We start from the raw sequence: 72,089 nt of genomic DNA on the forward strand, positions 1-72,089 counted from the left end.
ATGTGACATGCATTAATGTAAGACCATTTGATAGGGGGAAACCGTTAAATACCACTAATTAAAAACAAGGTGTAGGATTAAATATCTGAGCTGCAAATGTTTCGAGTCCAATGTGCAACATTCACAGCTCAATGTACTCTCTAACTGGTCTAATATTAGTCGAGACTTGTGATAAGATCCTGCCCTCGTGGAGGGTTGGGGGGGCGGGGTATGCTGTGACTTGTGAGGTCGCTGCAAATAGCACGAGTAGATCCGGATCATCTTTAGGAAAAAGGGTGGGGATTATATTTCTCATCCTCAACCCCTTTTTTGAAATTAATCTCTGTTTTTGTTTTTATTTTCGTTTTTTGTTAATAACAAAAATTATGTTTTATCTCCGATTCACTCATAGACACAAATCCTTAAATTTTTTTAAAAGATAAATTTATTTAAAATAAATAAAAATTTTAAATATATTTTAATATATATATATATATATATATTATTGGGTCAAGATGGAAAATGGGAATCAAAGATCCTCGTCCCCATTCCCGCCCAGCAAAAGCAATCCCCATCCCAGATTCATAGAGTCGATGGGGTCGGGAAAGTCGAGTCTCGTCGATAGGAAAATTGCCGTGCCTAACCAGCTCCCTCTATGGCCATTTGTTCATAAAAAACAATACATTAAAAGAACCATTAATTGACAATTAACAGTTAGTAATTAAATTTTTTTGACGCCATCAGTTAACAATTAATAATTTATAATTTGATCATACCTCGAATCACTCGGTTAAATGGATTTAAATATCAATTAATTTATCAAAAAATGTTACATGCGATCGAGTTTCCAATACACGGATGGGATCATGGGATGGGCTTGGGCTGTGGATCGCCCATGCGAATTCGTTGGATGCAACGCTGACTGCAACATCACTTCACTACCATCTGCCATCAGAGTCCGAGTCGGTGCGTTGCAATTATACGGACGCCTGGCAGCTGGCACACGAGGGAGACGCGGGCAGAGAGGCTGCAGCGACAGGAGAACATGCAGCGGAGCAAACGAGACATAAGTCGGCGCATATAACTGCAAAAATCGAAGTGATTCCCCCTTCCTTTTTCTATTTAATTGATACGTGGCAAATTCAAAGCAACACACGCAGAAGATAAGCTATCCAAAAGAAAACCAACCCCTCGGGCCGATTTCTCACATCGCATATCTCAAAAATGAAAAATCCATCACTCCCTTATCCCACCCGATTCCGGAGTCCCGCCTTTTGGGCCGTCTTACAGTCGCTAGCCCTCTCTTTCGGATTGCGACTGTTTAGTGCCACGTGCCGTACACGAGTCAGTAGCTGCTACGTGTCCTGTCAATTCCGTAGCTGCGGAGATCTCCAAATCCTCATGTCGGAGAGGGTTTGAACCCGTTACCGTCAAGACCGAAGATATAATAATAATAATAATAATAATAAAAAGACTTAACAAGACATTCCGTCAAAGTAACCAAACACAACCCTTGTGGGTGACCGGTGAGGTCAGGTCAAGGACTGTGGTTAGTAATTGCTCTGCTTCAGTATTCCCTATTTCCTTGCTCACGTGCTACTGCTTTCCCTTACTCCGCTAATGGCTAATATATCGAAGCAGAGAAGCAAGCAAGCAATAGCAACCCTTTTCCAGCTTTTCCCGTCACTTCATCCAGCCAGGACTTTCGTTGCTTGACAGCCCATGTCTTACCCGTGGCTCATTCTTGCTCCTCACCGGTCCCCACACCGTACTCAGGTTATCTTTTTTAGTATTCCACGTTGCCTAATCAGTCTCCTCCTCATGCGCTTAGATTTACACGTGTCTTTTGCTTCTTTTTAAGACAGCTGTATAGTTCTTTGAGCGGATTTCTCCTCATGTTCGGTGTTCCATGTTTACTCTCTGGATTTGATTCCAAGGGCCCGGGCCCATGCCGAATCTCTTTCTCAAGATTTGATCCACCTCACCTCCCCGGTTTCTCTATAATGCTTCTTTATTTTGTAAAAATAAATAAACAAACATATCTAAAATTTTCTAGCAAGTGCACTTCCATCCGTTTCCTCGGATCTATTCCAAATCTTCTTTATCAATGAAAATGCCGGAAATACATTCACCCATCAAACCCCATCCGTGATTTTGATGAAAGAACATTTGATTAATTACCATTTGTATGATATTGGTTGATTGGTTATAATTTTTTCTACTATTATGTGTTTGCAGCATCGTAATTTATTCCATCCAGTTTGGTGGTATTTGAAAAAACTACCGATTTTTCATAAATCAGTGCGATTTGATGGTGTTTGAAAAAATATTGATTTTTCATAAATTAATTGATGAGGGCAGATTTGGCCATCCAATGAAATTGCGATACATGGCACCTCTTGACAATTAGGCAAACACCCAGGCAACAACTTACGGAGTTGGTGACTCACCCGGACATCGGTCTGGTTGGCCTGGCGTGGCCTGGTGCGACCTGCACGCGGCCTACGAGGCAAGGCGTGATCTGCGCGCGGCCTACGCCACTTGTGGGAAGCCTAAGCGGCCTGCGCGACCTAGCCGACCTGAATCAGCCTAGCACATGATCCGACCTAGCCGCCCATAAGACACCCACCGATGAACCACAACGGCTTACCCCGCGAGCTTGGTAGCTTACCAAGGAGCTCGATAGCTCACCAAAGAGCTCTCCAAGGGCCACCAAGGAGCCAGGCAGCTCGACAAAGCTCACCACAAGCAGCTCGACATAGCCCAAGGAGCTCAGCTCCCCCAGGCAGCTTGCCACTTGTAGGGTAGCTCAGTACAGAAGAGTAGTTTGGCGTATCACAGGAAGATCTCCTGCTTGGCAACCTGGCCCAGACACCGACCCACCGACCTAACAACCTGGCCCAGACACCGACCCGCCAACTGACGCAGGCGCCGCCCTGACAACCTGGCCTAGGCTCCGACCTGGCCGCCTGACACAAACGCCAGTCTGATGACCTCGAGGAGTTCACCACCGTACCCCGGTTCTGACGGGATGTGACGAGTCTTACTGTTTGGAGGCTTTTCACCCACCTAACCCATGAGGACTCCGATATATAAAGACCTCACCCCCCAAAGGGGAAGGGGATGGAAAAAATGGAGGTAATCCCTGCTCTCTAGCTCTCTCGTTTCTCCAATATCATCTTCAAAGCTCTCTACAATCTGAGTGCTAACTTAAGCGTCGGCGAGCCCCGTCGGGAAAATACCCCTGGGTCCTCTGATTCGGTTCTCGCAGGTCCCTCAGCTCCTGCTGCCTACAAAGAGGAGGAAAATATGGAGTTCTCGCAAGTCCCTCAGCCCCCACTACCTACAAAGGAAAGAAGACCACCTCATGCAGAGGGAAGTTGGGTTGCGTTGCACCAGGGAGCTCCACCATTCTCTAAGTCACAGGCCGCCTAGTATGGAGCTCGCCACCAGGTAGCTCTCCACCAAGGAGTTCGCCACCAGGCAGTTCACCACTAGGCAGTTCGCCACCAGGGAGCTCGCCACCGGGCAGCTCGCCACTAGGCAGTTCGCCCCCAGGCAGTTCTCCACCAGACAGTTCGCTACCAAGTAGCTCATCACCAAGGCATGTCGCCACCGGGTCAAATAACGAGGTACTTAGCCAAAAAATTTATACATCACAAAAAATGGAACATGACCAGAAATGGTTACATCAATTGGCGCTGTCTGTGGGAACACGCAGGGAGCTAACAAACTAAGTAACTCTACCAACCTTACTTCCAATTCAGATAATGCCTCATCAGTCCTCTCCGCAAGGTCCCCCCTACAAAGATGAGCTCTTCGTGGCTTCCGCGGGAGTTGGCGGCCAACAGACTACATAGACGCCTCTACTGGTCGAGCTTTCTAAGGCTCCCGTGTGAACTAGCGACCTAAAGTTAGTAGTGCTGCCTCCGAAGGTCGAGCTCCTAGTAGCTTCTTGTAGGAGAGGATGACCAGCATCACAAAGCTGATGCAACACAATCATAGCTTGACACCTCACAGGCAAAGCCTATGGGCCACTTTACTGCTTAAGACCCGGTCGCCTCTCCAGCACAGGCAAAGTCAAAAAAGAGTAGACTACGAGTCACTCCCAAGGCCTACGGGACACATTATTGCTTAAGACCCGGTCGCCTCTCCGGCACGGGCAAAGTAAAAAAAAAAGAGTAGACTACGAGTCACTCCCAAAGCCTACGGGCCACATTACTGCTTAAGACCTGGTCGCCTCTCCAACATGGGCAAAAGTCAAAGAAGAGTAGACTACGAGTCACTCCCAAAGCCTATAGGCTACACTATTGCTAAATATCCAGTCGCTTCCTCAGCAGGAGCAAAATCAACAAAAGTGAATTATAAGTTGCCCCAAGAGCCTAAGGGCTACACTACTGAACTGGCGAAGACCTCCTCACCTTACTAGCAGCTCGCCATATACAAGTGGATTCCAAAGCCTAAGGAATGGGATCAGCACTTACTAGCTCGTCGACTTACGGGCCAAAAGAAGAAATCTACTCCCTTCGCTGAGTTACACTCAGCTCGGGAGTGGGGGGCAATTGATGAGGGCAGATTTGGCCCTCCAGCGAAATTGAGACACGTGGCACCTCGTGACAACTAGGCAAACACCCAGGCAACAACTTACGAAGTTGGTGACCCATCCGGGCACCGGTCTGGCCGGCCTGGGGCGGCATGGCGCGACCTGCACACGGCCTACGGGCGGCCTGGCGTGACCTACGCGTGGCCTACGCGACCTGGCTGACCTGGATCAGCCTAGCACATGATCCGTCCTAGCCGCCCATAAGACGCCCACCGATGAACCACAACGGCTTACCCCACGAGCTCGGTAGCTCGCCAAGGAGCTCGGTAACTCACCAAAGAGCTCGCCAAGGAGCTAGGCAGCTCTCCAACGAGCCAGGCAGCTCGGCAACTCACCAAAGAGCTCGCCAAGGAGCTAGGCAGCTCTCCAACGAGCCAGGCAGCTCGGCAAAGCTCACCCCAAGCAGCGCAGCATAACCCAAGGAGCTCGGCATAGCACCCCCGGGCAGCTCGCCACCTGTAGGGTAGCTCAGTACAGAAGAGTAGTTTGGCGTATTGCAAGAAGATCTCCTGCTTGGCAACCTGGCCCAGACACCGACGCGTCGACTGACACAGGCACCGACTTGACAACCTGGCCCAGACATCGACCCGCCGACTGACACAGGCGCCAACCTAACAAACTGACCCAGGCACCGACCCAACGACTGACGTAGGCGCCGCCCTGACAATCTGGCCCAGGCGCCGACTTGGCCACTTGACACTTACGCCAGCCTGACGACCTCGAGGAGTTCACCACCGTACCCCAGTTCTAATGGGATGTGACGAGTCTTACCGTTCCACCTAACCCGCGAGGACTCCGGTATATAAAGACCTCACTCCCCAAAGGGGAAGGGGATGGAAAAAATGGAGTTAATCCCTGCTCTCTAGCCCTCTCGTTTCTCCAATATCATCTTCAAAGCTCTCTACAATCTGAGTGTTAACTTAAGCGTCAGAGAGCCCCCACTGGGAAAATACCCCCTGTTCCTCTGATTTAGTTCTCGCAAGTCCCTCAGCTCCTGCGCCTACAAAGAGGAGGAAAAGTTGGAGTTCTCGCAGGTCCCTCAGCTCCCACCGCCTACAAAGGAAAGAAGACGACCTCATGCGGAGGGCAGTCGGGTTGCGTTGCACCAGGGAGCTCCACCATTCTCTAAGTCACAGGCCGCCTAGTAGGGAGCTCGCCACCAGGTAGCTCTCCACCAGGGAGTTCGCCACCAGGGAGCTCGCCACCAGGCAGTTCACTACCAAGCAGTTCGCCACCAAGCAATTCGCCACCAGGGAGCTCGCCACCAGGCAGTTCGCCCCCAAGCAGTTCTCCACCAGGTAGTTCGCCTCCAAGTAGCTCATCACCAAAGCATGTCACCACCGGGTCAAATAACGGGATACTTTGCCAAAAAATTTATACATCACAAAAAATGGTATGTGACCAGAAACGGTTATATCAGCATTGATTCTAAAATCTTTAGCAATTTGGTTGATTGGTTTATTACTTTCTTATTTGTTATAAACCAGCAATTCAGTTAGAAATCGTTTATTCCACTTTACAAGGGGATTCCTATTATTTTTGAATAATGTGACATCCGACATAAACACAAAAATCAATGCTAATAATAACCAACCAAACTCATAACCAATTTCTCATAGTAATAATGGTTCTAAATAAGCAATTTTTCTGATTTATGAAAATTAGTGATCTAAAAAATTAATAATTTAGGTTGTATTTGATGCCGTTATATAGTTTTTCATGAAATATTTCGGGGTTCATCATGAAAAAGATGAATTGTCACGTTAAACAAGAGAATCACTTCAACTGAAACAATACATATGGGGACTGATAATTGTTATTTAGATTTATAGTGATATTTCTATTCGAACACCAATTTCTATTGAGCAGCCCCAAACTTTTCATGAAGGAGCATAATGATACCAAACCCAATCTTAATCTCAAAATAGGAAACCTCTCCATTTTATTGGCCTAAAGTGATAAAAAAGATCAAATCCAAATCACGATGAGCATTAGCATTTATAATCTTTATTTAAAGCAAATATGTTGATACACAAATAAGATACGTTTTTATTTCTAAAATCAGGATATGCTCCTTACGGATCACTCATCAGACTAACCTCACAGCACTTGGAACTCAACATTGGAAATACCTCCTGTACTCTACTCTATGTTGTCATTCATAGAGTGTGATAGATTTTCTCGGGAAACCTTCATTTATTGAAAGGTTACAAGGAAAAATTAAAACCGTCAATGGATCAGGTCCAGTCCAAGATAAGGTAGAATTGTCCCCATCTAATGAGACATTAAGACAACTATGAAAAACCCAGTCCCCAAACAAACCTGATAATTCTATAAAACTAAACCCATAACGAGGCTAATCGGGCTTCCAAATATATAAAATAGGGAGAATGACAATTTATCACATCCTAAGTATATGTTTGGCATCGATGCTGCAGTTGTACCATCGTTTCTCAAAAAATAATGTCTTTATTTTTGTTCGGAATCGTTATTGATAGGTAGGACGTTTCCTAGAACAACAACAATTTTTTTCTGTTTGGTACCATTGTTCCAGTAAACGTTTTCAGTACTGGTACCCATTATCCAAGGCCACATCACTGCCCTATTGGCAGTAATGAATTGCAACTCCAAGAAATGCCAAATTTGGCATTGCTCCAAGCCATAGCTTCCCGATTTCCGAGGCGTGGTTTGGAGCACGGTTTTTTATAGAAAAATGGTTCCAAACAAATGCCCATTTCTTGGAGCACGGTTTTTTCGATGTGGCATCGTTGCAATAGGAAACGACAACGATGCCAAACAGCCCCTAAGAATTCTTAGTCCTACAAATACATCCTAAAAATTCTTAGGGGGCGATCTTTTTCTAGATTTTGAGAGGGGGAAAGTTGGTCATTGGGATTTTGATTCCCATTGACCAAGAATCACATTTTTTTTTTCAGATTTATGTGGGGACTTGGGAAAGTTTATTTTCTTGGGTATCACTTACCCGGGTAAGCTTAATTTCCTGGAAAAGTTTATTTTCTGGGTAAGTGATACCCATCTCCTAAGTGGGTAAATAACTTTCCCACCAGGGATGTAATTGCTAAGACTTGAATGGGACAAAAATACCCCTTTTAATAATGGATTCTTATGGCTAAATTGGCCATTGCTTTATTTACATGGGAAATAAAAGAACATTGGTAAATGCACTTACCTGGGTAAATCTTTCGTAGGAAAGTAACTTACCGAAAAGCGAACGAGGCCTTAGTCCTACAATACAGTTGGGGTAAGTGCCAATTCGGAATAAATGCTAATATACGAGTAGATATTATTGTTTTAAGGTGGGGTTGTTTGTCATTTTGAATTGTGTAGAGTTGCAATGGAATTCAGAATTCTGCAATGTAGTACAATATACTTATCCATACATAATAATATCACATAAATTTTCCTATATACAATATCATATAAAATAATAAATATGTTTATATCTTAATAACATTTTTTATCTTGTAATGCTATGGCACATGTGCTCGCAAAAAACGGTATACAAGAGTCTGGGTTGTTTATCCATGATATGCCAGAATGGATTCAAAATCTGGCCAACCAAGACTTAAATAGACATTAACATTTGTTTAGTTTGTGTATTTTGAGACTTTATTAATGAATTATCTTGCTATCTTTCTATAAAAAAACATTTTTTTAAGAAAAATTGTCTTTTATACTATCTTTAAAATGTACCCTTGAGGCGCATAAAGTATACCTAATATTACAAGAAAACTGTGAGACTTTTGTAAGTGGGAAAACAAAATAGTTCCAACCAAATTACAATTAGGAAACTAAGGCCATGTTTGGCTGTGTTTAAAAATAAGTGTTTATTTGGGCCATTAAGCACTTATTGGTATTTGGGAAATAAACCCAAAATAAGTGCTTATTTTAAAAATAAGGGTTTATTTTTTAGCCCAATTTTCTAGCTTTTATAGGTGATTTACAATAAGCACATGTTCAATTTTTTGCTTTCAAAATTATCCCTATTTAAATTTTAAAATACCACTTAAAATTATCCCTATTTGAATTTTATAAAACTACGTATATGAAAGCACTTTTAAGAAAATACTTTTATGAAAGAATTTTACAAAAGCACTTTTAAGAAAGTACCCTTACAAAATCACTTTTGTGAAACTACTTTTGTAAAAATGATTTTCATAAAAATATTTTTATAAAAGTTCTTTCATAAAAGTAATTTCATAAAAGCATTTTAAGAAAAATAATTTATTAAAAGTGCTTTCAAAGGTTATATTTTGAAATTTTGAAAGAAAATAAAGAACAAAATAGTCACAAATGCTTATTTAAGTGCTTATTAATGAAAAGTACTACCAAATGCCCAATATAAAATAAGTGTTTATACAAAAATAAATAAATGCTTAAAAAAAATTGAGTGTCAAATGTAAATAGGTACTTATTCGAATAAGCACTTATTTTTAACTTAATCACTACCAAACATTGCCTAAACTCAAAACCAAAATCGATATAATTAACTCATGCTAGCTTGATCTATTAGATGGACCCAATGCATTGACAACTTTAGGCATAAATGCATTTTTATAAGTATGAAATCTTGTTTTTATGTTCCATGTTTCTTTCTCCCCCTCTTTTTTGTCTTTTTAATATAATACTTTTCTGAAGACTACCATGCATTACGGAATGAGAGAGAGAGTATGAACTAACATTTAAGCTCAGTTTGGATAGTACATTACAATTACATACAAAATAAAAGGTTTTGCGCTCTACATATTTATATTTGTATTCCTTCTCGACTAAGCAACACACACGACCTTAGGAAGATAAGTCAAGGACCTCGGAGACTGGCAAGTTCTTCCCGACCCAGGCTGACATAGATTGAATAGTGAGTGGGACTTCTGGGGTACTGAGCTACTGACCTATATGGCATAATGCCGTTATCCGGAACGACACACTTATCGGCTCTGAGCCAAGTGGTGTCACGTCACATACCTGGTCCATGTATCTCTGGTTCGTGTATGATTTGGGAAGTATGGATATGAATCACCGCCAACATGGAAGAAACGTGCTCTGAATATAATTGTCGATAATGCCAACCATGCCTGGGTATCTCGGGCACAAAACATGGACCTTGACGTCTATAAAAGGACTTCACTATTCCACTAGAAGGTATGCACAATAAGTGCAATCAATTCTCTTTCATTTTTCTCAAGCTCTCTGCTATCGAACACTCACTTTGCTAACTTAAACATCAAAGTGCCCAGCCCAGATTTATCCTCCTGAGTACTCTGATGAGTCTGATCTTCCGATCTTCTTGTAGTTCAATGAACTAGCCTCATTAACCTATTCATCTAAACTATCCTCCAATAGAGTCTTGTGATTTTGTGTTACATGAAAACTTAATTTAGTAAAACTGCAAAAGAGAGTGATAATCTCGGCTCGCCAAAGTAGTACAAAGCTCAAGCTCGGTTCAAGCTAGAACCTTGAGTTTGAGATCGGATCGAGTCAAGAACTTGTAAGTTCGAGCTTGATTTGAGAAAAAATATTTTAAAAAATAAAAATTATAATAATTAAGAATTATAATATTTTGATTATATATATTTTTTATAAGTTTATATATATATATATATATATATATATATATATATATATATATATATATATATATATATTTGAGCTTGACTCGTTTATTGATCAAACCTAATAGTTGGATTCAAATTTGATTCAAAATTTGATTGTAATCGAACGGATCCGACCTCGAATAGCTCATGAAGAACTCGGCATTACTGAAATGAGCAACAAACCGAATTTAAAAAGGCTAAATATGGTTATAAAACCCAAAGTATATTTTATTTTATTTTAAAAATCAAGATGATTTCAAATCATTGCTAGGGACTATTCATGTAACGAGTTTTCAATGATTCAGACCTTAAACATTACCAATATCAGAATCAGCAACCACTTTAGATGTTCGTGGAGAAAGTTGCTGGCAAATCAAAAGCAGTGGGTCGGGCACGATACAAAGTCTTAATTGAATGAGATTTCTCTTGTCTAAAGGAGCAATTAAGGAGACTAGTGGTGCAAATAAGGTTCAAGGTCATAGCAGACATTCTAATTTGGTGTATCTTCAATGCTTTTTATATATGGTTGCCCATGGACAAACTTTATATCCATCCCTTCCTCGAGTTCGGCTTACATCTGGTAATGCCCGTTCGAACGGCCTTTACGGCCTTATACCGAAAATATCTCCCTATTCATCTATTTTATTTTATGCAAAGATATTTTTTATGCCAGAAGCTGATCTCCCCTTCCTCACCCACAGCCACAGGCTTGAAAGTAACAAGCAAAACATGGTTTCGAAAACTAGATTAGATTGGATTGGATGATCGGACGGTTGACACAGGAAACAGTCAGATAATCGTTTCTGTTTCACCCTAAAACAGTTTTTGACAGAAATATTTTGAATTTGGTTAGTGATTCGTCGAACTGGGTGGTTGAATTAATCTGTCGACTCAAACAACAAATTTTTGTCATCTTTTATTTTATTTTTTTTAAGTCAAAACGAACCATCCGTTCGAATTGGATGATCAGGCCGTTTAACCTAGGAATCGGTTCCCAAAACGATTCCGTGTCCGATCCAATTTTTTAAAACCTTGCAAAAGCACAACACAACAGCTCTATCACCATGTAATTTGTTTAACATTATTTAGAAGACATGTGATGAAAATGGCAAATCTCCCAACCCATGATAGAAGTGGGCTCATCCTATTTCTCACTCTAGATTTTTTCGAAAAAAAAAAAAAAAAAAGGAGTATTACCGTAATTTACGCTTTGTTTCTACTGTGCAGTTCTCTCTCTTTTTACGCAATTTTCCTTCAAAGCACATTATCAAAATGGCTACCGTGCTACAAGTTGTCAACCGTTGGTTGAGAATCGTTTAGTAGCTGTTGTGTATTGCTCTATTCTGGACGGAAATTTCATCTCAGATCTGGCTGGGAAAAGAAAATTTACGAGAAAGAGCAGGGTACACGTGAGCGGGTTTGATCCCGCATCTTCGTACTCGGAGGGACGCCGCCGAGCGCTGAGTGACGATTTCAGTTATTGGGTGCTAGCGAGTTCGGATCAGCTGACAAAAGCACAATGCTGGATAGAGTTATCTAGCTGCACGTCTAGGATATCTCATATCGGTGACCACCATACAACCGATGTTTCAGATGTGCGGCTGGAAGTATGTGCCCAGTAAAGTGCTATGGTCCGCTTATGCGGACACGCTCCAAAAGCAGTCTAAGCTACGCACGAGATTTCTCTACTCAAAGCCACGTCACGGTGGACACGTGTTGGAAAAAAGCAGACGTCCGACCCGCAGATATTCTGCATAGCGTCAAAGACAAGGACATGTGGGTCCATACGTGTCAAAACCTGTCACCATTACGTAGAAGCTTTTAATTGGATAGCAGGAGAAGAATAATTAATTTGCTTGGCAATCTAGTATTTAGGGATTTGGCCAAGTGTCGAGATCTCTCTCATCAAATAAGACTAAACATAAATCAACAGGGGAAATTAAGTAGGAAATCGAAAAAAAAAAAGCGAATACCAGGAGAAGTCACATAGAACCACATGCGTGTCAGAAAAGAAAGGTCTTCGGTTATCGTGTTGGGAGCTTATAGGGCCACGTTTACTGTAAACAAAAGAGATCTTACACGTGTTGGGCTATCAGGTTGGAGAGAGAAAACTGTTGCTGCGATGGACGGCCGAGATGCGCTCTTGTACGCATTAGAAGAACTACGTCAGACCAACTGTACCTGTCGGAGGCTACCCGTGACGTTGACGGGCAGCTGCCCGTGGTATTATGGCCCAGGGAGAAGGCTCAAGGCTCCCCTCTGTTGTAAGGAAGGCCCCTGTAAAAAGGCAACCTTGGAGGTAGTTTTAACGGGTACTTTGGAGCACGGAGGAGAGATCTCCGATATCTCTATTCTCGCCTCCATTGCACAAAATTGTTGTTCTTCTATTCTTAGAGGGTCAAAGCTAAGCTTTGGAAGAACTGCCTTGTCTGGGGATTTTTTTTTTTAAGTTTCAGCGGGAGGAACTAAGAGAGCTGCTTCTGGCTTCGATTCTTCTGTGATGTTTTAGGGGTTCTTGGTTCTGCTGTTTCAAGGTCAGATTAACATTTGTAATGGCGGAAATATGTTGTGGAGTTGTCAGTAAAAGCGAAACGGCGGCGCCGTGCGAGCCGAGCTCCCGAGCTGCCAGGCGCCGGAGGATGGAGATCCGGCGGTTTAAGTTTGTTGCTGGAGTTTCCATACCACAGGAAAATTGCCGGAAACGGCCGAGATTGGGTGTTTATGGGGCTTTGTCGCCGCGGGATTGCGAAAACGCAGTTGAGAACTGTGGCATGAACGGAGTGCGCGAGAGTTTGGTCGCGTCGGATGACGAGTCAGATACGAATTCTAACTCCAATTCAGAACATTTGTCGGTTCAGGAAATCTCGGGACCGAGTGGACCTCCGGCTCCTGTTTTGGTTGAGCCGTTGGTGCTAGACCAACGTCCGAAGTTCGGTATGACATCTGTCTGCGGCCGTAGAAGGGACATGGAAGATGCGGTTGCAATTCATCCGTCATTTTGCCGGCAAGATGGTCATATTACGGCGGAATTACATTTTTTCGGCGTGTACGACGGCCACGGATGCTCCCATGTAATAATTTGATTCCTTGTTTATTTGTGAACAGATGATCTTCCTTCTTCTCCATCTTTCTATCCGTTCCTTGTCTTTTAGAGATTAGAGCTGACGTTAATGTCGACTCCTGCCTGTTTTCTTAGGTGGCCAAGTCTTGTAAAGATCGGCTGCATGTGCTGGTGAAGGAAGAGTTTGAAAACGGCAAGGCGTCTAGAGAGTGGAAAGAGACGATGGAGCGAAGCTTCTCTCGAATGGACAAGGAGGTGCTAGTAGGGAATGAAGGACTATCGTGTCCGAGTCCGAACTGTCGATGCGAGCTTCAGACGCCGCAGTGCGATGCAGTTGGATCAACGGCTGTTGTTGCCGTAATCACGCCGGAAAAGATTGTAGTCTCCAACTGCGGCGACTCCCGCGCCGTACTATGCCGCAATGGCAAGGCTGTTCCTCTCTCGTCTGATCATAAGGTAAGATTCCTGTGAAATTAAACGTCCATTTCGTTTGATTGAACTGGAAGCACGGTCTCGGAAGAAATAAGAACTCTTTTACGGTTTCTTTCCATTTTTTTTGTTATAGTTTTTCGAGAACCCATCTCCCTTCGGTGCCTTAGATCTGATAATTCGGTCGTTTCAGCCTTTCAGGTTCTCCTACCGGTCCCGGAACATTTTAGATTGTTTTTTAATTTTTTTTAAAACAGTATAAACTCTGAACTAAAGTGTTCTTTCTCGGGTATTTTCCGCTAAAGTTTAAAATAGGAATCGGATGGATGGTCCGTTGGTTTGATTCAAGTTCAACGAACGCGATCATCTTATCTTCTCCGCGAGAGAAAACTGCCCATGTGCCTGTTTCTGTTTGCCTCAGGAACTAGGCTTTAACAAAGGGAATCATCTTGATCTGATGGTCTCCATCCTGATCTGACGGCAGAGGTAGTTACGAGTTACGACGTCGTTTTGGCCGTCCGTTTTCTCTGACAAGAAACCACTGGTACCATGTGTCGTCAACCGTCGGATGGCCTAGGATCCACCGTCTGTCGTCGATTTATTGTCATTCGGTCCTTTGTTCTTTGTAAATTCACGGACTTGCCTCTGGCTAGCGGGGACTAAAATTGTTTTATTTTTCTGTTTTTTTTTTCCTATCTGTGGTACACAGCCGGATCGACCGGATGAACTAATTCGAATACAAGCAGCTGGAGGGCGTGTAATATATTGGGACGGTCCACGAGTCCTTGGAGTTCTAGCCATGTCTAGGGCCATCGGTAAGCCATTTTGAAGATTTCGTAGCGTAGCTCTTTCATGCTTCTCTATTCTGTAAATTGCGACCTTACGATGGTCGATTTGTCTACTGTTTTGTGTGGTATGCAGGGGACAATTACTTGAAGCCTTACGTGATATCGGATCCGGAGGTGACGGTAACGGATCGGACGGATGAAGATGACTGCCTAATACTGGCTAGCGACGGCCTGTGGGACGTGGTGTCGAACGAAACAGCATGCAGCATCGCTCGCATGTGCCTGCGCGGGCAGCCACTGCCGCCTCCGGTGTCTCCGGGGAACGACATGAGTGACGGGGATTCCGGAGAGAGTTCCGACAAGGCGTGTTCCGACGCGTCGATGTTGCTCACCAAGCTGGCCCTGGCTAGGCATACTACGGACAATGTGAGCGTGGTCGTAATTAATCTGAGGCGCGACACGTAGCAGTAATACGTAACTTTGGGAATGTGATTATTTTTTGTTTCTTTGGGTGGGCTTTTCTTTTTTCTTTTTATCGTTTTACCGTTTTCCTGTTTAAATTTTACTAGTGTTTTTTTCCCTCTCCCTTTTTTTTTTTTTTGGGGGGGGGGGGGGGGGGGGGTGGTGGTGTTTCCCCTCGAGTTGAACCTTTTTCAAGGGGGGATTAATTGCTGGGTTGATGAGAAAAAGGGAAGAGGCTGTTTGGAGGAACAGAAGGGTAAAAGAAAAGATACCGAAAAACAGTAGTGGCTAGTAGGTGATAATTTGATGGTCAAATTCATGTGTGTTGTGATTCCAGCTCTTCTCGCTGGTTCTTTAAAAGGTCTTTGTTTTACAGCAAGTAAATAAATATAATTTTTACTCCAGTATCGTACTTTCATGTATGCTTGACATCAAACGGCGAATGACTCCATGATCGATCAAACTAAAAAACAGACGTCGTGAACTATGAATCTATTCTATACGCATAGTGGGGATGGCAATTTAAAGAGGGGTGCGACTCGGTTGGCCGGAGTTATCATTTTACACTGCTTACGGTTTGGGCCTTCCCACCACGCTTATTCAAAATTTTCATAAAATCACTGGCCTAAGCCCACAAATTTTGACAAAAGCTGAAAGTGTCCTTAATAACTCCCCTATTTTAGGCCCGGTAAGTTATTTATCTAGAAAAATAAGATAACGACTTTTTTAGTTATAAAAGGTTATTATAGGAATAATAATGTTTCTTTAAAATGTTGACAATTTTCTCCAGATAAAACAAGCTAAACGAATTCTCCTTTAAAATTTCAATATGAACCAATCAAAAGTTAAGGATGGCTAATGAAACATTCAGTGGACTAGTTGATTCCATTCCTTTTTGACTTACATATTATTGTTGTAAATTTGTAATGATATGCAAATTTGTAATAATATATGATCCTTTTCAAGCTGTATATTGTTTAAGGTATATATGAATTTGTGTATTGTGTTAAACTTAAAAGTATTTTGTATTTTATGTAAAAAAAATTAGTTTTAATGTTCGTTTATGTTATTTTTTATATTAATTACATATAATAAAAAATTTAGATATTAATTTTGGACTGACCTGCCAACTCATTCATCCTCAAATGCGGGATAATAAGGTTAGGGAGGATTTTGCGCTGTAGGCATGTAGGCATTGGGGACAGCAAGCATTGAAAGGTTTTTGGAGATAGAGGGTTTAGAATTTACAAAACACTCTTTAAGTTGTCATCGCTACATGAAGTTTTATCAAGGGAAAATTCTCGATTAATATTCTGTATTTTGGGTATAGTGTCATTTTAGTCTTTGAACTTTAAAATGCGATAATTCAAAACCTGAACTTTAGAAACGTGATAATCTAATACCTGTGGTTAATTAGCTATTAATTTTAAGTGACATTTTAAAAAGATATAAATGCCTTTCGAATATTATCTAATTTTCTTTATCAATTATACATTGACTAAAAAAATTTAATAGTCTCAAATGCTTGTTTCTTCTATTCAATAAAGTTGGGGTCACCAAAATGCCCACCAAAGTTCAAAGTATTAACACAGGTCGATATGCCGGTAGGGCGTATCAGCCTAAATCGGTATTTTTTTATGTTATATTTATTTATTTTTAAAGTCGGTTTAAGTCCTGGCTACCCTTTGAACCATGGCCTGACCTGATACAACCCCTGTAAGGGTGTATGGGAAGCCATCGGCACGATACGTATCGGCCAATATGTATCGATACTTTGAACTTTGATGCCCACTCAAACACAACCCTAACTTTCTCAAATGGAAGAAGCAATGATTTAGGACTTTTATACGTATCAATACTTTGAACCTTGATGCCCACTCAAACGCAACCCTAACTTTCTTAAATTTAAGAATTTTAATTTTTTGTCAATATTTAAATAGTTGATAAAGAAAATTAAATGATACTCCAATGATATGTCAATTAACAGTAAGTCAACTGCTGATTAAAAGCAAATACTGAATTGTCGTATTTTAAAATTTAAGGACCAAAGTGACTTTTTCCCTTTTATTAATTGCCACCTAGCCTATAATTAGGACCCCAAACGGGATTTTCTACAATGCTTCACTGACCCCAAGTAAAACAACAATGCTAACTGATGGTAGCTTTAATTGGTTGGATCTGACACATTGTAGCATAGATCTGTGATCAAATCCCACAGCCAGGAGGGTTGGGTAAGGAGAAGCGGTTATGTAGGCAGAAGAAATAAAAATAGTAATAGTAAAACAAATAACTATCCAATTGGATTATCCAACGGTGGATCTTGATGTTCGAAACATGATGGACAGGACAAAAGGCAATTTATGGAGATCACATCTGCGCCCCACAGAGGGCACCTCACATACATATCTCGGCGTACATTGAAAATATATTTCAAAGTTGTCAGTGGCAAATGTTTCTAATACACCATCGGGGTATGCTGTGAGGCGTTTGTAGGGGGTAGATGTAAATTCCAATTTATGGCTTATGGAGTTTGTGTTGTGAATTACGGTTACCTACTTCCCTGTTAGGCATCTTCATTTTATAGCTTCTAACCACCTTTGTTCTGGTAACAAGTAAATATCCCTCAAGCTCAACAATATGCATTACCACATCTTGTCTCTACCATTTGTCCTCATTTCTTTATCAAGTCATTTGCCACGTGGTGCAACTGTGCTAAGAGAGAGGTACATGTGGGCCCCTTAGGGCGAGGGGGTGAAGCAATCACAATCAGGTTGCCCTTGCTTATTCCCAAGCAAAGAAGGCAAATCCAAATAAGTAGGAAGATGACCCTTGAATTTGTTTTTCTTCTATTTTTTAAATTGTGGAATTAAGGTGTAGTTTCCATCCATTGTTTTCTTCTTTCCGAATTCATCCATTCATGATATGTGTGGAGGAAAAAAGCGAGCACCCACAGAGCCACTGAGAGTCACACCAAGGACCCAACCCAAGTGCGGGTGTCGCATCAGAGATCTAGAATGGGGTCTATATGTTTGATTCAGCAATATAATGTGATCCCCACCATATTTTTCTTGCTTGCTCCTTCCTGGTTTGGACACAATTCTTTTAACACAGAGAAAAAGCAAAGCAATTACTTGGTTTATTCTCCACCACCCAATAAAATGGAATGCATATTGTTTGTTATTCTTTTAATGATCGATCTAATAAAAAGAAAAAAAAAATGGAAAACAAAAACAGTAATAACAGTAATAATAATAAGAAATAGAAGAAAGTAGAGACGATTTTGAATGGGGTTTGCAGCTTTAGTGGCTATGCTTTTGTTTTTAAGGAAATGAAGGGGATTGCCTTGATGATCAGATTGTTCTTCAGGCTACAGACAGCTTGATAACCAGGAATTAATTAAGAAGATGATCTGAGAATTTGATCTTCTTAGTTAGAAGGTGGTGTTCTTCACTTGCAACTACTTGCTACGATCGATCATATACTTATCTAGGGATCCAGGGGCTTATTTCAATATTAATTATCACTTGTCTAAGGATTTATGTTCCCATTCCCAATCCCAGCTTTGGGTTATGGAATTTGGGGATTGGAGAACCAAAGGTTCCAGGATTAGCACCAACTTATTACAACTGCAACTTTTAATAATATTCGTTTGAACTATGTGGATGATTTGAGTTAATCTTCCTTTTCATGGACAGATTCAATGAAAAGATGCTTTCATGTATCAATGGATCAATGAGTATTTTATTCTATATTATATTTCTTGAGAATAAATAATCAAAAGTAGAATTGTGTGTGTGTATATATTCAAATGAGAAATTGATTTTCAAGGTTCTCCAAACAAAATACAACCATTCAAAGTACTATAGCACGGTTAGCAGTAGATCTCTAGCAACAGCATCTAATTTGAACTTAATTTGAGGGAGATGGTAACAAACAAGGGTCATGAAATAGAGACAGTTAAGATGGGCTCAATTCACACTTATTGAAGCCATGTGAAAAAACAAAAATAGAGATAGAGATAAAAAAACAAAAAACAAAAATAGTCACTTATTGAAGCCATGTGAATAGGATGTTTCATGAGTCATGACTATGATGGTTTTACGTCACTTAGATGATGTAAGGATTTCCATGATTTGGTATCATTGTACAATTGAACCTTCAATTTGTGGGATAATGTGAGTTTTTGTTGAATTAAGATATGCATATTGTTTCAGCATTTTTAATCAAACCAATAAGGCTTGTTGGGTTTAGCAGCGCACTATAATTCTATTTGGTTAATTATTGTAACTCCTTCACAACACTTGGTCCCAGTTTCCTCAGCAACTCTAAATTTCCAAGTATCAGATTGAGAAAGAAAATGATGAAAAGTATTGACTAATTCTCCATAAATACAAGAAAGAATTTCTTTGCAGCTTCACCAAAGCTGACATGAAGAGGTCCCTTTGCCAGCGGAACGATTCAAGTTTGTTTTCTAAACGAGAACATCACATTAGCCATAATGTGGGGTATCCTTATCAGCTGCAGACCAATCAAATATGACTACATCACCTATGTCTTTACAAAAGAAAAAAATGGTCCAAGTACAAAACTTTTCAGAGATAAAGGAGGAGTGATCCCATCACTAACCGTGAATGTGAATCAGACCATTTCCTCTTTTTCTAATAACGGCAAAAGTTTTTTCCACTTAATGATAGAACAGGAAGGTTGATTAATTTAACTTTAAACAGAAGCAGCAATACCTGAAGAAGGTGCCTTGTGTTGCAGCCTTCAGTTGTCATAGCGTCAAAATTTGAAGAAACAACCAACAAAACTACAAACTTGTTTTATTCTAACAAAGGTAATATAGAATAACTTTTTTTGGGTTCTACAAGAACCAAACATCTGCTTCTCAGTTGATTCATGGAGGCTAGCCGTTACTTTGTTGCTTTTTGTTTTGGCACAAAATCTGAACAAGGATGTGTAATCTCAAAATGCCAAATCAAAAGAAAAGAGTTCATGAAAAGAAATCCAAGTTGCAATATCAATCTGGGCAAGGATTTTCCTTTTTAATATTTCTGCAGGTAAAAATTAACCTACCAAAGTTACCTTTCCATTTTTTAAGTGTAGCATATATACTGAGATCATAGAGTTGATTAATCTCATTAGATTGCAAGAAAGGAGACAAAACAATATACCTTACAATGGAATCCCTTCAACATTACAATTTAGGAGTTACGTGAAGGTGACGCTCATACTTTTTAGTTTTTAACGTTATAATGGACAGGGCAACTTCATCGTTCAATCTTTATGTTCTTTATTTTCTGGATCTTAAAGGTAGTGATGATACACAATCTAATCGCTCTTTCGTGTCTTCTGATTAAATTCGAACAGGGGTCCGACCTAACAGGGCTGAACTGTATTGCAGAGCTGTTATCTTAGTGTCCGAGCTGAAAGCGAGCTGCAAGGAAAGATGGATGAGAGTGCTCGGATAGGTTTTATTCAGGAGAACACTCCGATGCTTCAATCAGAAACATAGTATAGGAATCTCTTGAGAGTGTAAGAGAGCTAGAGTATATTAGTGTGCATACCTTTCTAGGTGGATTTGAGGTCCTTTTATAGCTTATCTAGGGTTTAGGTGCCTTGGGCAACGTCTCTCAGCCTTCGGTGAAGCTGTTTCCACAATATAAGGTGCATTACTGTATCAGTTGCTAGATTCGCATGGCGGTTACAGGTCTCTCACGGGACTTGCCGTGTGCGGTTCGGCGAGCTGCTCCCATGGTCGCAATAACAGTGCCCTCGAGGGGGAGGCACATGAAACGGTTTGGATGAGCTCGCATTGTCGTTTGCTTCAAGCTCACCCTAGTTCGGCCGCCTTCGTGATAATTTGTGCGAGGTGGTCTAGGTTAACCTATTAAGCTGGCCTGTTGACTTGGCGTTGTATTGCCGATAGTGTGCACATGTTGCTATTTGTATGGGGGGGACCAAAATGCCCCTCATATTACTTATTACAATTAAGCGTTTTGCCTTTCTTTTAATTGTAATTTACATCAAAATAAATTGGAAGCGAGGAAAAGAAGGCTTTGGCTGTAAAATGGGTGCTGGAAATGATAGCCGAAAGGTGAAATATTTCAGCCAAAAAAAGTTAAACGTTCATTTATGCGTAAAGAAGCAAATAAACCTAGCTTAAAGATCAAATCCTTTGACTTTAGGCACTAGGAGCACGATTAAAGATGAAGACTTTTAGGCTAGGGAAAGGAAGGGACAAACAGTGATAGTGCACCGACTTGAGGTCCTACCTACCTGTTCGTAGTTTTTGAACTGGTCTGCTTATGTGGTGTTGATGTGTCACCTAACTGTTCTGTGATTTCACATGTCATTATGTCATTGGAGGATCAAATTACACCTCATCAATTGCCCTCACTCCGGGGTGATTTGGTCTGTTCTCCATCCTCGTTTGTAGTTCGACCAATGGTTCGGAATTGGATTGGTTTGGTTGGTCTGGCCTACACATAAGGTAGCGTATCGGGGACGCGCGATCCCACCATTAGGTCACGTGAACGTCAAAAATGCGCTAAACTGATTTCGCCTCAAAATAAGAATCATCGCACCCTTAAGAATCTTTGGATCCAACTTATCTTAGTCGTCCATAGTTCGCTTAATCCGTCTATAAATAGGACCCTCAGGGGCCCATTTCTCTCGTCCCTGTCTTTGGAGCTCTGGTGAGATCGTTGAGCTTAGCGTTATCAGAGTGATCGCTATTATCGGTGAGGTTGGTCTATTCATCACAGGTGAGTTGTTTCTCTTAGCTCTGTTTCATTCACAATGTCTGGTAGTGAGTCTAGGGAAGAGGGGGGTCCATCCTGCCAAGTTGAGGAAGGGACCTCGGGCTCAAGACCGACGATGTTCTCATAAAACAGCCTCATCTTCACAGGGATAAAGCATCAGACCAGTTCGGTCCCTCTGAGCTCTCTGCCAATAACGTCTATAAGCTCACAACTCGGTATAGGATTTCGAATCAGTTCGGATATTCTCTTCCTCTTGAGGGGTACCCGTGGGAGCACGAGGATGACAAGATCGCTGTCTTTAAGGAGGCCCTAAAAGTGGGTTTTTGGTTCCCCCTTCATCCGTTTATTCCCAAGGTACTAAACTATTACAACATTAGTTTAGATCCACTTCATCCCAACTCCATTAGGACCCTGGTCAGCAACTTATCGTTTTGTTACCACATCGGCTTCCCCCTAGATGTTAAGACCTTCGCCAACTTGTGCCATATAAAGAAAAACCCCTCCAACACTCTTGGGATGTATAGTTATTATCTGCCCCACCAATGTGGGTGTAAGTTGTTGAACAACTTCCCCTCCAAAGTATTGGCTTGGAAGATGAAGTATTTCTTCCTTTACCTAAGTAGCAGAAGGTCGTTTTTGACGACCTGGAGAGAGGGAGTGAAGGACTCCAGGGAGGAAACTCTAAGTGAGTGAATGCACTCAAGAGTGTAGGTTCTAGTGGACTGGAAGTCTATGCTGAGTGAGTACTTGGTTGGAGAAGCTGGTCTAGGCTGGGTTGAATCCTCCAAGTAGGTCATCATCTCAGGCTTATGCATTTTCTTTTTATTCTTTACATTCTTTCCTTTTTATAGTTCAGTTCACCCTTGAATTTCTTGTGCTGAAGACATGTCACGCATGCCAACTTCCAAACTATTCCAAGCCAAGAAGAGGAAGAAGATGAAGGAGGCTCACCAAGGGGCACCTTAGATCGCTACTCTAGAGACTGTCATGTGAATTGTTAAGACTATGCTAGTAGTCGATCTAGTCGATGGAGACCATCTAGAAAGGACCTCACTAGAGCTCGAGGTTGCCCATAAATCCGAGGATCCCCTTCCAACACCTAAGACCGAGGCCACTGGTGGCTCGATCGCCGAAACCAATCCCGAGGAGAGGCGCATCATCATGGACTTTTGGATCATCGTGGTGAAGAGCAAGGAGGTTGCCTTTCCTGAAGAGGTCACGAAGCTTCGCAAGTCACATCCCAGTGATCTCAAGAGAAAGCTTATGCGTTGCCTCATGGTGGTATATTCCCGACCTTCCCATTGTTTTCATTTCAACCTCCATTCTGAACTTATTTCCCTTTATCTCTTTTGTAGGCGAACACTTTGGTGCATTCTTTGTTGGGGTAGGTTGAGGGTGGTTTGGCAAGGGCCCGAGATGCCGAGGAGGAAGTTCTATTGAATTCCTATCTCGGCAAACCAGTTCTAGATCTTAATGTCTTTGAACTGCATCCCATGGTCCAAAATCAGTACCTTGGAGAGTCCAAATCTACAGACAATGCTCTTTCAAAAAAAGTTCTACACATTCCGAGTTATTATGGATACCAATGGCTTGGTTTCCACCAACTTCGTAAAGTAGTCAACCGTGATGACCATGAATTTTCTCTGCCCGGTCACAGGTGAAAAGGGATCGAGGATATCTATTCCCTATTGTGCAAATGGCCACAAGCTGGTAAGGTACCTCAAGTCGGCAACGGGCTGGTGTGGTATGTTGGTATGTCGTTGGCACTTGTCGCACTTCTGAACTAATTCCAATGTATTTGCCTTCATCATGGGCCAATAATAGCCTTGTTGTAGCGCCTTCTAGGCGAGCGCCCTACCCCTTAGGTGTCCTCCGTAGAGACCTTCATGGATCTTGCGTAGCACCATACTCGCTTCAATTGGGCGCAAGCAATGCAGGTAGGGGAACGTGAATGACTTGTGATACAGTTGCTCGCTTATGATTACATAGCGAGCTGACTACCTCTCCACCCTTCGAGTTGCATTACACTTTGCAGATAGGGCCCCAAGGCACAGATAGTTAACTAGGAGCAGAATACATGTCCCAAATTGAACAGGTTGTCCATCTCATCGAACACCTGAAGGACGAGCTTGTAGTGGAGTGGGGTCTTAATGCAGACCTGATGAGGGAGGTTAAGAAGCTAATTGAGGAGCTCGGGCACAAGGACCAAAAGTTACAAGAGAAGGAGGCTAAGCTCATCGAGCAATAGTCTAAGTTTCTCCACGACGCCTATGTTGCCAAGGACCATGAAGTTGAAGAGTTCAAGACTTCACCCGACTTCTTTAAGGAAAGGGAAGAGTTTGGGTCTGGTGCCTTCCGTTAGGGATTCAAGCTTTGCCGGATGCTAGTGGCATCAGTGTGCTCGGAGTTCGATCTCAGAAAGTTAAAGTCCATGGCATGCACCAATGAGGTCGATGTGGTCGGAGGTGGTGCGGACGGCAGAACTGATGCCGATGTGGAATGTGTGGGTGTAGACGAGCCCCGAAATGTCTAACTTTTGCCTCTTTTCTTGGACCCCCCATGTATGTATGTTGTATGTCGAGCCTCTAAGCTCGACTTCCTTTTTTTTTTTAGTAGTGATGTACTTTTTCTTTCTTCTATCCAATGGAATCGGCTTTTTGCATATACTGTGCCCCTATTTCTTGCCTTATACTTTTAATTACTAGAAAATAGGCTAATTGTCGAAACAACATCCAATATTGTCGAGTGACAAGATGAATGAGTTTCCTAGGTGCCAAAGCGACTAGACTCATAATTTCGGCTAAGTCAAAATGATGCCAAGTTGTCGAACTGTCAACGTATTCCAAAGTCGGCGTAGGGGGCCTTAGAGCTAAAAGCGGTTTGGTTTCCCCTTGTGTACAACTTTGCCAAAGTGCTCATAGCGTAGATTAGCTAGACCAGGTCTCCAGGGCAGGTAGTCTCATTTTTACACTTGGTGAAATTATGTTGTCTTAGTGGACACGGATCGAAGCTTCCGAACTCTTCATAAATATTACGTCCTAAAGTTGTCGACATTCAACACACGGGCAACCTGCCTCCCCTCCAATGTTTTGAGCTCGTGCGTACTCTCACCGATCACCTTGAGAACTCTGTAGGGGCTTTCCCAGTTCAGACCTAGCTTTCCCACACCGGGCTCAGGTACCATAACCTTCATAAGTGTTATCTTTCCCACACCGGGCTACTTGCCGCAACTCGTCCTTATTACCCTCTTCATCATATGTCTCTGACCACAACGTAACCACCTCGATCTCGGTTGGAATGATAGCCTTTACCCTATATGCTAGGTTGAAAGGAGTCTCCCCGGTCGCCATCTTGATAGTAGTTCAGTAGACCCAAAGGACACCGAATAGCTCATCCTTCCACAAACCCTTAGCTCGGGAGAGCTGAGCTTGGAGTATGTGGAGTATCGCCCTGTTTGTCACTTTGGCCTGATTGTTTGCCTGTGGATGGGCCACCGAAGTGAAGTACTATTAGATTCCCATCTCCGCAAACCAGTTCTAGATCTTAATGTCTTTGAGCTGCATTCCATGGTCCAAAATCAATACCTTGGAGAGTCCAAATCTACTGACAATGCTCTTCCAAAAAAATTTCTACACATTTCGAGCTGTTATGGATACCAGCGGCTTGGTTTCCACCCACTTCGTAAAGTAGTCAACCACGACGACCATGAATTTTCTTTGCCCGGTCACAGGTGGAAAGGGATCGAGGATATCTATTCCCCATTGTGCAAATGGCCACAAGCTGGTAAGGTACCTCAAGTCGGCAACGGGCTGGTGTGGTATGTTGGCATGTCGTTGGCACTTGTCGCACTTCTGAACTAATTCCAATGCATTTGTCTTCATCACGGGCCAGTAGTAGCCATGTTGTAGTGCCTTCTAGGCGAGCGCCCTACCCCCTAGGAGTCCTCCGTAGAGACCTTCGTGGATCTCGCGTAGCACCATACTCACTTTAGTTGGGCGCAAGCAATGCAGGTAGGGTAGCGTGAATGACTTGTGATACAATTGCTCGCTTATGATTACATAGCGAGCTGACTACCTCTCCACCCTTCGAACTGCATTACACTTTGCAGGTAGGGCCCCATGGTGCAGATTGTCAACTAGCAGATCCATCTAGCTCGACTCTACAGCCAAAACAGGAGCAACCACTTCTACCACTCTTTCTATGATAGGTCGTGGCAGGTCTTCATTGTAGACCATTCTCTTCATAGTGTCTATCTCACCAGCCAGCTTTGAGAGCGCATTGGCTTCGGTGTTCTCGGACCTCGGCACTTGCTAGATGTACCAAGAGTGGAAGTCAGGCAAGAGCTCCCTAACCTTGGATAGGTAGGCCAACATGGCAGGCTTTCGGGCCTCATACTACCCATTCACTTGGTTCACCACTAGCTGTGAGTCGTTGCACACCTCCAGATGTTTCGCGCCAACCTCCTTTACTAGCAATAGCCCCATTATCAGCGCCTTGTACTCGAATTCATTGTTTGACACTCGGAATGTGAACCAGAGAGTGCACTCCAACTTAACCTTGCTAGGTCCATAGAGTATCAGTCCTGCTCTGCTCCCACACTGGTTGGACGAGCCATCCACATAGAGGATCCAGGGCTCCTCATCCCAAGTCGTGATAGGTGCCGCATTGGTTGATGCCTCTGAGGTGGTCACGAGCTTGGCAACTTCACGGGTCGACATGTTAAACGTGCACTCGACGACGAAGTCATGCAAGACCTACGCCTTGATCGTTGGGCATGGCACAAACTGGATGTCATATTCATTGAGATCGATCACCCATTTTGTTAGCCTTCCTGAGACCTCAGGCTTCTGAAAAACATGCCTCAAAGGTTGATCAGTTAAGACTAGGGGTGAGCAAAAAAATTGAACCAAAAAATTGGTTATTATATTTATTTATATAATATATTATATATTATATTTTTTATTTTTTATTTTTCAAAAAGGTTCGTCAGTCTGAGAGGCTTTCAATTTTAGCCTCTCTTTGAACCAAAATATATAATATATTATATATTGTTCAAGGAGGTCGCATATCTAGGATGGCCTAAATTTTATCTAGATTGGCCTCGATGATTCATCGATTTATTATGTACCCGAGAAACCTTTCCGACGTGACACTGGAGATGTAATTATTTGAATTAAGATTTAGATTAAATTTTCTAATAATGTTGAAGGCATAGGTCAGGTCGGCAATTGGAGTTTCATGGGATTTTCTCTTTGCGACTATGTCATGTACGTACACATCGACTTTGTCACCAATCAAAGGGGCAAAAATTTTATTCACAAGGCGCTTATAGGTCGCCCCAGTGCTCATTAGGCCGAAGGCATGACCGTGTAACAATAAAGGTTGTTCACAGTCGCAAAGGTTGTTTTCACTTGGTCGGTAGGATCAATTTGGATCTAGTTATAATCGGAGTATGTGTTCATGAAGCTCAATAACTCAAACCATGAGGTTGCATCTACTAGGCGATTTATCCTACGGAGTGGAAAACTATCCTTTGGGCAGGCTTTATTGAGTTTAGTATAGTCGACACACATGCACCACTTCTCGTTGACCTTCTTCACGAGAACTGGGTTGGCAATCCAGCTCGGATATTCGACATCCCTCACAAAGTTTGTCGCGAGGAGATTTCCAACCTCCTAGTCTATTACTCTCCACCTCTCCTGGGCGAATTCCTTTTCCTCTGTTTTACTGGTTTGACTAAAGGGTTTACATTCAGTCCGTGGATTATCACAGAGGGGTGTTTGCTAGGCATGTCGGCAGCCGACCAGACAAAAACATCCAGATTATTAATCAAAAAGATTACCAGGACTATGTCTTCCATCGGGTGAGCACTTTTCTTGTTGTTTTCCGGGGTAGCTCAAGGTCGATACCGACCTACTTCCCTTTATGCTTCAATGTTGCAATGTAGCACTTCTACAATTCAAGTTGGTCGCCATGCATTACTTCTATCCCATGGTCAGTGAGGAACTTCATGGAGGGGTATGGTGACATCATTGCCAACACCGCTAAGGGCATGAAGTATTGGAGGCCTATAATGGCGTTGTATGGTGACATCATTGCCAACACCACTAAGGGCATGAAGTATTGGAGGCCTATAATGGCGTTGTATGGTGACATCATTGCCAACACCAGAAAGTCATGCCGGAACCTCATCCTGTTCGGCGTGGTTCTTGTTGTCACGAACAAGTTGATCTGTCCTTGAGCAAGGGTCGCTCCACCATCATAACCTACCAAGGGGGCATCGGCTCAGGTCAGGTCTTCCCTCCATAATCCCATTTGCTCGAAAGCTCCAAGGAACAGGACGTCTGTCGAGCTATTAGAATCGATGAGTACCCTTTTTACCTCATAGTCGTGGATCATGAGCTTGACTATGAGGGTGTCATTATGAGGGTAACAAATCTCGTGCATATAGTCTTCGTTGAAGTAGACAACCTCTTCTACTCTTCAACGTTTTGGAGGGCTCTCCTCCTCACAGTCCAGCCCATGAGCTAAGGCTCGACTAGCGGGGGCAACGGAACCTATTGCCTCCAACTCTCCAGTGATCATGTTAGTCATGTTGTGAGCTGGCGGGTTATTATATTGCTGCGTTTGCAGGTCAATATCATGGTTGCACTACATCGGCTCTTGGAGACACTAGCTATCTACTCCTACAAGAGCCATAAAGAGGCTTAACCTATTGAGGCAGCTCCACTATCTGTAGGTCATCAACTCCACTATTACTGGTTAAGGATGCCATTACTTGAGGCTCAAAGAATGGGTGAGAACTTAGTTTTTGTCTAGCATGTTCCCACAAATGGCACCAATTGAGAGTGCACAATCCGGTAGCTCCTTGCTGGAGGACAGCTCAGATGCCAGACTATGTAGGTCACTTGGTTGAGCTGCAAAGGAAGAGCGAAGATTAGAGTACCAGGGCTACTTTTACCCAATGTGGGCACTCTAATGCTTAAGTTAGTGAGTTGGAGTTTTTGAGAGGTAAAAAGCAAGAGAGAGAGAGAGAGAGAGCTGCCATGAGCCTCACAAAATGTGTGAGATCTCCAATCTGTCTAGTTCGGAGGTGGTTCCATGCTAGAGGTAGGGTTGTTCACAAACAATGCCAAATCGATCCAACCCAATTTGTTCGGTTTTTCTTCACCACCGGTCGGTTTCAGGTTGTGAAGAGGGATAAACCAATAATTCATGTGTGAAAACCGAACCGAACTGAGTTATTTAGTTTCTGATTTCCTAGTCTTTCCCTAACTAGGTAATCCCTATCCTAGTTTCTTTTTTCTAGTTACTTAGTTATTTTTAACATTAAAGAACAATAAAACATTAGTTAAATGGGAATTACTTTTGTCTTTAGGACTGTTTTCCTTTTTTGAGTCGGAAATTTTACACCAAATTTAGGGTTGTTCACAAACAATTCCAAACCAACCAAACCGACCCTTCATGTTTGGGTCAAATTTGCTTAATGGCAGGTCAGTTTCGGTTTGCTCTTTAAGTAACCCGACCAAGTCGGATCGGTTGAAAAAAATATATTAAACTAACCCAACCTGACCCATGAACAGCCCTACCTAGAGGTGGTCTACATTTAAGCAGGTAATGTCTATCTAATCTCGTTCGAAACGGGTGGGGTGATAACCAAATCTTCCATCTTGGCATCGTGATCCCGGGGAATTCAAAGACAATTGACCACTTAAGGGGGAGGTTGCTCGGCACGCCAGGCAAGTCGCTAACCGGGGCCAGGGTAGTTCAATGGAAGTAGGTCGCTTCTTACACCAACCTGAGGTCCTACCTAGGTGTTTGTATTTCACCCTACCGGGGTGGTGCCGAGGTCATTGATGCAGTTGCGAAGTGTCCCAAGTGGTTTACTTACATAGTGCCGAGGTATGACCCAATTGTTCTGTGATGACATGTGTCATGATGTGATTGGAGGAGCAAATTACCCCTCATCAAACACAAAAACTATATAAGATTTATAAAGATTTCCCTACTTTTCCCTGCATTTTCCTTCAAACCAAACATAGCATTAGTGCTCGCGTTGCATGGACATAATTTTGTCAAGAATTAAAATATGGATATGATATGCATTATCAGAATCAAAATATCAATACGATAACAAAATTTAAGAATTAATACACCCAGTATCATGTCATGTCTATATCCAAGGTCATAGAAAATTGTGAATACACCAAAATAAAGACAAAATGTTGGGACTTGGGGTATTTACTTTATTTCTTCTTCTCCAAACAAAAAATGTTTACGATAGAATACATCTCTCTCATGCAATGATGTCAAAATAAAAAAGTAAGAATAATGATCTATGAATTCACAAAGATTCCAACTTTCGGTATCTTGCATAACTTGCATATCGATATTTTGATGATCTTGCAATGTACAAGCACCCATTAATTATTTTTTGTGTCTGTTATGTTATAGGGATGATATTTGAAGGCCTGAAGTAGGAGCTACAGTTACAGAAATTGAGATAGTTATGTGTCCTGATTATGTTGAATGATTTGTAGATTTATTTCCTAGCTGAAACCGTTGATTCGGCACAATTTTGATAAGCCCAAAATGGATAAAACGTGGTAAATGAAGAAATGAAATTGATAATATCTGTTAGGACTCTTCTAACTCAAGTTACGCTGAGCTGGGGAACGATGCAATTGCGTTGAAGCAAGAGAGCCCAGTCAGAAGAATTCATGGAACTAGAAGTTGATAAATCCCTTCCTATTGTCCGTGTCCGAGTCTCGACGCAAAAGAAGGAAAAAAAAAAAAACCTCCAGTATTCATGTTCATTGATTTAAGCCCTCCTAAATTTTGATGAATGTATACAAATTTTCCCCTTGAAGGAAACAAACTATTTGACTTAAATGGACATATAAGAAGAATCAAAGAAATAGCAAAGGCAGAAACTTATAGATATTCAATTTCTGTTTCATGAAAAGATGTCTTGAATTGATGTAGGATTAATAAATAAAATACCTTAAATAATCAAACGATTGATGGAGTATTTGCTCAATGTGGACTAGCATGTACAAACAATCAACACCTCTTTTTAATTGTTATTATTATTATTTATTATTTTCCTATAAAATAAAATTTGCTTTGACTTATCTCTTTTAAACTCGGTTCACTAAAGTAGTTGCTGGTTGAGAAAATGTCTCAACAACCAGGGACAAGTGTCTCATCCTAGTGGAGGCTAATCCCAACTGATGAAGGATGATTTGGCACGACCTAGCAAAAAGGGGACACGTAGGCGCGATCTGATCGAAGGATGACAACTCATCCAAGCAAGCCCAGTTCGCAACATTCACAATTCGGGTATTCTGCCACCTCGGCCCAAAATCCGCCTCGGTGTAGAGGCACCTCGACACCCAATCCAGTTCAGGACTAAAGAATCGAAGTTCCAGCTCGGAGCTAATGAGTCGAAGCACCGCATAACTGACTCCAAAGGCCTCCCCAACAGATCCCGGAACTCTTGAGGTCACAATGAGCCAATGGATCCCGAATTTCCCGAGATCACGATAATACTCATCCTAGTTCCGCCTGAATCGGAGATAGACGATAAACCTTATCAACGTACTACTCTCCTTCAAGAACAGAACCAACCTTATCTCCACAGCCCGGAGATCCCGAAGCTCTTTCGTAAGGCCCACGACTATTCCAGTATATAAAGACTTGAAATCTCAAGGCAAATGTACGTGTGATTATTCTACTCACTAGCACTCAAGCTCTCAAGCATTCAGCTCGCATTCACAGCATAAGTACTGACTTAAGCATTGGAACGACCTCACCGGGTTAGCTATCCCAGGTTCTCTGATACATCATTTTGCAGATCGATCCAGCTCGCTGCCCATTGGGAGTTCGAATTTCCCTCCAGCTAGGAGTAGCTAGATTTCACACCATCAATTGGTGTCGTCTGTCGTCTGTGGGAAACGATCGAAAGGTCATCCCTATCTCTTTGCAATTTCAAACCTAATCTCAACCTCAATGGCATCCTCCAGCTACACCGAAAAAAGTGTCGAGATGAACGTCGCCTGGGGGCAAGCCCAACAACCAACCTTCCCCCAAGCTCCTATAGTGTGCATCGGCCAACTCACTGTTCCGCTCACAGCGTCTGGAGTCTCATCACTGTCCGCACCACTGAGCACCACACAAGTGAGTGTCCCACTTCCCCCAGTGGTAGGCGCAACTTTCTCTGAGCCATTTGTGGTTCCCCCCAAAATCGGGCAATTCTCAGTTTCATGACATCGTTCAGTACGTCCGGGCTATTCAGATCCAGATGCAGCAGTTCCAGCAGTACCAACAGTACTATTTGTACCAGCAGTATCAACACCGGTTCACTCCACTACATCCAAACCAGCAACCGGTTCCACCTTGGCACCCAGGGCCCCATCAGGGTCAAAACCCAAATCGGCTTGGAACTAACCAAAACATCAACCAATCTCCCCATCAGGGCGAAGAGACCTCACAAGTACTGACTCCTCTTGGGAGTCGGGTCTTGCCCCGTGGGAGGAAAGACGGTCAGCACACTCCTCCAGTCTCGTAAGTAAATCTCAGAAACAGGTCAGGGGATAGTCAGCCCAATCCGCCTCGGTACTCACAGCAAGAAAATGATGGCTCACGAGCAAATAACCAGTTTGGAGTTCGAGGTGCGAACTCGAGACAAGGCCCCCCCGTCCCTCGTGATAGTCATCCCAGACTGAAGTCAGCAACACCAACGCCCAACCAATGAAAAAGCAGCAGCGAAGACGTCACAAAACAAGCTGCCCCTTAGTCAGGAACAGCCTACCAGCGAAGCCAGGCCAGCGAGAAGAGCAAACCAAAGGAAAGGAAGAAGCGAGCTCGGTGGCTAGAGAGATACATATGCTCAAATGTATTATATATTAAAGCAAAAAAAAAAAGCATTATATATGATATGTTGATAAAATTTAGCATATGCAAAAGGTATTGCTAGTTAAATAACCTTGGAAATTGCATTGGAAGGTGATTAGAGGGATACTAAGAATTATCCAAAGAGAAAAATATATATATATATATATTATAAATTAACCTAGCAATGCAATGATTTGAAATTGATAAAATATTGTGATGCAAGTTTTATTTTTGCATGATACAACCTACTACTAATTATATTTTCTTCTTGAGAGGAAGAACAGTCTCCTAGAAAGAAAATGTGTGTAACAAAACACACAATGAAAATGGAGTTTATTGCAATAAAACTACAGTTGAAGCAATGAAGCAACATGGATCCACAAGTTTATTGAAAATGTCAAGGTGGAAGGTACATCATACACCTACAAGACCAGTCATGAACAAAAATTTGATCAGGCCACAATCCATATCATTAAAGTCAAGGTGGAAGGTACATCGTACACCTACAAGACCGATCATGAACAAAAATTTGATCAGGCCACAATCCATATCATTAAAGATAAAGAGATTGGGTTGATTAAAAAATCATATGCTACTACAACATCATTATGTTCTTGATGTACGTAAAAAATATATATATGAATTGAATGCGTGCCACCATGTGAAATAGTTGCCAAACCATTGACCAAGCCCAATTTAATTGATGGGCAATTTTAAATGGCACATGAGGTCAACAGGACTACTGGGCAGCTAGTACATCTCGGGCCTATACAGCCAAGTGGGAGATGTTGGACCGAGTGGCCTATGGCCCTCGATATATATCATCCGACGTGGACTATTTGTAGGCCAACGGGAATAACCACACGATCGATGAAGTATTTGCTCTATGTGGACCAGCATGCACACACAATCAACACCTCTTTTCAATTATTATTATTATTTATTATTTTCCTATAAAATAAAATTTGTTTTGACTTATCTCTTTTAAACTTGGTCCACTAGAGTAGTTGTTGGTTGAGAAAATGTCTCAACAACCAGGGACAAGTGTCTCATCCCAATGGAGGCTAATCCCAAACATCTCTCTCTCTCTCTCTCTCTCTCTCTCTCTTGATTATTAGCAATTCTAGTTGTGGTAGAAAATAACCTCCACTTTGGGCTGTTGAAGAAGTTTGGGCCCCATATTAAAACTTGGCAAGAGTTCCTGGATTTTTACATTGTATCATCACAACCTTCAAACCAAACAAAAAAGAAAAATGAACAAAAGCCAAAATGTTGGATTTATTTATATTAGCATGGGGTGTTGGGGCACTTTCTGGGTGCTTTCTAGTATGGGACAGACGATCTATTAACTTTCCCTAAACATGGGAAACCAAAACATGTAAGATGTAATTTATTTTTCTTTTTATGTTCAGCACTTCAGCATGAGTTAGAACCACAGAATGAATCCATAGATATATCAAATCCATGGATCCATCAATCAGTCATATAAATAATGGAATTTCCTTTCTTAGTTATTTATAAACTATGCCTGCCCTGAAAAGATTGGAGTAAGTGTCAGCTTGGTGTTTTGGTGTGGGTGGGGTATTTGACATTTTGAATTGTTGTAAGTTTGCAATGGAATTCAGAATTCGGCGATGGGATGTAGTGTACTTTTCCATAGAATAAAAAATAAAATGGACGTATAAGAGATCTGAATGTCAATAACGGTGTGTATTTGCCCTTTCTCCTTTTTGGCCGGTTGTTGGTTTGTTTCTGAGTGCATCGTCCATTCAGTAGTCTTGACTCTTGATTTCACAATTCCTTTTTACCAAATACAACACAGATTTAGGATTCATTTGGTTTGCAGGAATAAGGGTCTTGGTTGGGAGGAATCAAAATCCCATCCTCATTTTTTATGGAATGGCATTCCCTTGTATGAGAGAATGGTCATTCCACCCCCGTCCTGGGAATGAAAATCCATTCCAACCAATTTTGATTCCGATTTCAATTCTAGTTTGAACCAAATAAAGGTAATGGTTCCGATTCTGATTGGAAGGGATTTTGATTCAGATTCCATCCGGTCGATATGAGATTTCGCTGACGTAGGATATCACATCAACAACCAACTATTCCCCAACATCTTAAGTCGAAACCATTAATAACTTTAAAAAGAAGGCCTTGAGCAGGCTGTGAAACCACGCCAGTGATAAAATACATGGATCGTGGGTCGCATTTATTTTATTACTGGCGTGGAAAATTATCATTGATTCCACGGCCCACCAGCCACTGCGTTCGGCTAATCATAAATCTCTAACTGCTCAGCTCAAGTTGTGGGCTTGGTACTTGATAGAGAAAAAATTGTAAAATAATAACAAAATTGCTCTTCACGTTGGCCGTAGCACATCTCCATATCTCAGTTTAATTTGTTTTTGGTAAGGTATTTCAGTCTTTTAATTCTTAATATTTATGAAAACTCAGGAGTATAAAATACAAGGGATTGGGATTTGGGGGATCATCATCAAAGGGAAGCCAGCCCTCAACAGTACAACATTCAAAAACAAGATTAATATATAACAGAATAAGTATCGCCCTCGAGAAAATCCGGTATTGAAACCTATTCAATGTATAGGAGTTGGGTTGAACCATCAGCACCCCCAGAAAGCCTGAACAATTAAAGGAGCAGCTTCCATACATTTCAGGAATAGGAGGAGAGCACAAAATGTCCACAACACAAATCCTTACAAGAATTCCACATTATGGCACACCTAAAACCACAACCTGCCTTCTACCAGCTAAACAAAAAAATGCAGGAGATGATGAGCCAAGATAAGGCAGTAAAGAGACCATTTTGAGATGCCTTTTGTCTAGAAACTCATCATCCTCTGATATCACGAGTCAAATATCCCTCCCCATTACATCAGTTTGTCTCCAACTTCAGCTCCAATATTCTGCAGTTCCTTCAATTTTCGGTAACCCTTATCCGTACCAAATATCCTGAAGCATAAAAGAGGAACCCCACCAGCCAATGATTAGTCAATAAGACAATTAGCAAATATCATTGATGTAACGCTGTTCAGCATCAGCATCATAGCCCATGTGAAAAGGGTATGTTTACAAAATTTAGAATGTTTCATGGATCACCATCAAAAACTCAACAGGAGTAATAGGATTAGGGAGAAAAATAGGAAACGAAACAAACGGAATGATGTAGACTGATAAGAAAGCATACCAGCACTACATGTGAAATCTCTCTTTAGGTACATGCTTAAATATACAGGGAAATAATTTTATTTTCTTCTCCACATGCAATAGACAAGGAAGAAAGGTAATTTTCTTCTCACCTTTGGCCCAGTATCAATAGTTCAGAAGTAATGTGGATATCAGTAACTAGTTTTTTGTATACCTCCATCAAGGAGTAACTAAGAAAACATAAACCAGCAGCGAGCACTTTCACAATCTAGAGCCTTAGATTCTAGATACAGGGACATAAGTCCATGTTAAGTGTTGTCAAAATATAGATTAAAATTTTCCCACCCATTCAACATTTTAAACTTGTCTTAACAAAGACGAAATGCTTTCAATACTTTCAAACATCAGCTGATCAGAGAAGCATCCAATCAAAAAAAAAAAAAAAAAGAAAAAGTAAAGAAAAGAGAATACATCAGCAAGACGGAATGTCATAACTTCGTTCCACAGTCCCTACAGCATCAAACTGATATGCCTTCTGCATTGATAACCTAATTACATGACGGAATTCAATTATCTCTGTAAGCGTCATGCATGACATGCAAAATGTACACCTAAGGAGCATTCGAACTGATACCCTCTCTGGTCTGTGCACCAATACCACAAAAGGATGCAGACCAAAATGTCGAACCACATAGGCAGTCCTCAAGCCTACGGATGGGTGCTTTTCCCAACAGCTGGCCTTACCCTTTATTGGGATTAGAATGGAAGTTGGAACCATGTGCATTTCCACCAACCAAGTAATTAAGCACTACAAATCAAAGGTTGGTGAGTGTGTACTACTAAAATAGATTACACACAACATCGGAGCTTAATAATTACTTGTATATACCCTGTATATTTCGGAATCTACTTAAAAGTACCCTGAACTTTTAAAACCTACTTATATATACCTTATATGATGGCCCCACATAACACAAATAGGCAATCTGTTAAGGAAACACTCATGACTGTTTCACATGCCCATTAATTTTTTTTTAAATCCCAAATGTACCCTTCTATTGTTTATCATCTTCAAACTAAGATGTTGCGTTTCTGTTACAAACCACTATAGCGATTTCTCATCAGTGACGCATGAGACACTGGAGCAATCAGGCAAGGAAATCCTAAAAGAAAAAGAAATGGAAAGGCTCATCATCAAAAAACAGGCAGAATAGAGCTTCACCATGTCAGAGATGCAAATATTTGGCAATCCCCACACCGACCAACTCACACCCCCCAGATTATGCCAACCCAAAAGCTGCAGTTCATTGAGTTGAAATCTTGGCCAAAACCATCGATTTGGTCAGCGACCCACTGACCCAAGCGGTCGAACTGTCTACCCATTCAACAGTTTTTGGCCATTTCTTATTTTACTTTTTTAAGTTGGAATGGGCTGTCCATTCGAACTGGATGATTGAAACTGTCGACCCAAAAATTGGTGGCCAAAACAGTTCCGGTTCCAAGTCAGTTTTTTAAACCTTGCTTAACCCAATTATATAAGGTTGGCTATCACCATTCTGTTCTGCTTAAAGCCATATCAATTGTTAAATTATGAGTGCTCAAATTATTTCTTACTACTTCGACCCATATCCTTTCTGGTTTACCCCTAGCCCTTCTAGTCCCTTCAACTTGCAACAGGTTGCTGCTTCTTACAGGTGCTGACAATGGTCTTCTATGCATGTCACTAAACCATCTTAGTGTACTTTCTCTCATTTTATATATACATTCATATGTATGTATATGTATATACATGATATATATTCTTATATAACATTATAATTTTTTTAGGAAACTGTACCTGCTTTGGAACCGGGCTGTAGGTCAAATGGGTCGGTCCATTCAAAAATTGCCAGAGTTAGTAGTAAGGATGGGAACTAAGTGCTACAGACAGTCTTTTTTTTTTGATAAATGTACTACAGACAGTCATTTCATCACCCATCATTGATCACGATCATGGTAAATGAGTCAACAGTTTGGATTTCCAGTGCCACACTATCATGCAAACAGGCGCGTCCACACACACACACACACACACACACACACAGATAGTGTGTCAAAAGCATGTGAAGTTAAAGCCTCAATGCATGTTTCAAATTGCTAGGTGCTTATATCTAGCCAGGAATGCAACTTGGGCAGGCTAGTACAGAATTAGGGTGATGTAGTGTAGGTCCAACCCAATCCAAACAAATCAGGTTGGTTCTGACTCAGGCAGACCTGGGTGGGATTGTTTCTTCAGGTTGTACAATCCAGTTTAGAGGATTAAAAGAAACATGTAGTGTGCTTGTCTAAATGGCTCAAGCCAACTATGTATTAGTACATAGTGTACATATCTACATACATTATGTATAAATATTGTACGTATATCAATATTTTGAAGATAGAAATCGTAAAAAGGAAAAAATAGTAAAATAAAAAAAGACAGTACAGTACAGTGATAAGATATCACCCTAAAAAGTCCAAAACCCCCACCAAGAACTACAAGAATAACCAGACAAGAAACCGGCAACCTTGAACTATGTGCCAACCCACACCTTCAGCACAGCTATTCCAACTTCTCAACTCCACTGTAATTTTCTTGATCCCCTTCTTAACCTTCTTTACCTTCTTGTTCAGAGCAATACCAAATAAACCCCTATACCAAAAAACCTTAGAAATTTGCACAACCCTTTGACTTTTCTGCCTTTTAAATCTTTTTGCTGCATTAGGTATCAATTCCGGATCCTTCCTATCACAGACTACCAATATCTCCTTAGCACTTGCCTCACCCCTGACATCAAGATCTTTAACCAGGACATCTTTCACAACTAGAGCTACTTTGTAAACACTTTCTTGGCCATCGATTTTAACAGAGTCATCCAAACCTGTAAACCTTGGTCACCCCCTACTACCAAATTGCTCCTGGGACTATGCTTACTGAAACTTCTTTTTCAACTCTCCGAAAGCCTTTCTTGCGATCTCCTACCCTCCCAAAAAGAATAAACCCATAATTTTGCTAACTTTAACTTCAGTATTCACAACTACTTCCAAATCAACTGAATTTCCCACCATACAAGTTTCATCAATCATGGTATTTTCCTCTAGGTCACCATCCTCCTCACAATCTTCATCTGAAGTGTCTTTATCCTCCAAGGTTTTGTCCTATACTTCTTCCTACTATAGGCCTGTATCCCAGACTTAGGTTAGTCCCTTCTCACAAGCACGTCCCCAGGCACAATAACCCCTCCCTCCAAAGCTGCTTCTGTAAAACAACCTTCTTTGACTACGCCGTCCTGGTTTGACTCATCACAAATTCTGGATGTATCTACCCTTTCAACTTTGCAGTCAACCTTCCTCTTGCGTCCCCAGTCCACTCCCACCCTTACAATCACCACCTCAAAACAAGTCTCTGAGTTATCCAAATCCAAAACCTCCTTCAACCTATCATCAACCCAGTTCACCATCCCAACAATAACATTATCCCCACCATTAGTATCTTTCGAATTATCAGTAGTTCCAGCTGAAAGCCTTATATCTGTTTCAAGAGACCCAATGCCGGACACCATTTTAATGCTTTACGAAATCTCCCCAGTCGATTGAACATCCAAACTTGACTGTCAAAGATAATAGGCCAACAAGTGACCACAAGATCAGAGTCCAAACTGCTATCTTCAGTAGATCCAGACAGATATAAAGAAGCATGTCTCCATGGCCTTTGGATCCCAGCCCTGAGCTCAAACCCATTGACACAACTACAATCGAATTTGCAGAGATCCTCTTCTTGACTAGGCTCTTTGTCATAGTGTCTGGCAAACCGGTCTCAGAAACTTGAGCAAATTTGGTTGTCACCATATGTACATGTGGAGTCCGGATCTGCTAGTAACAAACAATGCTAGGTACATCATAGGTTTGTTCCACCTGCCAACAACACTTTGAGAGTTTTCAAGTCTTGTAGAGACATGGAACAAACCTATGATGTTACTAACTTTAACAGATCCACTCCTGTATGTGTGTGTGGCTTTGTGTCCATACGAGCCTATCATAGTATCATAAAAAATGCATGTATGTTATAGGAACCTTGGGCTTGAGTTACAAGAGATCTCAACGAAGCCCAATGCATGAATGCATGCTAGGATCAGGAGGGCAGACTTTCCAGGTCCAGGCCCAGAAGAGCCCGAAAATGGATCAGCTGTTAAAAAAATTAAGGATATTTTCTTTGATTAACTATGGGTTCTCAATCTCATGAGTCACAATCATCCACTTGAAGCTTACAGATAAGACTTCCTATTCCTGTTGTTTGCATATTTGTTGAAAAGTTTGTGTTGTTAAACCTTACGGAGAAGCTTTAGCTGTACTTTCTTCTCATATAGCTTTGCCTAGACTTTGACAACAATAATTGGTATAGGCGCAATCAGACTTGACTGTGACCTTCAACATTCTTCAGGAAGTTCTATATGAGTCTCATAGGCGATATGAGTTTGCTAGTAGCAATGCAAGATGTGATTCTTCTACAGCCTCGCAAGTATGACCATTCTCCACATGGATAAACATTTCTCAAATAACAAATTTGCAAGAATTTTCTGACTAAGAGGTATTTTCCCCTAATCAGCCTAATCATCCAATTTCTAACTCTTGCCTATGCAGAAGTTGACAAAAAACTTTTATACACATCGTAGTGTGTTTGGTCTAAAGTAAACTACTGAACTCTATATAATGGTGCATTTCTACAGAAACCAAATCCTTGGATGGCACAACTGAGGAAAAGAATGTCTGCTGAACTTACAGAGTTCACACGAGTTCTTGGACCATTTCCTTGTCCCCATAAATTATCATTATTTGCCACTGGTTATACAAAGAACAAAGATAGTGTTTACTTCACACAGATCTAAATGGTGTTCACAAATCCTGGTAACAGATCGAGTAAATGCATACTCTATAGAGGCCATTACACAATGGGGGTCCCCGTTTTTTGGGGTCTTAGGAGTGGTGGGCTGGATACAGACCTAACCTTTGGCTTTTTTGGCACAAAGTGGCCATTCTGAGACTCAAACCTGTGCTGTTTTGCTTGCTAGCCCACTGTTTTATCATTACACTATGCAATAGGCCAATGGCCCCTAGCACATAAACTCTATATCAACCATAATCCAAATTCCAGAATTAAAAGCAATGTAGAATCACACTATCTTGCATTCCAGTTATCAGTAAATAAAAAAAAAAAAAAAAACCACCACAATTCACAAATATAACCTATTTCCAAAAAATATATATTAATGTGTTTCCAATGAATCACCAGAAAACACAAATACAAAATGTGTCAAACAAAGTATAAATAACAATAAGTTAACAGAAGAATTATCGTAGATATTTAACAGTAAAAAAAAACATTGCATGGATAGAAGAAAAAAAGACCAAATAACACATTTACCATAACAAGTATGGTATGAAATAGTAACAAGACAGAGGCTGAAAGAACTTACCAATCCATGTAAATAAAAGTCGATGAGTAGTTGCCAGATTTAGTATAAAGTATTCGATGATGATAGTCATGAAAATCAGCTCTGTGAAATTTTGCAACAAATGTTTTCAGGCATAAAAAGTTAGTAAGTGATACAAACAAACATGCCCCAAACTAAAGCAACAAGGAGATAATGGCAACTCACCCTCCATATAAAGGAAAAAAATTTGAAGGGCTCCAGGGGAAATGGTACCCACAGTGTGCCTCAACTGTCTCCAAGACTCTTAATACCATCCACAACCACAAAGTTAATAGATGAGGCCCAGTGATAGCAGGGCCAACAATGGTTGCAAATCCAAGGAATAATATCTCAGCAGGGTGAGCATACTCAGAAGTCAGTCCAAATGGAGTAGCATATCTGGTCATGAGACAAATCGACCTATAAGAGATTGATGGAGGAGGAACTGAATCGAAGTTTTTTTTTGAAGAATGAAGTTTTGTTAAATTTTTTAACTAAAAATATCTATATCGCTTACTCATGATGGACACTGTGAACATGCTTGTACAACCATTTTGTATGTAATATTCTGTGCCCCCAATAGAACACAAAGTCTTCAAGGATGAAGTAGAACAAAATTTGCAGCAATACAACTTTCCTGAAGAACCATAAACATCTATAGTCACTCCAAACAGGATAATGCTAACTACACATCAGGGGAAAACATAGAAGGCATTAAAAGGAACAAACGCAGCTTGTTTAAAATAATAAGCATGAATAACTGCAAAATGTTTGGAAATTGAAGCTTTATCATCTAAAGAACCTGAAAATACCAGGACGGCAACGGCAGAGTACTTCGCATGCCCATGTATCTGAAGACAGGATAGGAAAGAACCATGACAGGTAAATTCACACCAAAATGATATAGCAATAGGCGGGTAATACATTTCTCCTGAGCAGCAGGGGTATTATTTTTGGACTGCAGACAACCACAACTTATTAGACTAAAAAATATAGTTCAAGCAAGAGGAATCCCCTTTTATTACCAGAACAGCACATTGCAATTCACATCCTGAATCAAATCCCTTCTTAACTTATTTAATGTAGGACAATGTTTGATAAAAGCAAAGGACATCTTGAAGCAGTAAAAGGATGGAATACTTCCAGCAATGCTTTAATTGATAAAGCAATGATTAAAAAGACAGGTTTGGAATATGGCACCATCGTCCCTGTCCACATGGTAAACTAATAAAAAGACCATTATCCAATGTTGGTCTCAACTATCCAGAATGTTGGGAGGAGTGTACTGGATATGGACCTAACCTTTCGCATTTTGTGCAGTTTGCACAAAGTGGCCACTCCCAAACTTGAACTCATACTTTCATACTCATCAGCCCATGATTTTACCACTGCACCAAGCAATGGTCCCTTTGTCAAATAGATTAAAAGGACTTGCAGGAATTTCCACCAGATGATCTTTGGTGGTTAGACATTCCTAACTTCTAAGCAGAGAATAGAGAAACCATACCACAAAGAACCACCAAACCAAGTAATAATATCAAGTCGTTTACCAGGAGTGATATCATTTAGTTTGAGGCAGGGATAACTGGAAGCAATGGTCAGCCCCATTGAAATCGGCACTTGATGATCTTTATCTTGTCTAACCTTCCTACTTTGGTAATTGGTCCTGACCTTGCCACCTTGAGATGTGGAAATTTTTGTGTATGAACTCAACATAGAGTGATAGACCTTTCTTCTATGTATTTCTTTATATTTTTTTCTGAATGGAAATAGAAAAGGAAAACCAAATCCTTTGGGTATCCTCAAGAATCATGTCTCTATTATGTGTGTACACATGTGTTTTATACTGGACATTGTTACATATCAAATTAAATTATACTTAAAAATATAAAATATAAAAGAATAAAATGACAATGATATTAAAATGAGAACACATAATTCCAAAACATTAGCCATATCCCTGCTCCCTGGAATTTGGATATGAAACTTTCGCTTTATGGACATTAAAGCAAAGTCAAGCATACAACAAATGGCATCTAACAATGAAACAATAGTGATGGAATCAATGAGGAAGAGTTCTATGAAATTCCAACAACCTTTTGCTTCAGAATTTGCAAGGTAATTGAAAATAAACTGGCAGCATGTATATGAACATATCACTACAAGTTTAGTTAGGCTATGTTTGGTTTGAAGGAAAAGGTAGGGAAAGGAAGGGAAATGTAAGGAAACCTTTACAAAACTTGTATAGGTTTCCCTGCTTTTCCCTTCCTTTCCCTACTTTTTCCTTCAAACCAAACACAACCTTAAGGAATGCATAGGCCATTTTTTAAATAAATTCCAACAGTACAAGAGATCAGACTATGCTAACATTTGACTATAAGAGTCACATAATGAACAGGAGCAATATCAATCTATGATACCCAAATACCCATACATGGACGACACTGTGTAGATACTTCAATTTTTAGTGTAAATGTCATATCTGACAACTTATCCAGAACCAAAAATTTCCTTGCCATATCCAGATATCACAGATATCAATGTAAAGAAATGTATGTCATTTTGCACAAATTATGTTTGCATATTGCAGTTAATGAAAACAAGCTCTGACTAGAAAAAGACTGTAGAGACTGTTGAAATCCAATATTTCACAATTGCAGTAACATGATGCAAGTTCTCATTCTAAGAGCCAGAGAAGCCTCAACTTCTGTGTATGTAGCCACCTGTAAAACACATCCTGTTTTATGATACATATAGATGGTACTGCCCATACACCTATGGTGCACAGGTGTGGATGGTAAATGGGATGCATAGCATGCACAAAAAGGCGGATGCACACCAAACTGCCAATACTAAGGCACAGTATAATAGAGAAATCCCCTCCAAACTGGACAGCTGTATCAACCCTCCTTGTGTCTCTGATAAAGTATAACTCCACAGGATGTCTTAAACAAAGATATTGAAACTTGGATTTTCATTTTCTTGTTCACCATTAAGAAAGCTAAGAGAGGAGAAAGCACCTGAATTTTGTATTTGCTCAGGTATCCTGCCCTTTCAAGATATATAAAAGGAAGTCCTGATAAGAAAAAGACACTCTCATGAAGAATGAAACTTCCCAAAGAAGCCAGTTGAAAATCACTGAAATGAGTGATCACGTACTGCATCATAAACCAAAAAAGAAAAGTCTTACAGTTAGATAACAAAGCTATCTCGCAGAAAATGGGGTTATGATATCATTCAAATAAAAAACAGGAAGAGAGGGGGGACATTCAGGCCAAACTTAAGAAAACATCGCTGACAGTATGGAATTATGACATGGATAAAGCACCAAAAAGGTAGTAGACAAGCCTCGATAAACCATTACCATTGGTCCATATAAGCTTTTAAGGCAAAATAAAAAACCGAAAAAAGAAAAATACTTTGCAATACAAGGGAGGAAAACTGAATGTTCAAAAAGAATTCAAGATGATCAGTATAGAGGATCAGTACTTGCAAGTTTTTCCAAGTAACATCATTACAGTTCTACATTGGGAAGAGCTCAGAAGAAGGGAAAGCAAAAAAAAGTAAATAAAAATAAAAACGAGGTCAAAACAATTAATTAATTTGCTTATTAGAGCAAAATGACCAGTATTGATCACAATAAAATTGCTTACCACACCATGCAGATTGACAAACGTGTCAACAGAATTGAAAGCTCTTATTTCATGTTTAAGACATTACTTTTACATAATCTACGTATAATTCAAAACCGAGCTGCGACTATTACAGTATTAGTTAATACTGAGAAAAACATCCCTTACAGTATTCCTGATTACAGTTCAAAAAACCATTCGAACCTCTAAAGCTTCCAAAAAGGTCCAGGACTCGCAATCCACACTTGAATCAGAATCATATCTCAGCAAAAAAATAGGATAAAATAAAAAATTCAAAGAAAATCAATCAAACCACCCTGCATTTCCAACTCAAGAATATGACAAGATTAAACGAGAATAGTCGTTTTTGCATAAAGCCAAGACATCCACGGATCCAGGACCAACAATGTCATATCATATAATCATAGAAAGAGAGAAACGGAAAAAGAAAGAGAAGCATATAAAAAAATCCATGGAAAGAGATGCAGTAAACAAATAAAGAAACGCACAATTTAAACCACGAAATTACAGAGATGTAGTGTACGTAGAATCAGTACCAGCCAGCAAGATTCCAGAAGAGATGCCATTAATACCGGCGAGGAGAGCTCGACCTCCGGCGCGTGATAACAGAGAACGAAAGAAGATTCGAGAGGAAGATGAAAAAAAAAAAGGAAGAAAGAAATAAAAAAAGAAGTGGAGGGAACAAAGCGAGATGAAGAAAGTGGAAGTGTGTGAGCCCTATATTTGGGTTCGAGACTTCTGGTCGAGACACACCACCATCCCACGGCCGTGACAGACTGTCCATGTGAAGAAGGGCAATAATATCCCACGCCAAACACAAGTAGTTTCAGGCTTAAAATGGCTTAAGAAAAGGCTTACTTAAAAAAACACAGGCAGTTATCTCAAAGCCACAACGCTGCAGGGTCCAGGTGGCTAGCGGATGATGGTAGATCAGTCTTCTTTTAATGCTTTGACAAAAAAATAAAGAAAAGAAAAAAACTCGAGTAGCTCCACCGAGGGAACCTTGCGATGTACGAGCTTTATTAAGTGTAATTGATTTTAAATTAATTAAAATTTAATTGATTAATTAAAATAAAATAAATTGGGGTAGAGATATGTTGTATGGACCAGGACAAGGGAACAAGATTATCGGTAACAGGCGTGAATGCTTTTGTGGATTATAATGGTAAAACTAAAATGGATATAATTAGAAAAGAAGTCGTGCAGTGTAACTTAGGAATAACTCAAATAGATAATAAAATGAAGGGAAAATATATGAGATTGTTTTTTGATTTTTGGGATGCAATGTACCATCTAAGTTGAGGGGACAGATTGAAAATGGCTTTGAGTGAAAATAACATGGGAAATTTATATAAAGACTTAAAAGAAATCATCATGTGTTCAGTTTTTAAATATTGATTCATTAAAGTATTTCATATAAAAGAATGTGATTATATAGTGATAGTTTTGAGTTCTACTTCATAGTTGTCATTTGTTTCACATTGAGAATTCCTAATTGACTTGGATGGTGAGGTCGTTTGGCTCAAGAATCGTCCAAGCAATCGGTTCCGTTTTACCCCAAACCTGATCCTTAGCCAAAAACTGTTGAATCGGTCAACAACCCATTGACCTAGGTGATCGAACCATCGATTTGTCGACCCGCTCAATGGTTTTTGGCCGTTTTTTTGTTTTTAATTATTCTTTTTTTTTTAATTTTTGTTGTCAAAACGGATTGTCTTTTCGAATCGGACGGTCAAACCGTCGACCTAGAAACCGGTGGCTAGAACAATTCCATTTCTGGGTCATTTTTTCTAGATGTCAATAATTAGATGAAATAACTTTGTAGTCATAATCATGGGAATGGTGGACATTGTGAGGGATTCCAAAACCTTGAAAAATAAAAATCCAAAGTAACCTTAAACACAAAAAAAAAATTGTAGTAAATTCACCAAACTGAAAAAAAAAAAAAAACAAAGAAAACAAAATCAGAAAATCAAATAAAATTAAGGGAAATATATGAGATTGTTTTTTATGATTTAAGTACTTGTAATTTAGTGATGATATGACATCCTAAATGATGAGATAAGATTGATGTGGCTGACCCCATATTATTGGGATAAGTTTTCACCTACTCTTTAAAAGCGCTCCTTATACCGACCTCATAGCATGTTCGTCAGGACATGTTATAAGATTGGTGTGAGGAGCAAATACAAACTTAGATTGGAATTCAACTTAATTGTATTGAGTATCTTGTTAGACTCAATAACTAAAGTAGAAATGTATTTGATGGTGCACAATCTGGTGCTCCTTGCTGGAGGATAGTTTCGATGCTGGACTAACCAGGTGCCAAGTTGCAAAAAAATAGAAGTCAGAGTACCTGGAGTGGGCACTCCGATGCTTAAGTTAGCAATGAGTGTTTAGATACTAGAAAGCAAGAAAGCAATGTAAATGCTAAATCACGCATACCTTCTCTGCTCGATGGGGTGTCTTTATATAGACGAAGGTTAAGGTGGGCTTCACGTAGCGTGTTCAAGATCACTCGAGGGGACATAGCTTATCGGCCCACCTTGCTCAAATGTGGTTTTACACTCGAAATTGGCTTCTGTGTAAAGCGATAGAGCTTATTCATTTGCCTCCAAAGTGGGCGGGGAGGAAGTTAGTTCCGTCGGTGACGCGACGTAATCCCAAAGGAATCAAATACGATAGCCCACTCTTGAAGGAGGTCAGTCGCCACGTCAAGTAGATCGCCAATTGTGTCTCAGTTAGGCCAGCAAAGGTGGATCACCTCTTACGCCGACTTGACTTTATCAAAATGTCCGCAAGTCGGCCTTATCGAGATGGCTTCGAGATAGTTAAGGCAGGCAAAGTGTGTCCGAGGTGCTTCTAAAGTTTCATGAGACGACTTCGAGGTGCCACGTGCCACAATGTCACTGGTGGCCAAATCATTCCTCATCAACAATAGACATTTCAATAATTGTTATAGTGGCAAAAGGAAATGTTTTAGTTGTTAGACCATTAACCATAAGCAATTGGTACAATAAAAAAATAATTAATAGTATTTGTTCAAAAATAACATTCACTTGCAAAATTTGTTTTATGCATGCATTATTATATAAAAAAAAAGGGGTTTTATAGTTCAGTCCACCCCTAGGGTGGAGCTAGGACTTCTAGGTGTGGACTGAATCCTGCCTATGGATTGATGCCATATTCACGGGCAGGATGCGGTTTATGGGCGAGGGCTACTAATAGACTTGGAGGGGCTGCAATTCAGATTTCTGAGGTGGATTGCAGTCCACTTATCCCTAGAAAAATACTTGTCTTACTTTGATGAAGGATATAAGACTTAAATCAACTAGCATATCATTATTTGAACACATAAAATAGCATGTGACCTTACACTAGTAATCACCTAATAATAAAAAATTTCACCTAGAAATGTTCCCAAAATGCCTTAGGTGTTAAAGAAAACCTATACAAAAGAAAGCTCTTTAATGACAGTATTTGTCCTATCTGCCTTAAACATTTTGAAACCATTTTACATTGTTTACTTGAATGTGAGCATGCTAAAGCAACTTGGTTTGGATGTCATATTAATGATGTGGTCTCTAGGAGCAAATATTTTTCCTCTTTTAAACAGTGGCTTTCTGTTTGGTTGGACATTTGCTGGAAAGACAATGACAAAAATGATGAATTAATTGCCTTCTCCTTTTTTGCTAATGTGGAATATTCGGAAATCTAGGAATACTAAAGGTTTTGAAAATGTTGATCCATTCCCTAGGGTCACTCTTCCTGTAACTTACAAGATGTGGAGAGAGAGAGTGATAACTTCCCAAGCAGAATCGCGAGATTCTTCTCTTCATCATTAAAACCTGAGTCAACTATGCACCACTTTTTGGGAAGCACTAGAACCAGGCCATTTAAAGTTAAATGTAGATGGGAGTTTTTTGTGTCCAGGTAGCTCAGGCTTTGGTGCAGTACTAAGGAATTCTGATGGGACTGTGATAGTGGTAGTTTTTGGTAAATCCCCAGCCTCATCTCCCATCCAAGCTAAAGAAATTAAAAAATGAAGCCATCTTAGTGGAATCTGATTGCTTAGCTCTGGGGCGGGCTTTAAATACAATAAACTTTGGTCTTGCTTTGGATGCAAACTTTTTGTGCATAAATATGAGCTTGCTTACTGAAAATCTGTTAATTTCTTTTGGTCATGTAAACAAAACTTGTAACAATGTTGCACATATGCTGGCTAAAAAAGGTCTAAAAGAGTTTGGCTTGTTTGTCCATGATCCACCTAGGTAGATCCAAGTTATGGCAAACCAAGACTTAATTAGACCTTAATTTGGGATGTATTTCTTTATGCTTTTCTATTTAATATATCTCTTTTCTTGCCTTCTTCTACCAAAAAAAAAAGTAATGACAATACTAACAAGTTGTTTGGTAATTAGTACAACCTCTGAATCTAGCCTCTTAATTTTAAAGATTTCTCTTGGTGGTTCAAATGCCCATCCACTTCTTTAACTAATATGGATTTCATCCTCACAAATTTGATTGTCACACCCTCCTCACAACCCTTTTTAGCCATGAATTGGGAATTATCTTCCCATAAATGAAAATATACAAGTTTAGAGATGTTTCTAATGCGTGGCTGTGAGTGTTGTGGTAACAAAATTAGATGTCCTCTTTAACACAATAAAGGGTGTTTTGTTTTATAACTTGTTCTAAAAGTGAACTTATTCATATTTCAATAAGAAATAAACACCCATGCATTTTATTGTCAGCAAAACCACCATATCTTTTTTGCTTATATTTGGTTGATGAACTTAATGCTAATGGTTAGCCATTTTCTTCTTAGTGTTTATTTCATTTTTTACCCTTCAACTACAAAACCAAAACATAAATTCACAGGGTAAATATGTAAAACTACATTTTTAAATATTATAACATTTAGATATTCAAAAAAAATGCCACACTCATACTTTTTTTTCTTGGAGATCAAAGTACATTTTTACCAAACGCCGCCAAGAATTTGGGTTTGTTTCAAAAGTCACTATAGAACTCTATTATCAAGTAAAAGAAAATAATTGTTTTTTCAATCTCCAAAAATAAAAAATAATATCAAATTCAAAATGGGAAAAATACAAATAAAAAATGAAAGGAATGTACAAGGGAATAGACTTGTATAATAGAAAAGTAATGCCAGGGACTGGCAATTACAACAAGAGGCATAAGCTCCGCCCCTAGTAAGACTGCCGCAAAGGTAATCTAACGTAACGTCATTTGTGAAGACATGTCATACTAGTATGTTTGAGTTCTATATTTTTTTCAGTTCAATTAAATATTCAATGAGTTCAAGTTAAATTGGAAAGCTCAAAAATTAGAATCAGCAATCAGGGAACTAATTAAGTGTAATCAGAGTATGTCTCTCACCTAAAGCGACATGTAGTAGGCATATGCAAGCATATGAATAACAACAGATTTCATGCAAGCGTATGTAGAGTGCTTACAATAATTTCTCCTTGTGCTCAGGATTTGTTGTAATCTGTTTGGGTTTATCTTTTTTTTTTTCTTGTATGTTGCTTGTACTCTCACGAATTGTATTTGAGTTTTTGAGCATTATTAAGAAAATTAGCCATTGCTTTCAAATTAAAAAAAAAAAAAAAACTCAACAAGATTCACTATTTCAATTGCAGTGAGAATAATTAAATTGGTGGTATTTGAAGGTAGTTTACTCTTAAATCTACATCCAAAACTGACTACAACCATAGGATGGGAAGGACTTACATTAGTGGTGAATTAAAAGATTGTTCGGGGGCTCACTACCATCCACTTTTAAGAACTTGACCAAGGGAGTTAAATGTTGTAATAAATGCAAGTTGTCCATGGAGATGTTACAAGGACAAAACCTTGCAACATCTTTTTAGGCTTAATTTGGAAGCAGTACAAATCTAAATATGTAGAGTGTAAAACCTTATATTTTGTATCTATTTGCAATGTATATACTTGCATTTGTATTCTTTGCTCAGTTTGGAAGAAGTATAAATACAAATATGTAGAGTGCAAAATCTTTATTTTCTATTATTTCATATATATTTGTACTGTACAATTTGCAATTGCACATGCAACAATATTACACACTTTTTCTTTGTTTGGTAAGACACGTTTGTTTTATTATTGTTTTCTTAGTATATGTTTGGCAACGATGTTGCAGATACAACACCGTTTTCTGAAAACGGTGTTGCTGATGTGTGGGTTGGAAGCACCATTTTATGAGAAAATGATGCATTTTTTTTGTTTAATTTGGAAACGTTGTTGTTAGGTAGAACGTTTCTTCGAGCAATAACAACACTTTTTGTTTGATACCAGTGCTCCGTGTTTGTTTTCAGCACCAGTTCCCATTATAGGAAGTCATTGCCACATCGCGTCCTCGTTGATAGCAATGAGCTGCAATATGAGAAAACACCAAATTTGGCATTGCTCCAAATCACGCCTTCTTGATTTCCAAGGTGTTGCTTGGAGCACCGTTTTTTATGGAAAAGTGGTTCCAAACAAACAAGTGTTTCCTAGAGCACCATTTTTCTGATGTGGTGCTGATGTGTCACCGTTCTTTTGAGCAACGACATCGATGCCAAACAGACATTTAGAAATCAGCATAATGTTGCTGCCATGTTGACACATTGCCATCCAACCATTAGCATGAAATGTCAGAAAGTACGTCTCATAGAAAATAGGTTTTATCAAGTTCCAAGATGAAGCATTGTTTACTGTCCTTTGGAAAAACAGTTACCAAAATATAAGATGACACCATTTATACAAAAATGCTGAATTGGCACACTATTTTGTATTTTCTCATACAATGGTACCAAACATCCCCTAAAAGATTCTTTTGTTGGGCTTAGCCTTCACATGGTTCTTATTACCTATTGATCTAAAACGGGTACTTGTGATCCCTTTTGATTTTCTCCTTAAACTTATCAACTAGTTGAAACAAAAATGCATCATATTTAATTTTAGCCCCGGCTTTGACGTGTCAATGATTAGAGATTAAGTGCTTTTTTTTCTCTAACAATATAGGCTCAGTTCGGAAAGAGTATAAATATAAATATAGTATAAATACATACCAAATAATACAAAATACAAAGTTTTATACTCTATATATTTGTATTTGTACTCCTTCAAAACCTAAAGTTGCGTTCGTTTTTGGTGTAAATACAAACCCGTGTAAAACTATAATTCTAGTCTGTATTTATAGGTGTTTGTTTTGAATGTAGTTTTACATAAAAAATCGATATAAACTCCACTTATGGTAGAGTTTTATATCGATAATCAATGTACAAACAACATATGTTGTTGATAAAATCGATGTAAACATTTACATTGACAATCATGCCATTCCACTTTATAACGGTTCACTCATTTAAACCAATTGGTATTGAACTCCATCAATATACTTTTCCATTGATAAATATTTACATTGAAACCAAAAACTGCATAAATAAAAAAATGAAGGGCAATTGATTTTGGTCGGTTGCAATATACAAGCAACTATTTGACTCTAGCTCAGAAAAATCCCATGGAGTGTGATGGAGGGTGATTTGGCCTGACCTCATAATAGGGGGACACGTGGACATGACTCGAAGTGACAACTCGGCAAGACAGCCTGGTCGCAACTTGGCATGATGAGCTTGTTGGAGCCTAGCCTGACAGCTCAGCACGGGTAGTAGCTCGCTACAAGGTGGTATTTAGGTTACCCCGAAGTGAGGAGCCCCGATCTCCTCCCAAGTAAGGAGCTCTCAAGCTCCTCCTTAGTGAAGAGCTCCCGAGCTCCTCCTTAGTGAGGAGCCCCGAGCTCCTCTTCAGTAAGGAGCCCCCCAAGTTCCTCCTCAGTAAGGAGCCCCCGAGCTCCTCTAGAAGGGAGCACCCCTATCTAAGATCCCTGGGTAAGGAACATCCCGAACTGAAGGCACTTCGTGTAAGCTCGCCAGTAGGCTCCTGCCCAAATCTAAGTAGCCGCCTCAAAGACTTACTTCAGGTAGAAGCACCTCGACATGTCAGCAATAGCTCGGTACCAGGTAACTCGGTGTATCGCCTAACAACCGTACCTGCCAGATTTGGAGACTGTACCCACGTCTCTAGCCAGACGGCGTCATGCCTGCTAGGCTCTGACAAGCGTCCCCTGCCTGACAGGGCCGTACCCTGTAACGATTACCTGCGCCCACCAGCTCAGCTCTGGCAGTAATGGTTGCAGAAGAGAATCAAAGGCGGTTATGCCAGATTTGACAAGGCATCAGTATAAAAAGGCCCCGACCCCCAAGGGACAAAGGTAATTGCATTTGCGCTATCTGCACTCTAGCTTTCTTCATCTTCTCTACAATTCTCTCAGAGTTCTAACTTAAGCACCAGAGTGTTACCATCGGGCAAGCCCCCCGGGAATCCTTCATCTTCTTCTCCTTCTCAGGTGTTGTCCGTTGCCAACTAGGAGTGAGGTCCCTGCCAGCTAGGAGTGACCAGATCGCGCCCTATCATTTGGCGCCGTCTGTGGGAATCACTTCGAAAGGCTTTCCTACACCAAACACTACAACTTTCAGTAAGACTTCAATGGCTTCCTCCAGCAATGCTGGACGAAGTGCCGACCAAAAGACCTCCGGGGAACGACTTCAGCTCCCTACCATCTGCATTGGCCAGTTCACTCTCCCCCTCTCCGTGGACAAAGTCCCTACCCTAAGCGCACCTCAAATCATGGTGCCGGTAAGTGCTCCACTCCCCTCGCCAGTAGAGACGACCTTTGCAAAACCGTCAGTTCTCCCGGTGGCCGAACAGAACCAACTAGAAAACCTGGTACACTGCATGCCGGCTATGCAAGCTCAAATGCAACATGTCCATCAGTTCCAGTTGTACCAGCAGCAAATGTTCCACCACGTCTACCAACAACAGTACCAACAGCAGTTCCCACTGCTGCCTCAGCATCAATAGCAAGTTCCACCTCGACACCCCGCTGCACAAAAGGCCCAGCCTCACCGTCGCAGCAAGCGTCTCCCCCACCGAGAAGAGACCTCTTGAACCCATAACCCTCTTAGAAGCCAAGTCTCATCCCAAGGTAGGAGGGAAAGACAAGTTACTCCCCCACCTCGCAGCCTGCAGTCAAGTTGGGGGCCTCTTAGCCAGTCAGACCCATGTCGCCTCGGCCTTCACAATTCGAACTTTCGCTCATCGGGAACCAATTCGTGGTCCTGTCGTAGACTATAGACAAGGCCCTTCAGTTCACAGCCATCAGCAGCAATTCGAGTCCCTTCCTGAGCCCATCGAGCTCAGTAACACAGAAGCAAGCAGTACTAATGCCGAGCCAACAAAGCAGCGGAGACGCCACCAAGCTCGCCGAACTACCACTCACAACCTGCCTGAGCAAAAGCCACTCCGCTCCTCTCAGTTTTGTCCCCCTGTCTCCAGAACTTCTAGTCGTCCCTATGCCGAAGGACTTCAAGCTTCCCCCCTTGGACAAGTACGACGGATCGTTCGATCCAAATGACCATGTCGATGCCTTCCAGTCGTAGATGCACTTGGCTAGGGCCAATGAGTCCTACATGTGTGTGGCCTTCTCCACCACTTTCAAAGGGGTAGCTCACACATGGTACAGGAACCTGGCACCCGGGTCAATAAGAAGTTGGGTGCAGTTCGTGCAAGTTTTTACCTCCCATTTCATCACCAGCAAGCGGTGCCCAAGAACCCAAGAGAGCCTCCTCGGCATAGTCCAAAGGGAAGGAGAGCCCATCCGGAGTTAAATGAAGTGGTTCTATGACGCTTGTTTACAGATACCCGACCTGGACCCTACAGTGCGGCTCACAATAGCCAAAAGAGGCATCACGCACAAAGAGTTCAAGTGGCACGTGGTGGCCAATCGGTCCAAGACGGTAATCGAGTTCCTCAAGCTCACAGACCAGTTCATAGGGATGGAGGAGGAGATCAACCAGAAAAATGAAAGTGTGCCCGATAAGAGAAAAAGGGAAGGGGGTCCTCAATCCAAGGGGACAACAAGAAGAAAAAAGACCCAACTCGGGTGGCAAGGCCAGGACAGCCTTTCTGGGCTCCTCCAGTAGAAAGGACTGACTACACACCTCTGAACGCGAAGCGGGCCAAGATCCTTATGGTGATCAAAGACGCCCCGTATATGAAGTGGCCACCCTGGATTAAAGGGGACCCCAATGTAAGAAATGAGAACCTATATTGTAGTTTCATAAAGATCATGATCATAGTACCGAGAATTGTAAGAACCTCCGCGACGAGATAGAAGAGCTCATCCATCGCGGATACTTAAGAAATTTTGTACAAAATAGTAATAATAAAACAGGTCGGGAGGGGGAGCAAGGTAGAGATGCTCCCAAATCCAGTAGCAGGCAAGCTGAGCAGCCACAGAGGTAGCCCCTCGAAGAGAGACTAGTTCTGGGCACCATACACGTGATCGTCGAATGGTCGATCATCGCGGGCTGCACCTCGGCTACAGCTATGACTTCAGCTAGAGAGGTCGAAAGGGAAGAGCAAAACCCCCCGAAGCGGCCAAGGACAGAAGACCCAATTTTCATCACTGAGGATGACGCACACGGGGTCCACTACCCCCACGATGACGCGCTCGTCGTAAAGATAAGGATTAATGACTTCGAAGTCAAGTGTGTCCTCGTCGACTCTGACAACTCGGCAGACATTCTTTTCAAAGCAACATTCGACAAGCTTCAGCTCCAAAAGAGCGATCTCAAGCTCGCAAGTACTCCCTTGGTAGGCTTCAACGGAGAGGAAGTCAGGCCCCTGGGGAGAATCACAGTACCTGTGGAAGTCGGCACCTGGCCTAGCATAGTGAGGCTCAACCACGACTTCTTGGTGGTCGCAACTCCCTCCCCATACAACGCCATAATAAGTCGGCCCATCACCCATGCTCTTCGGAGTTGGGGTAGCATGAGGCGATCAACTCGAGTCTCGCAAGTGCTACGTCGCCGCCCTCAAAGGGAAAACCAAGGTGGACGACAACCTTGAGCTGGAGTGACCTACGGAGCAATGCGAAGAGCGAGTTGCACCTACCGAAGATACTGTTTCCGTGCCCACTTCGGCGGAGGACCCAACTTGGACACTCCAGATCGATGCCTCAGTCCAAGAGCCCCTACGATCTCAACTGATAAGTTTTTTACTTCAAAATTTAGATGTTTTTGCATGGTTTGCAGCAGAGATGACCGGCATAGACCCAAGCATCATCACTCACAGGCTAAATACTGATCCTGTAGTTAGGCCCATTAGATAGAAGAAACACAACTTAGCCCCGGAGCGCTAGAGAGGAGTTGACGAGGAGGTCGGGAAGCTCATCGCAGCCGACTTTATCAGAGAGGTCCATTACCCGAGCTGGGTAGCCAACCCAATCCTGGTAAAGAAGGCCAACGGTAAATGGTGCATGTGCGTCGATTATACCGATCTGAACAGAGCTTGCCCGAATGATTGCTTCTCGCTCCCCAAGATTGACAGCCTGGTGGACGCAACCTTAGGGCACGAGTTGCTGAGTTTCTTGGACGCCTACTCGGGTTATAACCAGATAAGAATGGACCCTGCTGACAAAGAAAAAACAACTTTTATAACCGAGCTAGGCTTGTACTGTTACAAGGCCATGTCCTTCGGACTGAAAAATGCAGGGGCTACCTTCCAAAGACTTGTAAATTAGTTGTTTGACCATTGATCGACAAGAAAATAGAATGTTATGTAGACGACATGATCGTCAAGACTCAGTTTTCACATGATTTAATAAAAGATTTGCATTCTATTTTCGAAATTCTGTGTAAGTTTAACATGAAACTAAACTCAAACAAGTGTGCCTTCAGTGTCACCTTGGGTAAATTTCTAGGGTACATCGTCAACCGGCGTGGCATTGAGGCCAACCCAGATAAAATCAAGGCTATCCTAGATATGAGACCACCCCGGAAATTGAAGGAGGTTCAGAGGTTGAATGGCCGCAAAGCCGCTCTAAGCCGCTTCATGTCTAAATCGGTAGATCGCTACTTGCCTTTCTTTAAGGCAATTAAAAGCAAACGCTTTGAATGGACCAAATAATGTCAGCTCACGTTTGATGAGCTCAAAAGGTACCTCACCAGTATCCCAGTCTTAACCCGACCTGAGGACGGTGATGTTTCGGAGTTGTACCTCTCTACAAGTGATGAGGTGGTAAGCTTGGTACTAATAAAACAAGTAGATTGGATCCAACGACCTATCTACTATGTTAGCAGGTGCCGAGACGAGGTATCCAGAGATCGAAAAGTTGGCGTATGTGCTAGTCGTTGCAGCTCGGATGCTCCGTCCATACTTCCAAGCTCATACTGTCGTCGTCCTCACCAACAAGCCTATGAGGCAAGTCTTGCTCAAGCCCGAGGTCTCTGGTAGGTTGACGAAGTGGGCCATTGAGCTCAGCGAATACGACCTCTAGTACAAGCCGCGAACTGCTATCAAGGCCCAAGCCTTAGCTGACTTTGTCGCGGAATGCACTTTCTGCACCAAAGTCCCCAGGCCGGTCGAGCCCGAGGCCCCTAGGTTAGATGAGCCCAAGGTTCCCAGGCCGGTTGAGCTTGAGCACCGTGAGGTAGCAACCAATGCAGCTTTTGTCCATGTTAGATTGAACCCGACCTGGGATGAGGAGCCTTGGATCCTTCACGTAGATGGCTCGTCCAACCAGCAGGGCAATGGAGCTGGAATCGTTCTGTATGGGCCAAGTAGGGTGAAACTGGAATATGCATTGCACTTTGAGTTCACGACATCCAACAATGAAGCAGAGTACGAGGCGTTAATAGCCGGGTTGGCTCTAGCAAATGAAGTGAAAGCCAAGCACATCGTCATCTGCAGTGATTCTCAAATCATGGTCAACTAAGTTACTAGTGAATACGAAGCTCACGAGCCAACCATGATCGCCTACTTAGCCAAAGTCAGAGAGACTCTGCTCAACTTCCAGTCTCATTTCATTAAGCAAATCCCGAGATCTGAGAATGCTGAGGCCGACATCCTGCCCGGTTAGCTAGCACTAGTGATAATACCATGAGAATCGTGTATATAGAGAACTTGCCTCGGTCTAGCATTCTCGGGGGGGCAGAGGAGGTCGCTCCAGTCATTCAAGCAGAGCTGAGTTGGATTGATCCGCTCGCGAGCTTCCTGCTACATGGGACCCTCCCCACATATCGCAATGCCGCCAGAAGGGTAGAGCTCAAGTGGCCAAATACGTCATAATAGACAAACGGTTGTACCGGAGATCTTACACGCTCCCCTATCTGCGCTGCTTGCGACCTTCCAAGGTCAATCTTGTGCTCTGTGACACTCATGAGGGACTGTGCGGTGGACACTTGGGGGGCAGGGCTCTTGCCAAGAAAGTGCTACGACAGGGATACTACTGGCCAACAATGAAGGCAGATGCGATCGAGCTCGTCAGAAGATGTGACAAGTGCCAGAAGCACGCCAACATCCACCACCAGCTTGCCGTCGTCTTGAAGTATCTCACCAGCCCGTGGCCTTTCGCATAGTGGGGGATCGATATACTCAGACAATTTATGCCAGCAACAGGGCAAAGGAGGTTCTTAGTGGTGGCAGTTGATTATTTTATCAAGTGGGTAGAAGTTGAACCTCTCACAACGATCACAACGAGGAATGTGCAGAACTTCATCTGGAAGAATATAGTGTTCCGTTTCGAACTACCCCGAGTACCGATCTTTGACAACGATAAGCAGTTCGAGGATATTCAATTCCAGAACTGGTGCAAAGATATGGGAATTCAACAAAATTTCACCTAGGTGGCACACCCTCAAGCAAACGGCCAAGTAGAGGTCACGAATAGAGCCATTCTCCGCGGACTGAAGGCACACCTTGATCGAGCTAAGGGGCTATGGGTAGATGAGCTACCAAGTGTACTATGGGCTTATAGGACCACGGTGAAGACCGCAACAGGCAAGACCCCCTTCAACCTCATGTATGGCACTGAAACAGTCATCCCAACTGAGATCGAGGTTCTCACGCTGCGTCTGGAAGTGTACGATGACGAAGCAAACGAAGATGAGCTACGCACCAACCTCGACCTACTTGACGAGGTACGAGACCTCACATACAATAGGACTGCGGCCTACCAGCAGGGAGTAACTCGGTACTATAACGCCAGGGTCAAAAAGCGGAACCTCCGCGTCAGAGACCTGGTTCTTCGTAAAGTCATGGTACCTGAGCCCGGTGTTGGTAAGCTCAGGCCGAATTGGGAAGGACCCTACCAAATAAAGTGGGTGCTTAAGGAAGGAACGTATGAGCTTGAAACCCTATATGGGAAATAAGTACCTCGAGCATGGAATATTGTCAACTTAAGACAATATTACCTATAATTACCAAGCTGAGTGGACCACAAGTCACTCCCAGGGCCTAAGGGCTAAAAAGCCGAGCTAAGGACCTCGACACCCAGTCGCCTCTTTGACATGGGCGAACTTCAGGAGAGTGGACTATTAAGTCGCTCCCCCAGCCTAAGGGCTAAAACGCCGAGGTGGATAAAACGTCGAGCTAAGGACCTCAGCGCCCAGTTGCCTCTTCGACATGGGCGAACTCTAGGAGAGCGGAATATAAGTCGCTCCCTCAGCCTAAGGGCTAAAGTGTCGAGCCAACAAAAGACATCGACACCACATAAGACCTAGTTGTCTCGTTGGCATGGGATAAGTACGTTTAATGCCAAGGCAGGGTCGGCTCGGGTGTGAACCCTATGATGCATAGCCTGCCCCGACATATAATAGGTTGAACCCGTTAGGGACAATCGATGTAAGCTTAAGTAGCCCGGGTGCAGACAGTTTGGGTATATACCCTACTATGTCGCTCACCCTAGTGTACATCCAGAAGTTACCCCTACTAAGTACTGGGAGACAATTCGGGGTAACAATAGTTAAGAAATCCCCACATCGGGTACTTAGCTCAATAGCTTGACAGTTCGGGGAAACCCTTACACCCATTATTCCGATCAAAAAGGATAATTGCACAAGAAGGTCAAATGCACAACACTTAGCAAAAAACATATTTCATTACCAGAGTTTCATTACAATGAGTTCGGTACAAAAAAAAAAGAAGAAAAAGAAAACTGAGCTCGCAGGCTCAAAGTACAAGGACCGCTCGAACTACTTGGGGAACTTCTCGTATGGGGCCTCCGCAGAAGTGCCGGCCTGGTCGGCAAACTGGTTAGTAGCGCCAGCCTCCCCGATGTCTTTGTCGCCCTCCTCTTCAGAGTCTGGGTCTTCGGCAGCTTGACGGGCTACCTCTCCCATGATTCGCGAGGTGGTGGTGGCGCTCACATCGAGCTGGGGGAACTCACACTGTATTAACCACTGACTAAGCTTGAAGCCATTGCAGTAGGCGTCCAACATCACCCCATCGAACTCCTCTGACATCATGTAGTCTTGGACGGCCTTGACCTTGGCCTCCTCCATAGCGCCAAGAAGGATGTCAGTTCACTCCTTGACATCTACTTCGAGGTTCTCTACTTGGCACCTTAGAACTTCCTGATCTACCTCAAGGCCCTCCACCTTGCGCAACAGCTCCTCCTTCTCGCACTACCACCCTCCTTCTCTGACATCAGCGACGTAACTAACACTTTCTGAGCCAGCACGTCACCCTCCAGACGATGGATTTGGCCGCGAGCTAGTTTCAGATCGGATGGGCTGCACAGGCTGAGTCTTCGGCAGCCAGAGCTCGCTTTAAATGCTACTCAGATTGGTAGGACAGGGCATGCACGACATTGTTCACTTGCCAAGAGAATGCCAGTAAGTGTCAGTAAAGCAACAATTGTAGAATTGAAGTCGAAGTGCAATGAGACTTACCACCATGCAATGGGTAGCTGCTCGAGCTCCGAGTTGAGTAGGCGTTAGCTCGGCCAAGCTCAAGACCTCCTCGGCACACGCAACCCCTTTGCTCTTCCGGAGGCTGTACTGTGGGTTCAGAATACTTCGGGCTAATCCCCCACTTCCTGAAGTAGTGGTAGCAGTCTCAGGAGTGGGCTCTGTAGTTGTCTCGGGAACAGGCTCTGCAATTGCCCCGGGCTCCCGAGGTGAGGGGTTCTCTGACTCCTCCATGTTAATCACTGGAGAAGCATCAATAGTCCGCTCAGCAGGTCGCTCAGCAAGCCACTCGGGTTCAGGAATAGAAGCCTGTGGAGATTAAATACGAGCTCTCTTTGCACCTCGCTTCTTTCTCCCCTTCATCTTGCCGAAGAGTTTCTCTGTGCTGAATTTCTCCATGCGACCTGCAACAGAGTTCGACGTCATTATTACTACCAAGAAGTAGAAACTGGCTACCGAAGGAAAAAATACTAACTCTTGACAAGGCGACCTACCGGGACTCAGACCGGCCTCAATAAGCTTGTTCTCAACAAGGTAGTCCTTGTAGTCGAAGCCGTGCTCCACCCAAGACTGAAGTACCTTACTTGTAGCCTTATCTAGCCTAATGTCGGAGTCTTGAATGGCCACCCTCCAGTGAGTATGGGAGGGCCACCCCACAGTGTTATGAACTACAAAGTAGTCCCGTTTCCAGGATGGGACCTTACTGGGAAGCTTATGTAACAACTTGAAGCCTGGGCGGGGGAACATGTAGTAGGTCCGCTTGTGCTCGGGGAGAATGCTAGATGCATTCTTCTTTATCAACAAGATTGAAGAAAAAATCTCAAGGTCAAGAGGAAGGGCATAGTCGAAGTAGAGGGAAATCGTACAGACTATAGAGTTCGGGTGGAGTTGATTTATGGTTACACCGAAGTGATTTAACACTTCAACAATGAGGGGGTGCAGTGGGAGGCAGAGTCTGACTGCGAGCTGTTCCCCAAAAATCACGATCTTGTCACGATCGTGTTCCCAAGGGAAGTCGCCCGTAGGAAGGTGGTAGGTGTACTCCCTACGATGTACCGAGCTATCAGGCCCCTAAGCCTGCCTACCGTCATAATAGAAGGACCGAACTTGTCTGGTACCCGACCTCGATTAGAGGTGGATGCCAGGTTACCCGAGGTCCTCCGCACCTCGTAAGTGGAATGTGCCTCAGAGGTACCTACTTGACCTGAGGTATCCATCTCGGGCTCATCCAAGAAACTATCTGCTGGAGCCAGGGCACCCACCTCGGGCTCGTCTAAGAGACTGTCGAAGCTATGGTCTGACATAGCTATGGACTGAGAAATGGGCTAAAGGAAGCTAACTACGAAATTGAAAAACTGGAAACGAACTGAAAGAAGGAGCTAGGGAGACTCACCCAAGGAAACTTGAGCTGAGGGATTTTTGCACGACCTCAAGGTGAGTGCTAAGAACTTATGGCAGGGAAAAATGACCTAGGACCCCCACTATTTATAGCCGCTATGCTCAGGCATCAACGGTCAAGATCAAGATGATCTGACGGCTCTCAAGAAAACTGGCTACACGACCCCCGAGGTGAAATCGGTTTAGCACGTTTTTTAATGTCCCTGGAGTCTATAAATCGCGTGATGTCTGCGTGTGAACTGTACGTGACCCGGTCACCCTTGATTGAGCCGAGCATCAAACTGGTCTGACCGACGAGCTGCCTAGCTGGACGCCTGAACTCCGAGCCAAATCCACCCGTCGTACCGTGAGCTCCCCGCGTTGGGTCAAGACCCCTAGCACGAGGAGTGGGGGGCAATTGATGGAGGGTGATTTGGCCTGACCTCATAATAGGGGGACACGTGGACATGACTCGACATGAGTGACAACTTGGCATGACAGCCTGGCCGCAACTCGGCGTGATGAGCTCACTGGAGCCTAGCGTAACAGCTCGGCACGGGCAGCAGCTCGCTACGAGGTGGTATTTAGGTTACCCCAAAGGGGGAGCGCCCCCAGGTCCCTCCAAGTGAGGAGCCCCAAGCTCCTCCCAAGTAAGAAGCTCCCGAGCTCCTCCTCAGTGAGGAGTCCCTGAGCTCCTCCTCAGTAAGGAGCCTCCGAGCTCCTCAAGAAGGGAGCACCCCGATCTAAGATCGCTGGGTAAGGAACATCCTGAACTGAAGGCACTTCGTGTAAGCTCGCCAGTAGGCTCTTGCCCAAACCTAAGTAGCCCCCTCAAAGACTTACTTTGGGTAGAAGCACCTCGACATGTCAGTAGTAGCTCGGTACTAGGTAACTCGGTGTATCGCCTGACAACCGTACCTGCCAGATCTGGAGACTACACCCACGTCTTTGGCCAAGCAGCGTCGTGCCTGCCAGGCTCTGACGAGTGTCCCTTGCCTGACAGGGCCGTACCCTGTAACGGTTACCTGCGCCCACTAGCTCAGCTCTGGCACTAACGGTTGTAGTAGAGAATCAGAGGCGGTTATGCCAGATTTGACAGGGCATCAGTATAAAAAGGCCCCGACCCCCAAGGGACAAAGGTAATTGCATTTGCGCTATTTGCACTCTAGCTTTCTTCATCTTCTCTGCAATTCTCTCAGAGTTCTAACTTAAGCATCGGAGTGTTCCCACCGGGCGAGCCCCCCGGGAATCCTTCATCTTCTTCTCCTTCTCAGGTGTTGTCCGTTGCCAGCTAGGAGCGAGGTCCCTACCAGCTAAGAGTGACTAGATCGCGCCCTATCAGAGTGTAAGCGCATAGGGGTGCAAATGGATGGTTTGATCCGATTCGAGATCCGATTCTAGTTGGTTGAATTCGGATCACCCCTATCTGATCCGATATATGATATATATTTGTTTATATAAATAAATAAATATATATATATATATATGTATAATGCATATATATGTTAATTATATATTTATTTATAAATATATTATTTATATTATATTTTTGTAAATTTGTTATATTATTTACTTTTTTTTTATAAAAACATGTATATATATTATGAAAATAATTAAAAAAACTTGTGTTTTTTGTTTTTTATTTGAATTACTATATTTTATTTTTCTTTTAATAATGTATTAATTTTTAAAGAAAACAAATTGGACCGAATTAGATCCAAAGATCCAACTTCCCGATCGGATTCAATTCAGATCCTTGCTTGTTAGATCCGATTGGATCTTCGGATTGGATCGGATCCACCATAAATAGTGTCAGGTCATATTCAAACATACTTTGATTCAAATCCAATCCGATCCGTGTGCATCCCTGTATAAAGTGCACTGTATGCAGGGTAATATTGGCGATGTTTGACATCAATGTCGCTTTTTGAGAAAAACGGCACCATGTAAGCGCCACATCAGAGAAAATGGTGATTCAAGCAACACCCTTTTGTTTGGTATCGTATTCCAAAAAAAACATTGTTCCAAATCATATCTTAGAAATTGGGAAAGTGTGAACTGGAACAACACCAAATTCAATATTTTCTAGAAAAACGATATATTATTGCCAACTATATAATGATGTGGTATCAATGTGATATTATATAATATAGATCAATATTAAAAATATTACTGACAGCATTAATATCAAATAAAATCAGTGCTGTTTTCTGTACATGAACACCCTTTCTCTAATAAAACGGTATGATGTTCACACTTCACAGCACGGATGCCAAATACGTACATTATGGCTTTTGCGATTTTTTCATACAAAAGAGAATTGATACTTCATGGGATGTTTCGTACTGAAACAAACCGGTTAAGTTGATGTGTGCATCTATAAAATATAAATCGAGAAGTTAGTCCGTGCACGACGTGCACCGTGCACGCACGGATTTCCTTGGCATAAAGAACACAGTTGCATCAGTGAAGGATTAAACATTAACCCTTAATTGTAGTGCACCGACCCTATGGTTAATATTTTATAGTTCACCGCCTGTCAATTTAGAATGGATTATTTTCATTTAATTATTTTTCTTTAATCCAAAAACAGTAGTATGTTTGTCAGATGTGAGATGTCTCTCCTATCCCGTTTAGGCTGTATTTGGTTTAAGAAAAAAGCATAATTTTTTTTCATAAATCTTATATAGATTTTTCTGCATTTTCCTTCGAACCAAACGTAGCCTAAAAAAAAGCGTGGTCTGCCCAATTTACTTTGCTTGAAGATATCTTGCCATCCCATAATCCCATCCATCTCGTCAAGGGCCAGCTTTTGACAAACTGGGCAGCTAAGATAAACGACTTACCCATCTTATTACAGGTGCAGGCACCCGTACAAATTTCATTGCTTTGAGGTTGGTCAAACCGTATCTATACGTGGTTAAATTTTACACCGTCGATCTTGTACTACATCCACAGTATTCAACGCAGCCGCATGTAAAGTAAAATCTTTTTGACCAACTCATATAGTTGAATGGTACGATGGTACTGTGATCATCATCATACCACTGTCCCTTTCAACGAAATTATCACTCCTTTCCTCCGTAACTCTAAGGTTGAAATCAGCGGCTAAAATCCAAGAAAACCATGTCATTTCATCTTTCGGATTTCAATGCTTACATCAAAGAAAAGTATAAGAATATGCACGTGTCCATGCCAGATTCGGTCCCAAATCGATTGTTTTCTTTGTTTGGGTACCAGTTTCCCATCGTTTTCATTCTTTTCTGTTTTGATAATTTTATCGCAACTATAACTTAATCTGACTAATAAATAAAAAAACAATGAGGTAAGGAGGACAGTTGGTGATGGGATCACTTAGCAATGAGACTAAATTGGTACAGGAATCTTTCACATGGCAGTTTAGGTGGTGGTCCAGGAGGGCTCGTTTAAGATTTGGATTAAATGGGAGCAGAATCTTGTTGCATCTTGATGGCATATGTAATTAATTAAAATGGCTTGCACATAATTATATGCATCCATATTAAAAAAGATGGAATTGAGTTATTACATCAGTTTTTCTCTCTACTAATTATTCCATTTCTCATCTTCTATCTCCGACAAACCCTAGTGGCAATAGGATTCGATCCTACATTTATACACCAATAAAGCTGGATCCTACCAACTGAACCATCAATCAATTGATGATTAAGTGGTAACCCTGCCAAATTAGGCTTTGAATGTGCCAAGGGGTCAGTTTTGCCTGATTCTCTGAATTGAATTGATAATGTCAGTTCTAGTTCCATGATTTTGCTCCAATTAATGCTTGGGTTGTTTTTTATTATTGTATGTCTTAAATGAATTATTTTATTAAATGTATATAAGGTTTTTTAGTTTTCTTGTAATTTTTATAATATTTTATATTTGAAATGATAAATTTATAAATAATATATAAGATAATAAATCAGGTCTATTGGATTAGACTTAGAATCAATTTGTTTCCTCTTAACTCTTATTTCTTAAGAATAATCTTTTAATTTTAAGAGAAAAATGGTTGTTCGTTTCTTCTTATTTATTAAAGTGTAATTATACAACTTTTTGTTTTCTAATGATACCTCAAAAAATACATAAAAATTCTCATATATGGAGTCAAAATGGATATTTGATAATTTTCAGAATTTAAAACAACATTCTCTATATTTAGAGTTAAGATGAAAGAAAAATTCACCAATACCAATATATCTCTTAAATTAATCATTGTACTTTCAGATGTCAAATTTCAGAGCAAACGAATAGGCACTTAGACCCAATCATCCCAATTATTAACCGGGATGGTTCTATGCATTTGATTTTGTCCCAATTAATAACTAGTTTAGTATTGATACCACCTTGTCCCAACCAAGGCTCGACCTCTTGACAGCCCGAATCAAACTTAATTGAGTTCAAGTCGAGGTCAAGTCTACAAAACTGGGTTGGGAGATAGACTACCCCCATTGTGTAGCCCTTCCTAATATATATATTATTCAAATAAAGCGGGGGGGGGGGGGGGCGACCACATTTCAACTACATCAATATAACCCTTTGAGCTAATGATATAATAATAAACAGACCAAATCTTTACCAATAAATTTACTTTTAATTGATAACTAACAATTGCTTGTATACGTAGGATGAAACTTGGATCTGATGCCTTCTCTTCAGTCGTTAATGAAAAAGAAAAAGGAACAAAACAGACTCAAGCTGTTGAATGCTAACAAAGCTAGTGAAACAGGCAACGAGTAGAGTGTTGAGGCATTAATTTACAGCTTGAACAAAGTTTACCTACACAACATATAAAAAACGCGTATGATATATAAATATAAAATATTAATAAAATTAATTTTAAATTTAATTAAAACGGGCAAAGAATCAAATTGGTCAAAACTTCTGAAATTTAATCTAATAATCTAAAGATCTAGGTTCTAAATATCAAAATGTATCGTCAATGCATATCAGTGATGCATATTGATTTTCAGAATCATCAAGATTCTGAATAAAAAGTGTATGGAATATCACATCCGCTATAGCCTTCGCTGTCTGGGTTTAAGTTCAGAATTTTTTGTATCAATGAGACGTTGGGATTCAGGCATCCATGGGTGGTGTTACTTCTTTCCACGCAGCGCCCATTTTGGAGGTCTGAAGTTTTAGTTGAGTTTCTTCAGAAAAATCACTGAAAAAGTCAACGGAAAGCTGTTTTATTTTTACTTGTTTTTTTTTTTTCACCAGACATTACTTACAGGCTGTCTAAAAGAAGTCACCTTAGAACGCCAAAAGCCACAATGGGAAGAGAGTTTGGTTTCAGTCAGTGCAAGTCCATGTTCACACCATTTGAACAGTCTCTTGCAATCTTATATTGAGAATGTCTCCTCATAAAATAAAATACATAAGTATAGAGATATTCCCAATGCTAGGCTGTAAAGACTGTTTGAATGGGGTTATACTGACGGAAGCCCTCTCCCAAAGGGGGCACGCCATTACCCTCTACTCACCTTGATGTACATTGCCATTTTGTATTGTGAGATGTGCGATTGCCCGTATATTGTGAATAGGGCGTGGATAAAAGTGATTATGAAATCTGAATTCCCTCAAAAAGGTCAACAAATACAACCCCACATCTAGTAAGCCTTTTATTGGGCCAATAAACTGGCCACAACTTGATCCATTAGTTCTGTAAATGGCTAAATGCTCAAGTGCTAATTGAACTAATGCTTAAGCTGTGTTTGGTTGCAGTGCAATTTTATTTGCATTAATACAAACATATGGGAGCACAAATGAAAAAAATGTAAATTCTTGTTTAATTTTATTTTGATTTTTACTTTATTCTGCTTTATGTTTTAATTTATTTTATTTGTATTGCGACCAAACAAAGTAAGCTAAATTTTGAAACACAAATAGGTAAGAATTTACACTCAAATCATTCATGTTGCCATAATTTTACATCAATGCAAATAAATTTGCATTGCAACCAAATACAGCCTTAGGATCAGTTGGCCTAGGAGTCCACTTCCATTTGATCTTTATGGCCATTAACCCAATTTATTCCAAAGCCCATGCAGGCACGGCCCACTTCTTTGGTTCTTCCTAGTTATCCAAATATCAGCCCAAGCTGTCAAAAACAAAAAGGATTTCACCTCTATGATGATGGCTTGGCTCTAAGTGTTCTTTATGGTATTTGATTTTGTGGCCGTTTATTTGAAAACTGGTGTCAATTCATTGTTATATAAACATTTATTCAAAAATGTTATTTGATAATAATGTTTATTAAATAAATATTTTATGTGTTTGTGTAAGAGCCAACGGTTGAAAGAAATACTATTTTTAATATTTCATTTGTTATTCAGCTTATGTGACACCTAATGACATAACTGTGAAGTAACACTAATAAACGTTTATCAATCGCTTTCTTATTTTCTACAAATATTTATTAAATAAACGGTCATAGTACCAAATATCTTCCTTGTTAAACATGTTACCGGGCTAATTTGAGCTTTGTCCGGGTCTGTACCAAGACTTATACATCCGATCGAAACCCATCAAGTAATAGTAATAAAATAATATAGGCCCATGGATGCAATTAAACTGAGGCGTGAATGAAGCCGCTACGTAAGTTTTGAATACGGTGCAAGTGTGAGTTATCATGGAGCCATGGACAGACTGGGTTTTATCCTTTTCAAATAACAACGCAGAACTTGGCCCAGTGGATCTGTATGTATTGACTGACCATGGATTGTTAAAGAGTTGGGACAAGGGAGCCCATTGTTCATTTAGCCCATTAAGCTGCTTTTTTCAATTGGCTGGGATAGGTGATTTTACGGTAAACATGTTTTGGGAATGCATAAGTACTTATTCTAATAAGCATGAGTGTTTGGTGAAAAATTATTTATTTCAAACAGAATAATATAAGTATTTTAAAAATGATGTGATAGAAGACAAATTAGAAAAGAAATAAAGACTTATTGAATAAATATAAAAAATAAGCTCAAAATTTAGGTTTTTTGAGTAATACTTATTTTTATGAATACACTTATTTGGGCCTTTCTTAAACACAAATAAGTGCTTATTAGTATGGTCCCAACTCAAAATAAGTACTTTGTCAAATAAATACATTAAAATAAGCACTTCCAAAATACTCGTGTCTTTTAATTGGCAAAATGTTCAGTTTCAGCCATTGTTTCAGAATGCTATTGAGGTGAGGCCAAAGGCCTGAGTCTTGAGGCAAGGCTAAGAAAAAAAGGCTTGGCCTCAATAGCCTCATACCCTACTAAGAAGGCTTAGGCCTTGAGTTATTTAAGGCTTATACGTTTGGGCCCTTAACCTCAAAATGTTCAAGGCTTGGGCCTCAATCGTTCGACATGTTAAGGTTAAATATGGAGGTTTATATAAGGCTAAAACAAAAATTTAAGGAAAAAAAAAAACAATGCTTTGTTTTGTATAAGTTAATGTATTGAATAAATAAATAAACATGCAAATAACAAATAAATGCATGTAATTGTTTAAGAAAATAGCTTGCTTTATTGCTCATATTCTGTATTGTTCATGCTTTTATTTTTCTTACCCACTTGCCCACTTCCCCATACTTGATGATTTATTTTACATCACATAGGTGGTCATTATTCACTATGTATATAAGTGCAAGAAACTAAACTAGAATGCTTTATTCTTAAAAGTTGGTTCATGTCCCCGAACTGAAAGTCAGATCAAAGTATCGATCCGATATGCCATAACATATTGGGGGTACTGATGCCCATTTCTAAGGCATTTAAAAAACTATTTTTGTTAATTAAATAACATATAACTAACCATGCTTTTGATGCAAAATTTTGAAAAAAATTAAAAAAGGAGATATGCATAGTTTAAAGTGTTTAAATATTTGATACACCCCTTTCCGCATATTAGGATATATTAATACTAATTTTGTGTCTAATATATCAAATAAGTTATATAAGATTTTAATTTTATATTTTCCATGTTTTTATTGTTTTATTCTTGCTTTTTTACTTGAGACTTATGCGCCCCTATGAAATCCAATCACCTCGCCTCCCTCTGCTTTTACCCTTTTTTAAAACCTTGATTTTAGCCATTAATAAGATTTTTGATAGATTATTTTTTTTTGGGTTTTTTCGTTTCATTCTACTCAAAATCGTAGCTCAATGGTATAGTTTAGGTATCAGTTCGGAATTGATGCCAATTGACGAGCGTTATAGATGGTGTTATTTATAAATTTGAATTGATGTAACCTGTAGTTGAAATCAGAATTCTGAGGGGGTGTCGTACTTTTGCCGCACGATAGATTTGTCCTAAAAAAACAAAAACTCGGAGGCTCGGTTGGGTTGACATCAATCCACCCAATTTGACTCTTGAGTCTAGACCCTAATTTTTTGGGTCGAGTTGGATTGAGGATGGCCCGACCTAAACCTATTGAAATGAGGCGACAGAGCATCGCTTTTTTCCACGAACCTGCGATTCATGGGGAATGTACGGATGTTCCTCAAGGGACGTGGTCGGAAAGAAAAGTTCGTTTTATGCTTCCATTCCCGGCATCACTCGCGGCACCAAGTTCCTCTGCAGGCTGATCCCATGACTCGTCAATCGTAAAGCGTTTCTGTTAAATATCGTATTGTAACTCATCCTCTCCATCTTCCCGCGTCTCGTACCCTACATCTTTGAAAAAGCAGAAGAAAACCCTTCATGTTAAGTAAAGTTCGATTACCTTTCTGAGTCCACTTTTCTATATTCCTGTCTTTTTTTTCCTTTTCATCTTGCGTCGGCATTTGTTTGTAAAGGAAAAGAAGAAAGCAAGTGAAGTGGTTCGTGAGTTCTTTTTGGGTGGCTTGTATGTCCAATTCGCATTTGAAGCCATTAACTAACAAACCCTTATAAAAAGGATTGAAGGATCTATCTCCTGAACTCGCTCGAATTTCTCATGGTAATCTATCGTTACTTCCCAAGAACTAAGGAGTGGCTTATTTTATTTTTGATGTTTTGAGTTGTTTATCATTTTGACGACGATTTAAGAACGGAGCTTGATTTGGGAAAGCTTTGATAAATTATTTTTCTTTTGTTTACTTATTTATGTTCCTTTACAATTAAATTTGCAGATACACGAGCTTGTAGTTTTCTTGTTACTGAGCCAGTGAATCTTGGAAGTAGTTCATAGAAACTATTATGCAACATTAGGTAAACTCATAATTACTGACAGATAGTTTTATCGGGATTTTGACTGTTATAGGTTTTTCTAGGCTACGGTCTGAAAAGGGTTATTTAACCTCTTACAACTGTGTACTGCCATTAGTTTGTTTGTGCCGAAAGGTTCAAATTAGAGATTTGATTTGTCGCATGATGTTTGTAATCTCTAAATCTGATACACCTTGACCTTGTATTGGGAACCTTTTACATGCTCGACTATGTTCAAAGGAGCGGTCATACAAACATTTTATTAGCATGTTACTGCCCCTGCTCTCTTGAAAAGTAAACTAGCAACCAATGATTCCTGATTGTCAAAATACATACTTTTGTCTCTGAAGTGCCCAAGTCACCTCCTAAAATACACTTCTCATGGGCTTTCTGTGCAATTCACTGTGCTTAATACCGATTTGTATTTGATCTCTAAACTCCTTGCACACTGATACATCCTTTTTCTACTGAATTACTTATCCTTAATGCTTATTATTATTCCTGCATAAAACAAAATATGCCAGAGGTCAAACCATATTCTATGGGTTAATAATTGATCTGTCCTGAATCCCAAGTTCTAACATATTTATCTCCAACCAGGCCTTTTTAGATTCAATTTGTGTAGTGAATTTTGTGCACTTTTTTTTTCTTATCTTTTGAATTCTTAAGGGGCTGTTACCCTGAGAATCTTCAGTCGTGTTGTGTAAAATGCTTGCAGATAGATGTGCTACTCTTAATCATCATGTTGTAATTGGAAATTGAAAGTTTTAGGTGTTATTT

At 41.1% G+C, this 72,089-nt stretch overlaps 3 protein-coding genes across 11 annotated transcripts in view; 2 read left to right on the plus strand and 1 right to left on the minus strand.

Moving 5' to 3' along the window:
- The first annotated feature begins 12,380 nt into the window (after positions 1–12,380).
- Positions 12,381–15,341, plus strand: LOC148870646 (protein phosphatase 2C 37-like). The gene is made up of 4 exons (XM_088971240.1): positions 12,381–13,268; positions 13,394–13,714; positions 14,397–14,502; positions 14,609–15,341. The coding sequence occupies exons 1-4, from the start codon at positions 12,750–12,752 to the stop codon at positions 14,938–14,940; spliced, it is 1,278 nt and encodes a 425-aa protein (XP_088827366.1). The 5' UTR covers positions 12,381–12,749; the 3' UTR covers positions 14,941–15,341.
- Positions 15,342–35,126: 19,785 nt separating this feature from the next.
- LOC148870647 (methylsterol monooxygenase 2-2) lies at positions 35,127–45,861 on the minus strand. The gene is made up of 7 exons (XM_088971424.1): positions 45,444–45,861; positions 44,275–44,412; positions 42,067–42,212; positions 41,772–41,891; positions 41,441–41,653; positions 41,258–41,338; positions 35,127–35,570 (listed from the first exon to the last, which is right to left on the minus strand). Exons 1-7 carry the CDS (start codon positions 45,471–45,473, stop codon positions 35,489–35,491), a joined length of 810 nt encoding a protein of 269 aa, XP_088827550.1. The 5' UTR covers positions 45,474–45,861; the 3' UTR covers positions 35,127–35,488.
- A 24,530-nt stretch (positions 45,862–70,391) lies between these two features.
- Positions 70,392–72,089, plus strand: part of LOC148870648 (protein HESO1-like) — a 12,942-nt gene continuing 11,244 nt past the window's right edge. For 6 of the 9 annotated variants that reach the window (XR_016107352.1, XR_016107353.1, XR_016107351.1 and 3 more), the window contains exons 1-2: positions 70,392–71,061; positions 71,234–71,312. Coding sequence is in view for 3 of the 9 variants with exons in the window: in XM_088970442.1 (XP_088826568.1) it covers positions 71,059–71,061 (3 nt within the window). In the remaining 6 variants the exon portion in view is untranslated. The remainder of the gene's footprint in view (positions 71,062–71,233; positions 71,313–72,089) is intronic. The other 3 variants (XM_088970442.1, XM_088970438.1, XM_088970441.1) reach the window with 1 other exon arrangement.

Source organism: Nelumbo lutea, chromosome 2, assembly GCF_056320005.1.
Source record: "Nelumbo lutea isolate HS-2025 chromosome 2, American lotus-T2T, whole genome shotgun sequence".
Classification (NCBI taxonomy): domain Eukaryota; kingdom Viridiplantae; phylum Streptophyta; class Magnoliopsida; order Proteales; family Nelumbonaceae; genus Nelumbo; species Nelumbo lutea.

Coding starts and splice junctions, on each gene's coding strand:
- LOC148870647 (XM_088971424.1), bottom strand. CDS start 45,473: ATGGCATCTCTTCTGGAATCTTGCTGGCTG. Junction 44,413..45,443: donor TTCTGGAATCTTGCTGGCTG/GTACTGATTCTA, acceptor TTTATGATGCAG/TACGTGATCACTCATTTCAG. Junction 41,654..41,771: donor GTTCACAGTGTCCATCATGA/GTAAGCGATATA, acceptor TCTCATGACCAG/ATATGCTACTCCATTTGGAC.
- LOC148870646 (XM_088971240.1), top strand. CDS start 12,750: ATGGCGGAAATATGTTGTGGAGTTGTCAGTAAAAGCGAAACGGCGGCG. Junction 13,269..13,393: donor ACGGCCACGGATGCTCCCAT/GTAATAATTTGA, acceptor CTGTTTTCTTAG/GTGGCCAAGTCTTGTAAAGA. Junction 13,715..14,396: donor CTCTCTCGTCTGATCATAAG/GTAAGATTCCTG, acceptor TGTGGTACACAG/CCGGATCGACCGGATGAACT.